General features: G+C 40.0%; 3 protein-coding genes across 4 annotated transcripts; all 3 read right to left on the reverse strand.

The window, feature by feature from the left end:
* Nucleotides 1-17,191: 17,191 nt before the first annotated feature.
* On the reverse strand, nt 17,192-38,781 carry LOC109046795 (scavenger receptor cysteine-rich domain-containing group B protein-like). Of its 2 annotated transcripts, none has more exons than XM_042748209.1 (4): nt 38,559-38,781; nt 18,341-18,485; nt 17,866-18,180; nt 17,192-17,270 (listed from the first exon to the last, which is right to left on the reverse strand). In XM_042748209.1, exons 2-4 carry the CDS (start codon nt 18,396-18,398, stop codon nt 17,206-17,208), a joined length of 438 nt encoding a protein of 145 aa, XP_042604143.1. In that variant the 5' UTR covers nt 18,399-18,485; nt 38,559-38,781; the 3' UTR covers nt 17,192-17,205. The 2 variants fall into 2 exon arrangements, with proteins under 2 accessions (XP_042604143.1, XP_042604150.1); XM_042748216.1 differs by having other exon boundaries at nt 18,341-18,457; nt 38,559-38,780.
* A 9,537-nt stretch (nt 38,782-48,318) lies between these two features.
* Nucleotides 48,319-49,522, reverse strand: LOC109079248 (scavenger receptor cysteine-rich type 1 protein M130-like). The gene is made up of 3 exons (XM_042748259.1): nt 49,365-49,522; nt 49,110-49,247; nt 48,319-49,010 (listed from the first exon to the last, which is right to left on the reverse strand). Exons 1-3 carry the CDS (start codon nt 49,474-49,476, stop codon nt 48,904-48,906), a joined length of 357 nt encoding a protein of 118 aa, XP_042604193.1. The 5' UTR covers nt 49,477-49,522; the 3' UTR covers nt 48,319-48,903.
* Nucleotides 49,523-49,739: 217 nt separating this feature from the next.
* On the reverse strand, nt 49,740-53,636 carry LOC109079246 (scavenger receptor cysteine-rich type 1 protein M130-like). The gene is made up of 5 exons (XM_042736272.1): nt 53,318-53,636; nt 52,909-53,127; nt 50,175-50,309; nt 49,866-49,943; nt 49,740-49,756 (listed from the first exon to the last, which is right to left on the reverse strand). The coding sequence occupies exons 1-5, from the start codon at nt 53,574-53,576 to the stop codon at nt 49,740-49,742; spliced, it is 708 nt and encodes a 235-aa protein (XP_042592206.1). The 5' UTR covers nt 53,577-53,636.
* Between the last annotated feature and the right edge of the window lie 18,453 nt (nt 53,637-72,089).

A 72,089-nucleotide genomic window follows, 5' to 3' on the forward strand; every position in this document is an offset into this window, starting at 1 on the left:
AAAATACAAGCTTTCAGAATAAACAAACAGAATCACAAAATACTATTATTTTGTAAAATTCCTCTAAGGGTTAGTACAGTTTAAGGAGAGACAAATACATTCAGAACAAACACAGAATAACAGTGTTAGTTCATCCTTGTAAGCTGGTGTGGGTGTGGTGAGGGACCCCCACCAAGGGTGTACAGCAGGGCACATATGAATCGTTTATGCCACTAAATGCTCTCAGATAATATAATCTTCTTACCACCACACAGAATTGGCTTCGTAATCATTGTGGGAGCAGTTGTGTTTCTGGTGATGCTGGACACAATTCGAATCTGAGATTCATTTCCTCTGCACTGAATCTCTTGTGTCCACTCTGACGCGTCTCCTTTGCCAAAAGCTAGCCTGCTCCCAGCACCTGTACAGGAGCCCCCACAGTCCAGCTCTCTACACACAACCTCTGCATCCTGCTGGTCAAAGACAGTGTCAGCACACTGACATCCCACGTCTGATTATGAAGTATCTCTAACTCCACATCAGAGCGCGAGAACCTCCAACCAGCCTGACTCCTGCAGTAGTGAGAGAAAATAAACTTAAGAACAGTTACAGGACGATTGTTATCATAGACTTATAAACAGCCGCATTTATCTAAAATAAAAAGGCAAGACTTTATAATAACTTTGGCAATTTACAACCATTATTATAACATTCCGTAATGCTGACAGATCAATTATTTTATGCACATTCAAATTGTTACAAATTATATGAAACTTTGACATATATTTTTGTTCTTAGATGCACTTTCAAAACTATTAGCTTAACTATCATTAGTCTTAGCCTTAGAAGACACAGACGAACACTGATGATAACTTAATGCCTTTTTTGGAAGGAAAAAAGGCATACACTTGACTCATTTCTGATTAGCTGGCTTTAAGAAACTTCCAGGAGTCAGACTGCATAAGTATTTACATCAAAAGAACAAAGTGTTTATGGTGCACTGTGCTTGGTACAATAGAAGCTTCCTGAGGGAGAACTGATCATTTGCATTATTTGGATTTACATTTACATTGTACATTTATGCATTTGAGTAAGTGAATTGATGTGTAGCCAAGTATGGTGTTCCTGCTCCTGCATTTAAACCTATCCAAGTACACAAACGAAGTAGTGTAGAACACCTAGGAGAAGAAGTGGGCAAGCATTTTGCTGTTGCACCTGCCGGGAGCAAGTTTTGGGGTTTTGAGGTGCCTTGCTCAAGGGTGCTCACCTCAGTCATGGTATATGGAAGTGGAAGTGTAAGTGGAAACAGACCGATACAGTTCACTCCCCCCACTCTACAATCCCTGCCGCGTACCTGCGACTTGAAACCCATGGCCCCTTTGGGTTTCCAGTCAGACTTTCTAAATAAAAAAACAATTAGGCCATGTGTGTCGCCAAACTTGGATTCTTGGAGGGGCCGGTGTGTCCTGCAGAGTTTAGCTCCCAACTTGCCTCACACACCCACCTCCTGGAAGTTTCAAAGTATACCTAGCCAAGACTTTGATTATCATGGAGTTGGGACAGTGTGATTAATTTAAGATTAAGATTAAGCTAAACTCCGCAGGACACCATCCCTCCAGGACAGAGTTCCTGGTGACCCCTAACTGACATAAGGCCATGACTGGCCTGTTAATTGCGCAACAATTTATGCACATAGAAAAAAAAGATACTTGCAGATAAGCATTCAAGTTTACGCACATTAATTTACATCGATCATATACAATGCATTCCGCGATAATCATTATCTATGACTTATGTTGTTAAGCTTACACTTGGTGTTAATAAAAAAAAAAAAAAATCAATAATAAAACTATAAAGTATGTGGATCAAACACGTGGTGTAAATTGGTTAAAATTTTAGACACAGCTCACCTCGCGTCAGAATGACTCACAGCATCTTATCATAGGATTTAGACAGTAAATAATTCATACTAACTGAACTGATCCAGCAGTGTCTTCAGTGTAGTCTGCTGATTAAACCAGTATATCCTAAAAAGAAGGAAGGGGGACATTTCCACGCGTGGAGCTGGCCGCGATCCATAGTCCTGTAGTAAGCTGTGTGTGGGTGAGTGGTGAGGGCCCCACCAAAGTGTAAAGTAAACAGCGCGCATATGAATCCCTAAAGATTAGTGACACACCTAAATGCTCTCTATATTAATCTTCTTACCACCACACACGAAGTGCTATCGTAATCATTGTGGGAGCAGGTTGTGTTGATCTGTGATGCTGGACAACATTCGTATCACACAACTATTTCCCCACTGATCTCTATGAAGAACGCAATCCACTGATCCACTGCAGGGACTGTGACCGGATTAACCAACCGCACATTTAATATTTCTGTGCACAGCAAAAGGGAAAATAAATAGGAGAGATCTATCCAAATTAAAGTAAACTTTCCTGTTGAAACAGTCCACCACATACTTGTACAAAAGCAGTCCAACGTTATTTTTGTGAGAACAGTTTGTATTTGGTTGTGGAATTTGAATGATGTTTTGAGCACATTGTAATCGAGCTATTGAATCGATTTCCTCTACACTGAATCTCCATTGTGTCAACACATCTGAGACACGTCTCCTTTGTCAAAAGCAGCTGCTCCCAGCACCTGTACAGTGAGCCCACCCGAGTCCAGCTCTCTACACAACAACCATCGCCTGCATACTGCTGGTCAAAAAGACAGCATCACACACGAACATCCACGTCTGCTAAGGAAGTATCTCTAACCTCCAAGCAGCAGGGAGAACCTGCCAACCATCCGATCTTCTGAAAGAACATAAATAATTGTATAGGTCTGGGAGTCAGGAACCACTTATCGTCAAAATGCTTGACACTTAGCAAAGAGCTTTTGGATTGTGGTATTGTTCTGTTCTAGGTAAAAACTCCCTGCCCTCCATGCCGCTATCATGAAGAGCAAGAGTGCCAGCAATAACTCCCCTTAGGGTAAAACAGAACAGAACCACATGTAGCAGATATCATTAATGTTATTATGACATTTTAGTGAAACAACAGTAAGCCAATATACAAAGGATTCTGATTTACGAACGAGAATATCATAACGCCAATTCCTAACTGTTCAGGGAGGAGGAGTTTGGTATTAAGGAGGGGTAATTTGCGCCCGATACACAGCAAAGTAGAGGAGCACTGGAATAAGACTGAATATACCTTAATATAAGGAGTTGCCGTGATAGGCATAATATTCCTTTAGGTAAGCCTGGACAGCATAGAGTCCAACTAGATGGGTGGCAAGCATGACTCAAAACATTATTTAGACTATATATAAAAACTGCTTTAACAGACCCTTCAAACCTTGAAACCAGTAAATATCATTGGGATTTGGAAAAGGAATTACTAATTTTATACATATGAACAAGCAAAGAAAGAGGAAACATATTAACACAGAGAATTTGTAGACCTTATATATTTTCTGAACTGTGCTCAGCTAAAACCAGCCTAAGCTGGTTGGCTGGTTTTAGCTGGCCATCCAGCCTGGTAATAGCTGGTCAGCAGGCTGGTTTTAGAGGGGTTTTGACCACTTCTTTAGCTGGTCAGGCTGAAAGACCAGCTGAAACAACTAGTTAATACCAGCTTGGCCGGGCTGGGAGACCAACTTGACCAGAATAGCCAGGCTGGGAGAACCAGCTAATTCCAGCTTAAATCAGCTAAGATCCCAACCAACCCAGTTAGGCTGGTTTTAGCCGTTTTTAATTATTGGGTTTTTATTTGTATTTTTTTTTTTCTCAGCGGGATTCCGTCTTCCCGATGTTTCCCACAGCTTGAATGGTAAGGGTTGGATAAATTTATGCAATGAACCGCTCATTTTTTTATATAAAAATCCCCCAAATCTTCCTATTACTGACGTTTGTTATGTATTCTGCTTCGACATTACGATGGCACATAAGAATAACTGTTGTTTAACAAACCACAATAAGTAAATCCACGTACCCCAAGCTAATTACTCGTTCCAACACATGTTGCTATAGGAGCTGCTGCACAACAAACGGAAGTTCAAGAGACAAAAGTTGTATGGATATAGGTTTGCGGGACACTTGTTTCTCTCTGGCGCGCAAGTCCTACACTACTTGATACTCCAATAACTGGGACAGAGATATTTCTCATTCTTGGCGCTCACACTATAGTTGATGGCAAATGAAGTTGGGAAGTAAACTAAGCTTTATTTGGGATCCACATCTTATCAGCTCAAGCAAAGGCCTTAAATCCCACTAGGCCTATGTGATTATCCGATACAAACCCGTCAATAAATAGGGCAAGTCAGAAATTACTAATATTCACATTTTTAAACATGAGATCAGGAAATGCAGCCACAAAACAAAATACTAATAATTTATTAGTGGTGTTCACTATTCACGTGTCTACAACACATCTGCAGTTTTAATGAGCTAGAAATTTTTGCCTTCTGGAAATGTTTTATTTTTTTTTTTTGCTATACATTTCTTATCTTTGAGCACATTTAATGTATAGCATCAGTCTAAAACATTATGGTATTATGTCTAAAACATCAGTCCTAAAAAAACATTATGAGTACTTTGGCTGATCAGACTTTAGCTACAATAGAAACACTCGGGTGTAGCCACAAATGTGCAAATGTTACCTGAGCAGATGACTCCAACTCTTTAAATATGTTCACAGTAACCCGATTTGCATCCCTGCTGCTTCACAGTCCTTCAGTGTGGATTCTGAACCAACACATCTAACAAAGCCATCAGACTGGTCCTGATCCTGGATACCACAACGGTGTGCATTAGCCCAGAGCATCTCACAGAGGTTATCTCCACAGTCCAGCGCTCTAACACACCACTGCAGCATCAGCAGCCAAATCCCAGGCAAAATCACACACACACTGTTTTCCACTGACCTCTATGACAGGAGCTTCCACAGTAAAGATCGAGGGGCCAGCACAAGCGACTGTGACCACCAACCAACCTCACCAGTCACACGATCTGATATTTTACACCAAACAGATGGAGACAAAGAGAAGGCATATTGTGAATGAAATTAATAATAATAATGTCCCATCTGAAACACATTATGATCAAACATTTTTGTAGTAGCAAATTACAGTTTTATATAAAAAGAAAAACACACACAATCACATTCTCATTGTTAAGATACTTACCAAAAAAGTAACATTGCTTCAATTCTCGCTCTCTCTCTTTATTTATGTACTTGTGTACGTACCAGCATGTGATGAGTATAACAACGCAAACAATAAAATGAACATCAGGCATCTCCTCAAATCCATCCCAGCATGATAACTCAACACCCTTTTACAAGTTCCTGCCGCATGATGAATACAGAGTACAGACATCCTTCAGCCCAATCCTTAATGAGAGCGAAAGAGGCCCAACACCCCCAGTCACACAATCACGTATTAACCTTCTTAAGACTCAAACAGAGAAATCAGCAAAAAACTCAATTGACAAATCAGAGGAGGCGTTTTCTTGTTTTTCTCCATATCTATCAAGCTGTTCAGTGCTGATGAACGCCTCCTCCCTACACATCAAGGTGCCTCACTGAAGGGGAGACCACACAAACACGCACACACACACACACACACACACACACACACACACACACTTGACTATACAGAGACAGTGTGAACCTCGCCAGGTTTATTTTACAGCAATCAAAGCCAAACACCTGCAGAAACAAAATAAACGCACTGATAACTAACTGTGAATGTTTCAAAACACTTGTCTATTAAATGGCTATTATATCAGCATGGAAACATATAAACTCAACTTTGAAAATTGTTTAAATAACAAATTGATATTTGAATAAATAAAGATTCTACCTTTTGTTTAAGCCCAAATAGACTATTATTTATTGTGGAGGCATAAATAGATTTTTTTCTCCATGCATTCTTGTAACTATGGTAAAATTTACATAATCTCATAAAACTTTTTAATTCCCTCATATGGCCCCCACAAAATCCAGAATTCCTCTTCACATGTTGTTCACCCTTGTGGGGACCATCAGAGAGGTCAGTGTGCTACTGCACAGTTCTGTAAACCACCTTGTGACGTACAGTCATACTTCCAGAGTAATGCAGTCCACAGACTACAAATTGTACATTTGAAACAAAGAAATGCATTATCGAATCTCTGTGTAGTTTTTAGCTTGAGAATAAAATCAGATTTTGATAGTATCAGTGGCATCTGCACATTAAATAAAGATGAACTAGAAAACACACTAGATATGACATAAACAAATTGTCACAAATAAACCCTCCACTAAACATTACATAGAAAACCAAACCACCGTTGGTTTGGTTAACATGTCAAATGTGACTGTCTCTCTTCTCAATCTACTAAATGCAGCAAGTTCTTTGTCCAAATGTTTTTACTATGTCACTTTCATGTAGACACAAAGTTTGGTCTATGAGACTAGACGGCAGTCTTAAAGCTACGGAGAAAAAAAAGTGCAAATAGCTACCGTTTTTGCCACACTCACATACTTAATTTTTGTAGTATAATGCAGTATAGCAATAATACAGCAAATAACTGTAATATGATCCCAGTTAGAGGGCTTAGGAAATCTATAAACATAACCTAGGAATTGCTATCATGATCCATTCCCTGGAGTGCAGCATCACCATAGGTCTTATACGTGCTCATCAACAACCTGTTTAAATATACCTTTCCTTGCTGCTACTGAATAAAGAATTTAAGATTGGGTTTCAAAAATAAAAAACATCTTACAACATGCAATTCATGCTTAAAAAAAAGCCAAAATAATACCTCCAGCCAACATTAACAGACGGAATTAAAGGACAAATCTGTGCCAAACAAATGTCAGTTAGGCAATAAACTCTAAACATCATAAGAAGGACATACGATCACCCTGCAAATCAAGTTAGAAACATGCTAAGCCACATGCTATCTATACTAGCAAATGCCTGAGTCTAACTGATTAAGCAGTGAAATAATTGACGATTATAGTCCGATTAATCATTCTAACAGTTGTTAGATTTTAATCGATTATCAAAAAAAATTGTATGTTGCAGGCCCTTAGTATACGATGGGGGGTGTGGGGTGGTTATGGGGGGCCCCTCTTTTAAAAATATGCTTAGGGCACCCTGTGTGTGTGTGTGTGTGTGTGTGTGTGTGTGTGTGTGTGTGTGTGTGTGTGTGGGTGAGTGAGGAGAGGAGTTCATATTTCTAATATATCCACATGTAATGTCAAATGTCATTGTAAGGAAAAACCCTCAGCTCAGCAGGTGGAGGCTCTGAAGAAATAATAAAAAAAGGGGCGTATAACAGTGTTTCTGAAAAGAAAAGACACCAACAACAAAAACAAGGCTCAGCCCCAACCTTAACCGGCAGATGGAGCGATTTCTGCAAAGATTCAAAACTCAATGCAAACAATCAACCACAAAATGAGACTAGAAACGGTTTGAAGTCATTTAAAGCATTTTGACAGTGAAGTACACCATCACCCAGTAAACTCGGCAGTTGGGACAGGTGTATAAATGTGTGTGCTAATTTAGTAAGTGTTTTTTTCACATTTTTAAGTCCATGAAGTGTGCAATAAATCTTTTGCACAATCTATTTTTGCTTTAAAATAACTGCTCTTTAAAAAATGCAGTAAATAGACTGAATGAATAATATAATTTGCTTATTTGTTCAATAGGTAAAAAACATTAATATCAGAATAAAAAATAATAAGCTAAATACTGAAATGCACAAATACTAAAATTTGTTAATTAATATTAGTTTTTCAAAGCATGTACATTTTATTGGGGAAAAAAAATTAAATAACGCCAAGGCATTGGAATCATTAGATCAATATGAGAAAATCCCAGTAGCCTCCAGTAACGTAATCCTATTTCATGAACAGAGATGTGTTTTGGTGAGTCATGTGGCCCCTCCCTCTTTATATGACTCCTCCCCACATCATCATAGTCTGTTTTTAAAAACAAAAGGAAATTTACTTTTTCATTGTTAGAATTTCATCTAGATTTAGTTTAAATTAGAAGTGTAAACATTATGAGCATATAGTTATAAATATATGTGACAATAACCTACCTATGTTTTTTCTCATCTCCATGTGTGTCATTCACATCATCAATCCTCCTACTGATCTCCCTCTGATACACATGTAAAACAAAAACCTCACACTGTAATTGTAATATAGCTTTGTGTTATATATGTATATATGTTCATTAATTGTAGTGTAGAAATATAAATTATATATATATTATAATTTTATAGATATATATTATATATATATATTATATATATATATAAGATATTACCAATAATTTTAACTATAGTTTATACTTTTTTGGAATATGTAAAAAAAAAACAGAGTGAATCTATTAAGACAGACTGTGAACCATGTTTTGTTTTGTTTTCATTTTTATTAGGGTATATGTCGAATGTCACCTGACCAAACCCGGAACAGGTCTAATTGCTTTCACTTGTCGGAGAACATGCTAACAGCCTTGATAAATAATAGCAATATCTATGGACTTTTAAGATAATCAGTTAAACTAGCTAGCTGTTTTAATTGTTGGCATTTTATTATTTTTTTTTATATACACTGAACAAAATTATAAACGCAACACTTTTGTTTTTGCCCCCATTTTTCATGAGCTGAACTTAAAGATCTAAGACTTTTTCTATGTACACAAAAGGCCTATTTCTCTTAAATATTGTTCATAAATCTGTCTAAATCTGTGTTAATGAGCACAGGTGTGGCATATCAAGATGCTGATTAGACAGCATGATTATTGCACAGGTGTGCCTTAGGCTGGCCACAATAAAAGGCCACTCTAAAATATTAAGTTTTATCACACAGCACAATGCCACAGATGTCGCAAGTTTTGAGGGAGCATGCAATTGGCATGCTGACTGAAGGAATGTTCACCACAGCTGCTGCCCCTGAATTGAATGTTCATTTCTCTACCTTAAGCCGTCTCCAAAGGCGTTTCAGAGAATTTGACAGTACATCCAAACGGCCTCACAACCGCAGACCACGTGTGACCACACCAGCCCAAGACCTCCACATCCAGCATCTTCACCTCCAAGATTGTCTGAGACCAGCCACCCAGACAGCTGCTGCAACAATTGGTTTGCATAACCAAAGAATTTCTGCATGAACTGTCAGAAACCATCTCAGAAAAGCTCATTTGCATGCTCATCATCCTCATTGGGGTCTTGACCTGACTGCAGTTCGTCATTGTAACCGACTTGAGTGGGCAAATTCTCACATTCGATGGCATCTTTCGGCACTTTGGAGAGGTGTTCTCTTCACGGATGAATCCCGGTTTTCACCGTATAGGCAGATAAAGACAGCATGTATGGTGCATGTGTGGTGAGCGGTTGCCTGCTTGATATCAACGTTGTGGATCGGAAAAGGGCCCATGGTGGCGGTGGGGTTATGGTATGGGCAGGCGATGTTGGCGGACAACCAACATAGGTGCATTTTTATTGATGGTGCATTTTGAATGCACAGAGATACCGTGGATGAGATCCTGAGGCCCATTGCTGTGCCATTCATCCACTTTACCATCACCCCCAAGCTGCTTGCAGCATGATAATGCAATGCCCCATGTTGCAAAGGGATCTACACAACAGCCTGGAAGCTGAAAACATCACCCCAGTTCTTGCATGGCCAGCATACTCACCAGTCATGTCACCCCACTGAGTGGCTGTTTGATGCCTGGATCATGCATACGGATAAGTGGTCCCAGTTCCTGCCAATATCCAGCAACTTCGCACAGCCATTGAAGAGGAGTGGACCAACATTCCACAGGCCACAATCAACAACATGATCAACTCTATGCGAAGGAGATGTGTTGCACTGCTTTTGCCTTTTATTGTGGCCAGCCTAAAGCACACCTGTGCAATAATCATGCTGTCTAATCATTATCTTGATATGCCACACCTGTGAGGTGGATGGATTATCTCTGCAAAGGAGAAGTTCTCACTAACACAGATTTGGACAAATTTGTGAACAATATTTGAGAGAAATAGGCCTTTTGTGTACATAGAAAAATTCTTAGATCTTTGAGTTCAGCTCATGAAAAATGGGGGCAAAAACAAAAGTGTTGCATTTATAATTTTGTTCAGTGTATAAATGTTAGCAAAAAGAATAAAAAATAAAAAACTTTTAGATATTATTTCGCATATGTGATGGACATTGGTTATGATAACCATTAGTATCTACTTTGAAGGCATCTTGAGTAAAACTGCTTCATGTTTAACAAAGCATATGCAAAACGCTTGAACCGGAAGCAGCGAGACCCGGTTAAGAGAATACGGAAGTCTGTTGCGCATAACCCCTATACAGTATGAATGTTACTATCACTCGTTAATGGCAGCTGCCACAACTGCTGTGTGATAAGAGCAATCCTCCGTAGGCTAGACCTTCAGTTTGACCTTCACTCACTTCGAAGGTATGGCCAAAATCTGGTTTTGATCTTGTAGGTGGGGTTTTTGCCAATGTTGTGTGAGGTTAAAAGCTTCACTTTTTTTAGACCATGAGCTCTTTTTTTATTTCACTGCACTGCGCCTTGCTTTTTTAAAAGCAACCCCTGTTTATTAAGGTCACTGCATTTTAGGGTTAATTCACACTGCAACAACAGATGATTAATATTATTATTATTTTTTTTTTTTTTCACGATTCATGATTCAGCTTAGACTTTCCACAACTTGAAAAATGCAGAATGGACATATTCAGTTCATGGAAACAATGAAGACTAATGGCAACAGACACTGATAGGGAGACACAATGATCCAACAAAACCTGACAAGTGTGTCTGTTGTTAGTCTGGCATCTGTCTGTGCAGTTTAAACTGTTCTCGCTTGTGTGGCTGGCTTTTTAGCAACTGTTGAGTTTTTTTTAGTTTTCAATAAACTGCATTGACTCAAAGAGCTGATGCAATCGTTCATATCATATTTTAACTTATTTAAAAATTAATTGTGTTTGGGGAACTAAGTTAGTTCTTAATCTCTTCCAACTCCTGTAGAAGATTTTTATTAATAAGATTTTTATTAATCAGGTATAATCAAGGTGAATTTAGCCATATATGTCTATACAGGTGCTGGTCATATAATTAGAATATCATCTAAAAGTTGATTTATTTTATTAATTCCATTCAAAAAGTGAAACTTGCTTTATATTACATTCATTCATTATGCACAGGATGATACATTTCAAATGTTTATTTCTTTTTTAATTTCGATGTTTATAACTAACAACTAAGGAAAATCCCAAATTCAGTATTTTCAGAAAATTTGAATATTGTGTGAAAAAGGTCTCGTACATTAGCAGAGAACTGCCTGGTGCCTACACTCTTAAAATCAGTTAATTAACCTTGCAACACCTGCAGAAGCTCCTTAAATGTGTTTCAGTCTAGTTCTGTAGGCTACAGAATCATGGGGAAGACTGCTGAATTGACAGTTGTCCAAAAGAGACGACAATTGACACCTTGAGACGAGGAGGGTGAAGACACAAAAGGTCATTGCAAAAGAGGCTGGCTGTTCACAGATCTCCTGTGTCCAAGCACATTAATAGAGAGGCAAAGGGAAGGAAAAGATGTGGTAGAAAAAAGTGTACAAGCAATAGGGATAACCGCACCCTGGAGAGGATTGTGACACCAAAACCCATTCAAAAAATGTGGGGTAGATTCACAAAGAGTGGACTGAGCTGGAGCAAGTGCTTCAAGAACCACTACACAAAGACGTTTGCAAGACATGGGTTTTAGCTGTCGCATTCCCTTGTGTCAAGCCACTCTTGAACAACAGACTGCGTCAGAAGCGTCTCTGCTTCAAAAAGGACTGGACTGCTGCCAATAGTCCAAAGTTATGTGCTCTGATGATAGTAAATTTTGCATTTCCTTGGATATCAGGGTCCCAGAGTCTGCAGGAAGAGAGGAGAGGCACACAATCCATATTGCTTGAGGTCCAGTGTAAAGTGTTCCACAGTCAGTGATGATTTGGTATGGTGCCATGTCATCTGGGTGGTATGGTCCACTGTGTTTTCTGAGGTCTCAAGGTCACACAGCCATATACTCAGGAAGTTTTTTAGAGCACTTCATGCTTACTGCTGCTGACCAACTTTATGGAGATGCAGATTTCATTTTCCAACAGAACTTGGCCCCAGCACACAGTGCCAAAGCCTCCAGTACCTGGTTTGAAGGGACCATGGTATCCCTGTTCTTAATTGGCCAGCAAACTCGCCTGACCCTTAACCCTATAGAAAATCTATGGGGGTATTTGGTGAAGGAGGAAGATGAAGCTGCATATGCCAGACCCAACAATGCAGAAGAGGATGAAGGCCACTATCAGAGTAATAGGGACTCTCTGCCAACACCTGAGCAGTGCCACAGACTGATCGACTCCATGCCACGCCGCAAGATTGCCGCAGTGTAATTCAGGCAAAAGGAGCCCCCAGCTAAGTATTGAGTGCTTGTACATGCTCATACTTTTCATTTTTGTACTTTTAGTTGGCCAAGATTTCTAAAAATCCTTTCTTTTGTATTGGTCTTAAGTTATATATTGTTAATTTTCTGAGATACTGAATTTGGGGGGGATTTCCCTTAGTTGTCAGTTATAATCAATCAAAATTAAAAAAATCAACATTTGAAAGGTAGTCAGTCTGGTAATGAATGGAATATAATATACACAGTTTCACTTTTGGAAATGGAATTAATAAAACAAATAAACCTTTTTGATTGATATTTTAATTATATGACCAGCACCTGTAGTTATTATTCCATTATAATCCCATGGTTTAAGCATAGGAAGAAAGATGCCTACGCGCCTAGGATGTACCGGGGCCAGATGAGAAAGTCATCTGAAAAGACCTCAACAAACGGGCCTTTCTCTCTTTACCAAAAACAAGTAGGGGCCCCCTTCTCCTCTAGGGAGCAATTCAGAACTGTTAGCATAAAGAAAAATTATGGAATATTTGGAACGCCCTGTATACTGTATATCAAGAAGATTACCCATAGCATTCGGGAGATCTTCTCGCAGAGAACATGCGGCTTTGTTGCTCTCTGAAATAAAGTCTATCTTCTGGAACCAAAACTCCAAGACAGATGTGATCCCTCAGATACATGGCAGCAGGACAGACACTTCACTCCTCAAATCACCTAGTGTGAAACCGCTTATCCGTCTCGAAAAAATTTCACTGTACAACACATAAACAGCAGCTTTGTGGTTTGGAGTCTGATAAACTTCATCTACAAAATTCATCTGATTACACAAAACACAGAAAAGATAAACAGTTGCACCCATCTGACATCCCTCAGTTCTTTTTCTCACCTGTCAGACTTTAATTGAAATATTGGAAATCTTACTTTTGTATGATTTAAAATTGGCTACTGTAGGTGGATGTGAAGATAGAAAAGCTTAATTCTACAGTGGATCAGTCTGTATCACTGAAGTCTCATTTGCTGGAGTCCCAAAATTTAGTTTACTTTGAGGCTTTTCTAGCCGGTTTTCCTAAATTTCTAAAATAAATAGTTGGTAAAATAGTTAAAGCTTTTAACATTCTTCTTATGATGCCTCACCCCTATGAGTGAAGTGATGCTGTTGTGATAAAATCTCATGGTAAACAGCATCAGTCTGTTCCTGTGTCGTCCTGTGTCTCCTCTTAGAGACAAGCTGGGAGTGTAGACAGACAAACTGCGTCAGTTCACAACAATGGATGAAAACACACTGAAGAAGAACAACATGACAGTCTCTGGATCTCTAGCGTACCTCTCCTCACCCTCGTTCGCTGAATCAGATATAAGCAGTGGCACTAAGAGCAAGTAAGAGCACAACTCCCAAAAACAATCACAAGCACTGGGGGGACGAGGGAGAGAACACGCTTGGGGAGAGTTGTGGAGGAGGACTACTCTGATCACAGAAGTACTGAAATCTGGCATTATAAAAACAGGCAGACACAAACATTTAAAAATAATATGTAATATTATATATATAATCAGCCTCTAAATGCTCAAATAAAAATAATATCCTCATTGTTGGCTGTGCACCTGACACAGGTGATTCCAGCGTGTCTCTTTGTGGGAGCATTCAAGTGGTGTTATTCAGGGAAGAGAGTACAGTCCCACAGGTGGACATCTCCATTCCTCTGCACTCGGACTTGGTGTTATCCACACAACACCTTGCACCAGCACCAAACGACTGAATTCCCATCAGCCCTCAGTGCTGCTCCACAACCCAGGGGGCCCCCTGCCTGCAGACCACCTGAAAGCAAAAAAAACAAAAACAAAAAATTCCGATGTCCAGTGAATCGATCACCAGACGGAGCCCCACACAAAAGCGTTATGATCCCCATCCAGCCTCCCAGAAGCACCGGCCCTCCCCTCCACCTCAGTCTGAGAGGAAGGGGATCTAAAACACACACATCAACCACTGACCAAGCTTCAGGCACAAACATTGACAACAAAAACACACGACTGAACCAAGAATGGCTTTAAAAATGTAGATTCACGACCTTCTTGTTCTTGTTTGAATTGTACAATTTCAACGATCATATTTGGCGAAAATAAGGCTTACATTAAACTAACAATTAAATATTAGTGAATTAATTGTATTAATAAAATTAAAATTAAATTACCTGAACACTGTTTCTGGCGAGGAGATGGTGCAGATTAAACATGTCCAGATGACTCCTAGGAGACTCCTGATTCTCCTCCTCTGAGATTAAAACATGAAGAGGACTGAACATTAGGACACAAGTGACATAACATCATTCAGTGAAGCATATCAATGTGAAAACATCATTTAAGCCTCACAAATCATTCTAATGCTCTTTTCACATCAGCAAAGTTTAGCTTTTCTTAACTAGATTAGTTTACCCCTCACGACATATAAACATTGTGTTTAAAAAACATGACTACTGACGACCATTTTACATCATTTAAAATATCATCCTCACTTGAGCAGGTGATTTTGGCCACTTCATCCTTATTATTACAGTCATTCTGGGCCCCAGGGTGAAGATGGACACTGCCACAGATATGAATCATGTGGTCGGACACTTCACTTTAGATCCAGCCAGTTAGGAGCTGATTCCAAAAAAAAAAATTTGCTGTAGAATCAGACCAGAACACCAGATCTCCACAGTTTTTTCAGCTCCTGACATATCAGACTCACTGTGTCTCCGTCCATCTGGTTCCAGCACACATTAATTACCCCAGGATCCAGTTTAGAAACCCCTCCACAATTCCCTTCACAGCCCTCAGTTGAACATGATCTATTTAACTCTAGATGGAAATGAAAAGAAATCTAACTTTTATAGAATAATAAAACTGAAAAATCTGGGCATTATGGATATGTGAATGTGTTAAAAGTTTATTTCTAAAATCTTTATATTAATTTTAAGTATAATTTAAAAAACACAGCACCATGTTTACCTGAACACATGACTCCTACATCCTCCTTGTGCTGACAGTCATGTTTTCCCCCAGCCTGGAGAAGAGCACTCCACAGGGATGTCTCATCCCCCTCACACGTCCACCTATCCAGCCATAGTATCGGGTCCAGAACCAGGACCAAACCAGGCTGGTACCCGCTGGGTTTACTGAGGGCCACTCCACACTGCAGCTGTCCTGCACACCACATGAAGCATTCTTTTTAATATCCCAGGAGTCATCACCACACTGTCCCCCACGAGCCGCTGTGAAAAACCTCCAGCCTCCCTGCACAGTCTCCCCCAGAACCCACCAGCCTGATGGACCCGCGACCTTATATTCAGAGAACGAAAAACAAATTATGTGATCACGGACAAACTGAAGAATCTGCTCAGATGTTGTTGTTCTCCACCGATGCAGGTGATTGACAGCTGTTTGTGTGGAGCTGCAGCTGAGAGTTTTGTGGATAGCTGCAGGTCCCCCAGATGAGCTTCACTCCCAGAGCACTGGAAGCCCGTCACACAACTCATGACTGTGTTCAGGACTGGATGAGATGAGGCAGTAGAAGTTCAGCCCAGAGCCACAGCCCAGCTGTCCTGCAGACCACAGAGGATTCAGTGAGGACGTCCAGGAGTCCATGCAGAACTCTCCTCCAGACCTGATGGATGAAAACTTCCACCTCCCCCTCACACTGTCTCTCTCCAGACAACCCGCACCAGACCGGCATGAAGAGCCAGGAGAGGAATCTGATGAAAATGTTATGACATTTTACTTAAATTATACAAATGTGTGTAAAAGACCACGGAGGGAACCTTATAGCTTTATATCAATATTACATTTATATAAGTAAATTCAAAACTTAAATGACACAAGTATTAATCTTCAGTCTGAAATTTATAGGGAATACATAAGTACTAAAATAAGATGTACTGTCTTCCAGTAGCATAAAAAACTGTACAGTAAATGTTACAGCCTAATATATACTCACTAGAGCAGATGACTCCAACATCTCGTCTATGAGAACATTCAGCTCGACCCATGCGAGCGATGAGAGATGGAACATTCTGAGAGTTTTGTTTCATTCCCGTCACATTAAAACACATCAGCCCTAATTTCACCACTTCCTTGCTCCAAACCAGTCTGATCCCACAACCAGACACAGCAATCCCCACAATTTCAGCTGTCTACAGAGGGACCATGCAGGCAGAAATCTCATATCCCAGCATGCATCGCACACTGTGCCCCCATTTACTGAAGTAATGTGAGTTTCACTCGACCAGAACCAGATGTCAGGGCCGGTTACACACCATCCTGAGATCAGGGTAACCTGGGCAAAGAACACAGAGGCTTACTGACATTGTAAAGTACAGAGAACAGAGATAATCTGAGTAATTTCTCATGTTCTTAGAGTTCTTTTTTAATACATTCACTCAGAGCTCTACTAATGAATGGATACTTAATGCAAACATTCAATTTTTGTATATGTAACATTGGATTTGTTAAATAAATAGGTAGCAACATTTTTACCAGTAACATATCAGTCCGACATTATTTTCAGGGGTGCACTTTATTTTATGTGAGTTTTGATGATGGACGCAGTGTCCGAATGTGTGGATTCATTTCCTCTACACTGAATCTCTTGTGTCCACATCTGAGCGTCTCTTTGCCAAAAGCAGCTGCCTCCAGCACCTGTACAGGAGCCCCAACAGTCCAGCTTCTCTACACACAACCTCTGCATCCTGGCTGTCAAAGACAGCGTCCACACACTGCAAACCCCAGCCTTCCTCCAAAAAACATCTACACTCTCCCAGAGCACACGTGAGATCCGTCCACAAGTCTTGACCTTCCGTAGTTTAAAGTTTCTGATTTTATTAACAACTAAACAGAGAAGACCATCTGCTCACTATTATTATGATACAGACATAAAAAACAAGAAGCAAGTCTTTTAATTCATTTTTTTAAAGGATGAAAGTGAGTAGATTAGACCATAAAATATGCTAATTATCAAATAATTGTTTATGAATTGCTCTGAAAACAAATTCACACAATTATTTTAAATTGCATTTATGATGTTTATGGATGAAAGTCTATCAGTAATGCAATAACAGGGTGATGGTTAGGGAAGTCGTGGCCTAATGGTTAGATAGTCGGACTCATAATCCAAAGGTTGTGAGTTCGAGTCTTGGGCTGGCAGGAATTGTAGGTGGGGGGAGTGAATGTACAGCACTCTTTCCATCCTCAATACTACGACTGAGGTGCCCTTGAGCAAGGTACCGAACCCCCAACTGCTCCCCGGCTGCTGCAGCATAAATAGCTGCCCACTGCTCTGGGTGTGTGTTCACCGTGTGTGTGTGTTCACTTTGGATGGGTTAAATACAGAGCACAAATTCCAAGTATGGGTCACCATACATGGCTGTATGTCACGTCACTTTCACTTTCATGCATGGAGCAGCTCACCTGAGCATTTGACTCCAGCATCTTCATGATGAACACAGTTACTAACACCCCATCCTCTTGATCTACAGTCCTTCAGTGTGGCCTCTGATCCACTACAGGCCACATAATCCATCCAGAATGGTCCTGATCCTTGTCCAAAATGAGCACCACCCAGAGCCTCTACAGCCTCTCCACATCCGATTTCTCTACACACCACTGCAGCATCAGTCATATCCCAGTCGTTATCACACACTGTTCCCCACTGACCATCATGATGAACCTCCACTCTACCACTGCAGGGACTGTTCCCACCAACCAACCTAACAGTCTCAAAATCTGTAAATGAAAGAGAGAGAAAGAGATATAACCACAGTAGCAGTAGAACAAGAATCATAGGCAGTATACAGCAAAATCAAGATACAAGAAAAATATACAGATAGTCTTACCATTAAACACACATTTAAATTAAACTGTTTACTATCATATGTGTACTTACCAGATGTGGTTAGAGTGATTATAGTGGAGAGTAAAACGAGTGTCAGACACCCCTTCATCTTCTTCTGCTTGTCACACTGTCTGTTTGACTGTCAGCACCTCTGCTCCCTCAAAAACACTAAAAAAAATTGGCTCCTGTCAGCCCCCTAAAGAGAGAGGGAGACTCACAGCTGCCAATGAGATTCAATGTTGACTTTTTATGTTAAATTATTAGTAATAATTGAAGTAATTATTTGACAAATCAGAAAGCAGTATTTTTATTTTCTCCATAAATATCAATAAAGTGTCAGCGCTGATGAGTGGGACTCCTCCTCCAGCATGAAGAGACACTTCACTGAGGACAGACTCGTGTCAGTCATAAGTCAGTGTGGAGACGTGTAAACGTAAAGCAGATTGATACAGAAACACTGCAGCTTATATTCAGCATCAAAGCCTGAAAAAATTGTGAAAAAAATGAATATTTTAAAGTCCGCTCGGTTTTTGGAGGGACTCTCTGCAGAGGTCTAGGAGGAGATCAATTGCGCCGCTGCGCTCATCTCTCATCGCCCAAACTACGAGAGGCTCCACCTGTTATCTCGCCTCCTGCTGTGGCCCCACTTGGATACGAACCTATGCAGCTGAGTGGTCTTCACATCTCCGCTGCTGAGCGTCAGCGCCACATCGTGGAGAGACTGTATGTATTGTGGCGCACAGGGGCATTATGTCGCGAGATGTCCAGTAAAAGACAGAGCTTGCCAGTAGACTGGGGATTATGTTTTCATTCTCCCTCCAGTAACATGTCCCGCACATTCATTGGATACTTAAGCAGCTACTAGATAAATTGTATTTTTGTGAAGGCTGAGAAGTGCATCTTTCATGCCAGTTCAGTATCTTTCCTGGGTTCAGTCGTGTCCACCGAAGGCATCAATATGGACCCTGCAAAGGTACGCGCCATCATAGATTGGCCTATCCTCCTTTTTTCCTTTCTGCTGAAGCCTGATTTGTGTAGCTGCACAAACCAATGGTGCTTCAGCCCGCCAGAAGGAGCGGGGCCAACCGCTATATAAGTCGGCCAATAGCACCATCATCAGATCATTTCTCCTTCAGCGACGAGGATCATCTCTTCACTGACTCTTCTGCAAGAAGAAGCCGTAGAAGAAGCTCCAGTTCTGCTTACCGCCGTGGAAGAAGCCGAGGCAGTGACATAAGCAATCTCTGCAGGCATCCAGAGCAAAAGCCTCGGCCGCGCCCATGCAGAGGCTGCACTCACTGATGGCTCATGCTCTTTCTGCGAGAGCATGAGTCTCTCTCATCTACGCTCGCGGGTCGCCTTGTTTCATCAAGGTGATCCTCCCCACCAGGCCCTCCTGTCTTTGTCCTCCGCTAAGAGGAAAAAACAGCATGGCAGTGGATCACTTTCAGCGGGCTCGAGCGGTGTCATGTCGGCTCAGCACCCACGTGCCCCACCCTTCCCGCGTCCTCTCATGCCGGTGTGCTTCACAAGTGAGGACCAGCGCCCCTCTTCACCTGCGAGTGGACTGGTCTCATTCGGCGCGTCCGAAGAGGACATTATTATCGACAATGTCACCGCTGATGACTCTGTGTCCTTTGCGGCGTCAGGAACGGAGGAATGGGGCGATTCTGGCGAGGAGCCCGAAGCAACCTCTCCCCCTCAGGTGCCAAAGCCAGACTCCAAGCTTATCCACATCCTTGCAAAGGCTGTGGAGGATCTGGGCCTCGAGTGGTCGGCTCCAGACGAGCCCGCCCATGGCTTACTGGACGAGTTGTTCCTGCCAGACACCCACCAGCAATCCTCTCGCCAATGCCCAGCCCTGTTCTTACCAGCCGTCCATGACAAGCTTACCAAGACGTTGGCGCTGACGAAAGAGGGTACGCCAAACTCCCCCCCTGGAGGAAGCAATCGCCGCACATCTGTACCCACCATCTGCCCTCGGCTTAAAGGGCCATGCAGCAGCCAGACAGGCCGGTTCAGCTCTGCATACAATTGTGATCCTTCAAGTTTTTCAAGCCAAACTTCTCTGTAACATGGACGAGCCTGGCCATGAGCACCAAGAGGCCTTTAAGGAGCTGCATACAGCAAGAGACCTGCCTCTGCGCGCTACAAAGGCCACAGTACAGGCGATCGGCAAGACCATGGCCAGTCTGGTGGTGCTGGAGCTAACGCTGACAAAGATGAGGGACACCGAGAAAATGGTCTTCCTCGACTATCCAGTCTCTCCGAAAGGGCTATTCGGCTCCGCTGTAAATGGGTTCACTGAGCAGTTTTCGAGGCTCAGAAGACGTTGCAGGTGCTGTGTCATTTCCTCCCTAAACACGCCGGCACCGCGGCTGCAGGCCGCCAGAAGAGCCCTGCTGCTCAGCCTGCAAAGCCAGTGCAGCATCAGCCTCAGCGGAAGATGGAATCTGGGCTGAAACAGCTAGAGAGGAAAAGGAGGGGCTCCATTCTCCCCTCGGCCGGAACACCCCCAAAAACAGCTCGCCTTCACTCCTCACCCCTTTGAACACCTCTGAGAGACGGAGTTTCATTTTCGGTTGGTATCATGATGGTGGTGCGGATAATAAAATAATTTTTTTGCTGTGATAGCGGACCCACATTCTCTAAAGAGCAAATTTCCTCATCCTCTCTCAGTCACAAACACTTATACGAATGCAGACTCCCCGCTTTTTCAAGGCGAGTTCTCGTTCGAGAAAATAAAACCTCTCGCCTCCCATTACACAGCCTGGGCAGTCATTCTGGGAATCTCGAGATGGGTTTTGGAAACAATTCGACTAGGCTATTCGCTACAGTTCACTCACAGACCGCCCCGTTTAAGAGGCGTTGTTCAAACCTCTGTCCCGGACAATGAAGCTATTGTTCTCCGGCAGGAGGTGCAAACACTGCTTGCAAAAGGCGCTGTGGAAATAGTGCCCCCAGCGAACAGTGAGTCAGGCTTTTTCAGCCGCTATTTCCTCGTCCCAAAGAAAGACGGCGGGCTCAGACCCATTCTAGATCTCAGACATCTGAACAGCTCGCTTATGCACGGGTCATTCAAGATGAAGACGTTCAAAAGATTCTCACGCATATTTCCCCCAAGGATTGTTTTTTGACCATGGATTTGAAAGAAGCTTACTTTCACATCCACATAGCCCACCGTCACAGACTGTTCTTGAGATTCGTGTTCGAGGGAGTGGCCTATCAGTATGCAGTTCTTCCATTTGGATTGTCCCTGGCCCCACACACTTTTACGAAGTGCATAGACTCTGTCCCCTCTCAGGCAGTTGGGAATCCGTGCATTGAACTACCTCGACTTTGGCTTGTTCTAGCCAGATCAGAACGGGAACTGACTGCTCACAAAGGGCTGCTGCTCAGTCACTTAGAGCGCCTCGGGTTGGTCATCAACCCATGCAAGAGCCAGTTGTTGCCCAGACGAAGAACTGTCTTTCTGGGAACGGTTCTAGGCTCCTCTAGGCATGGATCTCGCCGGATTGATCCCTGATGATTCAGCGATTGACGGCTTCCCTCAAACCGGGGATGACACGCCCCCTGAGGGTTTTTCCATAGGCTGCTGTGCCTTATGGCTGCTGCTGCCTCTGTAACTCTGCTGGGCCTGCTCCACATGCGGCCCCTCTAATTTTAGCTAAAAGACCAAGTCCCGCCCCACGCTTGGCGGTTGAAGAGATTTCCGGTCAGGGTGGACCACCGCTGTATCGAAGCTGTGGCCCCCTGGAATACCACTCACCTGTTTCAGACAGGAGTGAGGATGGGTGTGGCCTCCAAAAGGAAGGTGATCACAACAGATGCGTCCAACTCCAGGTGGGGCACGCTGTTGGAGGGCAATCCAGCATTCAGCTCCTGGGCAGCTCAGCAGCAATGCCTACTTATCAACAGCCTGGAAATGTTGGCAGTCTCCTTAGCCTTGAAAACCTTCCTTCTGGCCATCAAGGGTCACCACGTTCTAATCCGTTCGGACAGCATGACAGTGGTGTCTTATATCAATCACCAAGGCGGCCTCAGGTCTCACACCTTATACAGATTTGTTCATCACATCCTTCTTTGGGCACAGAAGGAACTCCTCTTGCTAAGGGCAGTTCATGTGCCGGGCAAGCTGAACCTGGGAGCGGACATGCTGTCCAGAAGCAAAGTAGTCCCGGGTGATTGGGCACTACACCTCTTCGCCTCGGAAGACAACTCTCATTGCCCAACATATTTTTCTATACAGATAGACGTCCCTGGCCCATGATTGTCCCAGGGCTCACCTGTATGCATTTCCTCCAATCGCCCTGATTCCCCAGATCATCAGGCGAGTCAGGGAAACCAAATGCTCCCTCCTCTTAGTAGCTTCCCTCTGGAAGAACCAGGCTTGGTTTCCAAAGCTGATGCAGCTCGTAACGATGGCCCTGAATCCTCCTCGCCCTCAGACTATGCCGTGTTGGGACTTATCCACGGTCCTAGCGGCCCTAAAAAGGCCCCCATTTGAGCCACTCAGTTCGACTGACTTGTGGCCCTTATCGCTTAAAACGGCCATTCTCCTTGCTTTGGCATCGGTTAAGCGTGTGGGTGACTTACAAGCGCTGTCAGTCAGCGCTTCGTGTCTTGGGTTTGGGCTCAATGACTGCAAGGTCATTTTGAAACCGAGACACGGCTATGTTGCTAAAGTGCTCTCTACTCCCTTTAGAGTGCATGTAATATCCCTATTGGCGCTCCCCACTGCAGACGGCGAGCAGGGACTGAATATTCTCTGCCCTGTTTGGGCTGTGAGAGTCTATGTGGAACGTTCTATACTGTTCAGGCAGTCTGAACAACTGTTTGTTTGCTTTGGAGGCCGCCAGAAGGGTCTGCCAGTTACCAAGCAAAGACTGTCTCGCTGGATTGTTGATGCAATAGCTCTGGTTTACGCATCGGAAGGACTGGTATGCCCTATTGGTGTGAGATCCCACTCCACAAGGGGAATGGCCTCCTCATGGGCATGGTCCAGCGGCATATATATCAGTGAGATCTGTGCGGCTGCCGGCTGGTTTGCCAGATTCTATAACTTAGACATCTTCGCCCTGCAGGCACAGATTCTATCTGTCTAACCTCCCATGTGGGTAGTGGTTTCTCATGCCCTCAGCCAAGCTTGGGGTGAGATAATGCCCAAGTCCCTTAGGGCCCTTTTTAGTGACTTATTAGTGTTGTATTGCAGAGCAGCATGTGATTGTTGCTTGCAGTGTGGCGTGATTGGATTCGTTCCCATACATAACGAGAGTAAACGTTCGAAAGGGAATGCTTTCAGTTACTTAATGTAACCTCGGTTCCTTGAGATAAGGGAATGAGTGTTATGTCACTTGCCGCACTACAAGCTGCTCGAATCGATGATCGTTACTTCAGTCGAATGATCTGATGAATGGCGCTATGGGCCGACTTATATAGCGGTCGGCCCTGCCCCTTCTGGCAGGCTGAAGCACCATTGGTTTGTGCAGCTACACAAACGTGAACAAATCAGGCTTCAGCAGAAAGGAAAAAAGGAGTTTTCCCATACATAATGCTCATTCCCTTATCTCAGGGAACCGAGGTTACGTTAAGTAACCGAAAGCGTTTTGCACTTTAATGTGGAAAAAAAGTGCCCTTTCGTTTGTGCTCTTCGTAAAAATGTTAACCATAGAAGACAAAACGCTTCTACATACAACTCTACATACATGATAATAGGCGTGTTTATAAAAATAAGCAGAGTTAATAAAAACCTGTACTTTTCATTGCACATTACATTCTATTACATAGGAATAGAACTTTACCCAAAACACAATAGAAAATGTAATGGTTTCCAATTTCCATACCATTATAAACCATTAGTTTGTTTGTTGGTGTTTTTATTTTTGTTTGTTTGTTTTTTTTTAATAATTTTTTTTAAATTATTTATTTAATATTCTTTGGGCGGACATGCAGTACATGTACATGCAGCAATTTAACTTGTCCTTATTTGCCCATAACTATTTTAGAAACTTTTTAATAACATATCACAGACTTGGAATGACACAGAGTTGGAATACTTTTCATTTACTATATAGATAAAAGCAACATATTAACCGCAACATATCAAACCGCGTTCAAAACGGTATACAAACAGAAACATTCAAATGAACAACAAAGTGTTTTCCAGACGCTTAACTTAGTAATTTAAAACATAACTATAGCATGCATGAATCAAGACATACATTTAATAATTACAGAAGCATAAATATTATAAAAAAGGGCCTAGGTCTTCTTCAGGCCTAGGTCTTCTTCAGGCGCCATTATGTCCCCAGGTTGCTATGGTTACTCCAACCACCACCAGTGCTGTGTAACGTTACCTTAAAAATAATAAAATTAAATTAAATAAAACCTAAACTACTTTATGGTAGTTTATTTTTGCAAAAGTCGTTTATTTGTTAAGAAGTAATCAGTCTATCCTGTCAGATGAAAAAAAAAGCCCCTGAAAAAAATGTTGTTACTGCTTTAAGGCGACATTCTGTCAGACTATAAGAAAATGTCTCAGGTTACGAATGTATCCATGGTTCCCTGAGTAGGGAACGAGACACTGCGTCCTCTAGGGGTCGCTATGGGGAACAGCTCGTCGTGACCCGTGTCTGAAGCATACATTGAAAAAACACCAACAAGTTGACCGGCGACAGCCTCTGACGTCACTACCGGCGCGACTATAAACAGGCACCGGGATAACTCGTCATTCACTTCTTTGTCTGAAGCTTGCGTCCGAAGCATGGCAGGGAGCTAGAGGACGCAGTGTCTCATTCCCTACTCAGGGAACCATGGTTACATTCTTAACCTGAGACGTTTCCTTTCAAGGCAACTTTGAACTGCGTCCTCTAGGGGTCGCTATGGGGAACAGTATACCCACGCCACCATGCTGAGGGGAGTGCAGGCCAGAATCATGGCGAACACTAAGTACCAACTCTACCATTTCCAAGGGAGTTGCCCCGGGACGTTTAGACGGCTGTCTGTGACAGTACCCCTTACGGCCAAAGGCCTAAGCTACATACCCAACTTAATTGTTAGGGCCTCGGTAGAGCTGAAGGCTTGGTATCAGGAAAGATTCCTTTAAAGGGATAAGGCTAGGAACCTAGCATTTTATACTAAGTCTTGCCTGTCACACAGGGGCTACCGCTTGCTTCGGCAAAAGCTTGCTGAAGGAGCTGTCTCAACAGATCTCCAGTAGCAACACCCTGTTTAGATAGGTATCCGAGGATACATAGGTGGAGTGGCGCCCAAGATGAACGGGGCTTTTACCACCCCAAGAAAGGGCACGAAGCAACCGCGCGAAGCCCTCACCATATAGGATTTTAGAAAGAACGCAGAATACTAGCGAGCAAACTTACCACAGTGTGGATTTCAGAAAGTGTGCAAAGACTTCACGTGCACACTTACCATAGCATGGATTTTCAAATACTGTTCTAAGGAAGGGCTCTCGTGGCACTCTGATAGAGCAGCTCATAGATGGAATGGTGCATCTCAAAACAGTATGTTTGAGAGTCATCAACTCGATCTGTGGAAATAATGCTGGAGTGCTCTGGGGAAAAACAATGAACTCAGTCTCATATGAGAGGAGAACTCCGAATCCAGAGTAGCGTGCTCATAGGCGAAACTTCTTGGAAAAGGGGAGAGCTGCTAAACTACCACGAGAAGTGCTTGAAGTGTATAAACGAGTACACACTGGCTGAATGGAGCCCAAGGAACCAAGATCTAATCATCTCAAGAAAGGGAACGAGGCAGAGCGCGTAACCCTTACCATACAGGATTTCAGAAAGTGTGCAGAGTCTTGTGTGCACACTTACCAATATGTGAATTTTTAGAAAGTGTGCAAATTGTTCACGTGCACACTGACCACCATGTGGTTTTCAGAAAGTACACAGAGCTTAGCGTGTGTACCTAAAGGTTCCTAAGCATCGCAGAGGCGCTGAACCGCACGGGAGAGGCAAGCTCAAATTGGACAAACCTCTAGCGAGGGGAGCATCACCTGAGGCAGCATATACAAGAAGACTTCTTTAACTGATACCTTCACTTCCCGCTGGATGCGACAGCACAGCTAAGCGGCCAGGAGACCCCTCAGGGTGACCTGGCTGGACATCCATGAAATTCCCTGGAGTGCTGTGCCAGGCCTGATGATCAAGGAGGCTCCCGCAGAAACCTGTGATCTAATACCGGAACATGAAGCCGGATGGCTGGTGCTGACGAGTGTTTAGTAAACACTGTAACTGAGCACTGCAAAGGAAACTCACAGAGTTTATTAGTAGACACATAACCACCAGCAATTTACACATAAGTATATACAGAAAGGGTTATTTTTATAATCCCACCCTCTGGCGCTGGAGCCCGCTCAAGGGGCGCCTCCTTTTAGTCCGGACCATCAGTAAGGTGGTGGCTATGAACATAGAACCAGCCAAAAACATTATTGGTCCAGCATAGGAAACTGTTATGCGTTAGAGGTTTCCACCTAACCTCGATCAGGTGGAGAGCTGGTGGTTCAAGGGGAATTAGGAAGGGGAGGATAAAAGCAGAAGTTAAAAATCCCTAAAGGGAACGAGTAGATACCTCAGTATCCCTCTGACTCAGACAAGAACGCTGCCTCATCTGGATCATATCCCTTAGGTTCTGCTTACCTCCTTTTGACCCACAATTCCTCTTACCCCTGCCCGCAGGTGGGGGAGGAGCGCGAGTCGCGACACTAGCCTTCTGTGCCCGTCTTTTGATCCTCAGATCGAGACAGGCCAGGACCCTTATGTTGTTTGGGCTCAGACCTGGACCTTCGTGGAACGAAGGATCTGAAAGCAGCGGAGTGCGCCTTCATCTCCCCAAACTTCTCTATCACCGTCTCAATGGAGATACCGAAAAGTTCAGAAGGCGAAACCTTAGCATTGAGAGAAGAAAGCCTTTTCTTTCTTCCCGATGTCTGCCAGGTTCATCCACAGAAGTCTCTCCGCTACCACCATGGCCACCATAGTCCTGCGCATGGCAGAGGCAGCCTGCTTGGTAGCCTGGAGAGAGGCCTGTGGTGCGGCGCAGCTCGGCTACCGGATCAGGAAAAAGGCCTTCACCTCTATCCAGGTCTCTTAGCAGATCAGTCTGATATGCTTGAAGCACCACCATCGTGTATAATAAAGCCACAGCCTGACCTGCTGCTGTGTATGCCATGCTATTTAAGCAAGATGTTTTTCTTGAAGGGGCTTAAATGGCAAGGAGGGAGATTAAGAGAGGATGTCTCCCCAGCAGAATGAAATCTCTTTCTACAGGGGGCATCCTCTCCTAGCAGTTTTCGCGCATCGCCTCGATGTCGGCAAAACTCTTATGCCGAAACCGATGGATGCGAGATTTCCTTTCAATCTCTGTATGGAGATCAGGCAGAAATGGAAGGCTCACCTGAGCTGGAGGGCTATGGTCGGAAAGATAACGCTCATTGAGGCGGCCTCACGGCGTCACCTTGTTAGCGTACTTTCATGGCAAGTCCAACCTTGCCGTGGCGCGATCAATAACCTCCAACAGCTCTACATACGCAGGGCAGGAGAATTGATAAGGCTCAGCCTCAGCATCTTCACCATCCTCAAATATCTCCTGCTTTTCCTGGGTAAAAACCCAGCAGAGCACTAACCTCAGTATCAGAAAGTGTTAAAGATAAAACATCATCCTCCCGAGGCTCTCTCTCGTCCGCCATCATTATGAGCGCGAAAGGAAAAGTCCCTCCCTAAATCATTCAGACAGATCCACCTGAAATTCTCACGAGCTCATTCTCCTCCGTGCCTCAGCAGTGGCGGGTCCTGAACCACGGGAAGCAGATGGCTGCCTTTTTTTTCCCTGGAAAGAGAGACGAACGAGAGTGGAGCTTTTTCCTTGAAAAAACGCTCGCAATGCACGCAGATTGCCTCCTCAAAGACATCGCGTGCGTGCTCTTTACCCATACAAATGACGCAAAGATTGTGTGTGCACACATTATTATTTTAGGAATTTCAGATGATATTAAAAGGTTAAACAACTACCAATAATGCTTCCTGTCCTATAGTCTCATCACCGAAAAGAAGCTACTTCTCATGCATTGGAAAAATAAAGAAACACCCTCCACAAAGATATGGCTTAGTGATCTTACTATCTCTCTACTTAGAGAGAATAAAATATATTCTTATGGATAAACTCCCACACTTTGAAAAAGTGTGGTCACCTCTCCTTCACTATCTCACACCTGGCAGTGGAAATTAATGTTTCCCTCTAACTATAATATAGTAGTATTTAGACGGAAGGATAAGGCTGGGTAGGGTGGGGAAGAGGGATTATTTAGGTTTGTGTTTTTTTTGTTTTTTTTTTCTGTACTCTGTATGTCTATCTGTTGATTCTGTTCTTCTTTTACCATTGTTGTATGTTCTAAAAACAAAAAAGAAGACAGTAGGTCCTAACTGCACATATTTCTATGTGGATATACATTAAACTCTTGTGTATGATGTAGATAATATAACGATATGAATATGTGCTCTAATAAAAATATTTGAAAACAAAGATCATCGGGTGTCAAATAACGCCAACATGGATGCACACATTGTCTAAATGCTTGCTAGTAGTCGCCATGATATACAGAGAAAGAGCGCTCTTACCAGTTCTTTCAGATGCACGCTTCAAAAAAAACAGTCAGTTTTGAAGACAAAGAAGAGAATGACGTGTTATCCCGGTGCCTGTTTATAGTCGCACCGGTAGTGACGTCAGAGGCTGTCGCCGGCCAACTCGTTGGTGTTTTTTTTCAATGGTATGCTTCAGACACAGGGTCACGACGAGGTGTTCCCCATAGCGACCCCTAGAGGACGCAGTTCGAAGTTCCCTTGAAAGGGAACATTTCATTTTAAATTCAATTTTCAGTTTTAAGTATTAAACAACAGTTGTGAAATTAAAACATGTCCAACTTCGGAGGAACTATCGGTCCTCCTATCAGACGCAGCTCTGCTGTGCACGCGCTGTCCTGAACTTGAGCGGGCGAGAGGCGCGCAGTTACATTCCCATACAGCACAGAGCTGTCTGCATCTAGCTAACTATTCTTAATGGAAGATAATTTTTTTTTTATCTTGGTTGGTTATTATAGGTTGGTTTTAATTTTCGTTTGAAAATAAATATTTATTTTTGTTTTTTGACTTTTATTTTTTTTTTTTGTGTCTCTTAGTAATTTTAACTTTTAATCAAACTCGGATATAAATGTAATAATGAAAAGTGCAGATTTTGATTAACACTTATCTATGTAAACACAGCTATCATGTATGTAGAGTTGTATGTAGAAATGTTTTGTCTTTTGTTTAACATTTTTACAAAAAGTGCAAATAAAGGGACACATTTTTTTCACATTAAAGTGCAAAACGAGCTTCTCATTTTATGAATTTAACCGGAGCCTATGGTTAAACCTTTCCCGCTGTCAGATGCATGCTCTGCTCTGACACGAGCACTGACGCACGCGCATACATAGGTCCATTCTTTCAGATCCTGTACATACTGCTGCACTGCCCAGAAATTACTACCTACATATTTACATATGGTTGGCACACATTTATTTTATGCATTTAAAGAAATACTGAGGAAAACAAACCAAAAAGGTGCGTATACTTTTGCGTCCATTCGTTTTTTAACCCAGAAATTAAATACGGAAAACGCGGTTTCTTCTTTAATGGTTCAAACACTGATGAATAGAATAAGCAGACACAAACTAATTTTCATTATTCAAAATTCGTATTTCATTAAAAATTGTAAAAATGAAATAAAACTTGTTTTTTAAAGGTGCCATGTGTAAAAATTGAGGTAAAAATATCCAAAAAATGACCTACACGCATCAAAAGAATGAGAAGAAATAAGGGCGATGATGTCCATTAAAAAAATGTCAAGTTATGGTGCTGCAGAGATATCTACCTTAATTAGCATTAGCATTACTAGCCACGGCCCGACAGGTGTCGTAATACCAGTTTCGGCCATGGGAGGCGGTATGCGGGCAACATAACCACCAGCCAACCTGCAATACACGAATAACTTGCACTGCTTGTGGGCGTACTTGAACCTGATGTCAATCGTGTGGAAAGTACAGCCCACTACTTCATTTCAGTTCAGGGAAGAGAGCGGAAGGATGGCTGAAGCCCTTGGCAAGAGACACCTACCACCACCACCCGCTACAGAGAAATAACCGCGCTCGGAATCACAAATCAAATCCGATAAGAAAAGGAGCCGAACCAGAGTAAACATCGGCACTGCTTTCCATCGCTGGAGACAACTGATGGACTTGAAAGAATTGGGGTTCTAGTAAAATATGTACGAATTTCTTTTGGATTGGTAAGTAAGATGCTGTTAGTATTTCCCTAGAAGTTTGTTTTATATGTTTGCGTATTTTTTTCGGGAAGTTATAACATAGAAATGTATCGAAGGCTGTTCGATAAACGTGCTAATGTTGAACATGAACATATTCACGGGTAAAGGTGAGAGGGGAGTAGCTTGAAGATGTCATGTTTCAAATCACTTGACATCACCCAATGTTCCTCTGGAGGCAAAAAGTCCTCTTAGGCTTCGGCTATGGCTCTAGGGTTGTTGTGAAGGTAGGGGCGGAGCATAGAGACTATGCTGTTTCTCGTTTGTTACTCTAGAGTAGACCAATTCACTTTATTGAGGCATACTGCCCCCATCTGGTAGGAATTTGAGTATGACTTGATTTTTTTGCCAGACATGACACATGGCACCTTTAATGTGTAGGCTAAATGCTAAATTTGATTTCTACCTTTTTTAGCGTCCCACTTTCACGCTACTGGCGTGGCTACCATAACTGCTTTATGAAAACTTTTAGCTTCGATATTTCTATCTTAAAGTGCCCCTAAGGTTACTAGTATTGTTTTGGGAGTCTTCTACAATACATTTACATGCATACAAGGTCAAACAACCCTTTCGTTTTCTCAAAATATGCATTTAATATCACCTCATTTCCAACGATTCTCAAAGATTTTTTGAAGCAGTTCTAAGATTCAGTCTCCCTAAATCCCTCCTATGGTTGATTTTTGAACGGATTTTTGTGAGATCGCGATAAACTGAAAATGGTCACATTTTTCACAATTGTTGTAACACATGCAAGTCCTGTCACCATTTCTCGATAACGATTGATCTTAGAATGTTTCTCGATAACGATTGATCTTAGAGCTTAAGAGCGTTTTCTAAGAGCCATTTTACGATCTTTTGTTACGGTTTCACGTGCATTTCCCAAAAATGCACTTAACACGATCGCACGTAGCACTACTTAGGAGTCACTATCCGTTTGTCACAGGGGCGGACTGGCCATCGGGAGCACCGGGACATTTCCCAGTGGCCTGATGGTCATTCTGGCCTGCTGGCTCCCGCTGTGCAGTCGATTCATGCTGCGGAGCTGACGTGCAATGGCTGGGATGCAACTGCGAATTAATTGACGGATTTATGAATCTACGAATCAGGCGATCGCGGAGTGAAAATGACACCACCACATGACCCAACATCAGCAAGGCACTGCCTAATTGGCTATATCCAGAGGCAGGCTTCATCTTTGAAAACCGTGCAAAAATCGGAGCGTAAAAGCAAAGGAGCAGAGCGGGAACATATAAAAAAAAGAAAAGCCCTGGCCACAGACGCATTAAGTTGATGCAAAATCCCAGCCATGTTCACCAGTAAGGGAGCAGGTCGGTCAGCATTACATTTACATTATTTTTACTAGGGGTGGGACGGTTCACTGAAAAAATCGAACTGTTCGGTTCTCCACACACGGTTCGGCACGCGCTGGAAACGCTGTTCAACTTAAATCTGACAAAGGATCTGTAATATGGTTTACTGTAAATAACATGTAAAACAAACAGGGTTCAGTTAATATATGTTTCTGTTGATGGATGAACATATTTTTTGAAAGTATCGTTTTTCCATAAACATAGCACATACAACGGTAGCGAAACAGTGACTCTAAAACTGTGAAACAAACCTAACCGTGAAAAAGTTGAACTGTTCCACCCCTTATATTTAAGTAATCATTTGACGGATGCTTTCATCCAAAGAGACTTACAATAGATACAAACTATTCTAAAAAAAAATACAAATATATATAATGATAGAAGTTTTAAAAGAGCATCTTTATGACAAACTAGCACACTGTTTTACATATGGGGACACAGTATTTTTTTAGTGCCAAATTTGACCAGAAATTTTGATTTTCCATTTCTAGCCTACAATATGTAGTCTAGTCTACAATGTTTATTTATTTATTTATTTGAAGGTGACGAAGGAAGCAACAGTAGCACTAGTGCTCCAAGTGCTCCTGCTGTTTAAACAAAAGGGGGTGGACAGTTCAGCTTTTGAGTCAGAGCAGGAACCTTCCGGTAAAGTTTAAGCTATAAGCAAAACTAAACATGCTGGCTATACTCTTAGAGCAATATGTGCTTTTATGATTTATAAGATCATCAGTAGTAGGACTGTGATCATGGGGACATACAATTGATGTCTGCACAATTAATATAGATTACTGAAAGTGCTTATTTCATATAGCAGAGAAACTAGATGTGCAGAGTGAGAGAGAGAGGGATTCAGGGAAAGATGATATAGATGGTGGATTCCTAGTGAGTTTTGAGGGTTTATTTATTTATCCATTCATATTATGTATGGTAGTCTACCTGTTACATCAACAAACAGGGTTAGCCTACAGGTTTAGCAGTCTGGTGGACACATGAATTGGGTGGTGGTGACTGCACCAACAGAGGTGGCCTGGGGTGGAGTCAAATTCCCGGCCTGATTTACTGTCCCAGTCCGCCACTGGTTTGTCAGGTGCTGAAATGTCACATTAGAACTGTAACTAACTGCAGTAATTCAGGCAAAAGGAGCCCCAAGTATTGAATGCTACATGCTCATACTTTTCATGTTCATACTTTTCAGTTGGCCAAGATTTCTAAAAATCCTTTCTTTGTTTTGGTCTTAAGTAATATTCTAATTTTCTGAGATACTGAATTTGGGATTTTCCTTAGTTGTCAGTTATAAACATCAAAATTAAAGGAAATAAACATTTGAAATATATCAGTCTGTTTGTAATGAATGAATATAATATACAAGCTTCACTTTTTAAACGGAATTAGTGAAATAAATCAACTTTTTGATGATATTCTAATTATATGACCAGTACCTGTAAATTATAATCAATTTTAATAAAACAAAAGACTACATTATAAAACTCTAACAGTAGGCTATTTAATATTTGTTGTTCTCCAGTTGTCAGTCAGAATGACAGAATGACAGTTCTTGCGTGAACATTATAGAACATATAGGACACCCAAGCCAATTTATTATACTTTCCTTTTTGTCTTAGTGTTTAAAATATTTATTTTGAAACAAATTAATTAAATATTTCTTAATTAAACAGACTTGAGTGAGCAGGGTAGGCTATGACAGCTGTGATTTCATACCCTCCCATGCCCAGCTGATGCAAAGAATAGAATTTATATCTACACAGAAGAATGCCCTGTCTAGACTCTGCCCCAGTACGAGTTGTGTCTCAGTTTTTTTTTTTTTTTTTTTGTTCATGAATATGGTGGAATATGTTTAAAATGAATGGTTTATTTATTTTTCCGTTTTGAAAACAAAAATGAATAAAAGGAATTATCCGAAGATACATGGACCGTACACGGACCACACAGCTTTGAACAAGTCAGTACTGAGGATTTTAAAAGTACCAAAAAGTAGCAGGACATTCAGTGGTTTCATTTATGACTGCAACCAGACTGCAACACATGTAGGCCTAAATAGATGAAGACACAAAACATGCAACTCTGCGCTTGTTTTATTTTATTTATATATTATTATTGTTCTGTTGTTAATCATTATTAATTAATAATTCATTGTTATAAAGTGATTCATATGGTTTATTGAATGAATTTCAAACATTTTACAGGTTGTACACATGCAACAGGTTGTTACAAGTTGTACATGAAACAGTTCTGCAGCCTAATAAATGATGCATACGTAAATCTAAAATCTACAAGCAGAGGGAATAGCGAACATAGGCGAGTCAAACTGAAGTGGCAATCGTGAATGATAAGTGAAAGAATGATGCTGCTGTCCTTTGTCTTTTGGCAGAGTGAAGATCCAAGTGGCAGTGGAGAAGTTGAGACGTAGGAGGATGATGACACACACACACACACACACACACACACACACACACACAAAGAACACAGGAGGTAACTTGGGATCGCTGGAGACAGGTAAGTATAACAATGGTAGTCCTTGAAGTAAGCATGTAGGTAAGTCAGACCGGACAGTGGCTGTGTGTGTGTGTGTGTGTGTGTGTGTGTGTGTGTGTGTGTGTGTGTGTGTGTGTGTGTGTGTGTGTGTGTGTGTGTGTGTGTGTGAGTGTATTTTATGTGCCAGTTAATTAAGGTGCTGATGAGGTGCAGGTGTGTTTTACTTTCGGACCTTAATGCCCGACAACCACATGTCCCTTTTTCAAATCTTTATTGTGAGGGTCTTCGTTATATATAAGTAACAGAGGAAGTGAAACTGTTAACTCAGCACAAGCAGGGAAATGGAATGAGACAGTCTAGGAAAAAAACAGCTATATAAATCATGTCTTGTTATTGTCTGGTGATTTAATGCTGATGCATGCAACAGGGTACAGAAGGTGAAGGCCACAGGGTGTTAGTCTCACAATGGCCACTTTTTGATAGAATGTCTTACTCCTCAAATACCCCTGTGGCTTATTAAAGAAAGTAAAGAGATTCTTGTGATTGCTGTTTTTGCAAGGATAGACTCTGATACATAGCAAACTAATGAAACCCTCTCATTAAAACATATTTACGCTTATGTTTCCGATTTTGTACTCTGCTCTTCAGGTTGCAAATGATAGGTATGGGCATAATCATCTTAGCTATCTGTGTCTGATTCACGTTCAATTGATTGATGAACAGTCGGAGAAAAATGTTTCCATTTGTTTAAACAAATGCATAGATCTGCAAGGTCTGATTGTACATGAAACGTTGGCCCATCAGAAGGTAAGCCAATATATGAGCAGTTTTAATCTTTGAAGGCGAATGTCAATGGCCTGTTCGCCCTCAGGTTATCCGTCATCTGGACTATCACAGACATTTGCCTCGGCATATTACATTCAACTGAGTCAACGCACACCATTTCTGAGGTTATCTGTTGGGTTTTCCATACTGAGTGTAACTGCATACAAAGCAAATAGAAGCATTCCCCTTCTATTTAGTTCATCAGCACACTTCTCTGTAAGAGTGCAAATGCGCATGTGTGATTTCCGTTACATTTGACTTCAGCTGCTCTAATCTCTTTAATATTATCACTCAGGTCTGAATTCATGATGAATTCTATGTCTTTTGTTGTTACCTCCTGTGGTAAGTTAATAGGATCTGGGAATAATTCGGCTACCGCTTCTTTAATAGTCATATCTAGTACCGGGTTGATCACATTGATCTGCACTTAAGCGTCCTTTCCCTCTATGCCCCATGCACAGTAGTACATTCCTGCATCAGAAATCTGTACATTGGCTACAGTGATATTCAATAACCATAACCATCTTTTCATCTGGTCTCTGAAAAACATCCCTGTCTGTTCCTGTATCGAGGAGAAACCTTTGTGGTTGACCATGTACATTCAATGTGAAATAAGATAGATCTTCACTGTGATTTGAGAAAGTGAGGGTCATCATAGATAAATCAGAACCGACATCACTCTGTAGGCATCCCTATTCTTGCTTAGTGTGCCGTGTAGAAGGATATGTTGAGCCTGATTGCTGCTTCCTGTTTTCTTGCCTCTGTGGCTGCACACCACGTGGTTTACTATCGGACCTTAATGCTCGACAACCACATGTCCCTTTTTTTCCGCAGTGATAGCACAGTATTTCTGATCTTCGTTGTTGGTCCAAATAATGGTTTCACTTCTGCTTCTTGGTCATGCAGTTTTCGCTGAGGTCTCTACCCTGTAAACATAGTATTCTCAGTGTTCACTATGAAACCACCAGATGAATCTAGTTCCCTAACTCACTTCCCTAATGCATCTATGTCCATATCATACAAATTTGTTGTTGTAATTCTGATCAGTTTTGTTTGTTTAGCTTGCATGTCATTCAGGAAGGTATTTATAAACAAAGCCTTTAAGTTTCTGCTTGGTACTTGCAATGAATGATAAATCTTGTTTATTACCTAGATGTTTGTCTAAAAAGATTCTTAGTTCTTGGAAGAAAATGTCATGATTTTCAGGCTTTTCCAAAAAGTGTTCGTGGCGAATTGCAGCCATGCTTGAGCCTGTTATTTTATCATTATCATGACTCAGCATCAGACACTCAGTAGTTAACATTACTTCGGTTACTACACCCTCCAATGTTCTTAACAGAACTGCTCTGTAATCTTCACCAGAAAAAATAGCATATTTCATATGTGTCTGCAGAATAGTTAAGAATTTACCAGGATGTTGAGGGGAAGGTAAACTTTTGCATATTAATTCCATGTCAGACATTTTTAATGGTCTAACATTGATGTTATTTCCAGCTCTAACCCATACCATTGCATTTTGAGTTGAATTTGATGGTTGAGTCTTGTTGTTAGACAACTGACCGTATGCCTCAGCGTATGGACTATTATGTGTATTTTTAGTCTCTACAGACGGCGGATTCACAGAGGGCGGTGCAGAGGGTTCAGACATGTAGTATGGTGATGGTTTTCCTGTCGTGGGGCAATTTTGTTTAGCTACATAAGCAGCAACTTGTTTCAGTTCTGGGCCTTGATCCCAGACTTTTTTTCATTTCCTGCCACACTTCGTAAATTTTGGTTATATATTTATAATCCCATTGTGGGTCACCCCACCCGTCAACTTTTAACCAATTTCATAAAGCCTTTAACCGTAATAGGATTTCCGCAAAGTAATACACGCTGACGTGATCAAAAATACAGTGTGATCAGTACTGTATATCCAATCACTCTCCACTTTAACTTCACATCACGCTGGCGCCAATACAGGATGGCCGCCTCCGTGACGTGCTCTGCAGTTGTTTTTGTGTTTTTGTTAGTTTGTCCTGCCTTTAGTTATATTCCTGCAATCAGTTTCAGCAGGGACGAATTGCTGGACATTCGGCACCACACATCTCCCGATATATTACCGGTTTTCAACTATTTCGAACGCCGTTTTCTGGCATCAATCTGGCAAATCTCTTTTCTATTCTCAATTATATGGACGAAATAATTGTTGTATTTTGGACAAATAAGGATTTCTCACACTCTGCTGCTCTGTGTTTCACTCGAAACACTCTTCATTAACTGCAAGCCATTCTATTCACTGCTGGAATTTCACTCATTCATTCTGGTGAGTGTTTACATCCCTCCACAAGCGTACGTGAGCCTGGCTTTACAGAAACTCGCTGATCAGATCACAGAGACAGAACAACAACGCCCGGACTCTGTTTTAATCATACTCGGGGACTTTAATAAAGCAAATCTCTCCCGTGAGCTGCCAAAATACAGACAGTATGTTACATGTCCCACCAGAGGCAGTAATATATTGGATCACTATTACACCACAATAAAGGATGCATATCACTCTGTTCCACGAGCAGGTTTGGGGCTGTCTAATCACTGTTTGGTTCATCTTATACCGACCTACAGGCAGAAACTAAAATCAGCTAAACCTGTATTAAGGACTGTAAAAAGATGGACTAATGAAGCAGGGGTTTAAACGATTCGTCACCTGCAGCATCCTCACGTGTGATACAGCATACTAGCAGAGACAACTTCTTTATGTTTACAGACGTGATGTAACGACGCAGCCCATGCTTGAATTTCCCGCAAAACCTTCCTTTATCATTCAAATTACAAAACTTTATTACAAGCTTACCAATGTGAATTGAGCTGTAGTAAGGTAACAGTTTTGAACAATGGCTGATTATGTACTTGCTCAAAAATTTATTTGGATCATTTTTTAACCAAAAAAGTTACGGACTGCAGCTTTAATAATTATCACATAATTAATGTTGCCAGCCAAAGTGTAACAACAATGGAACCAAAGTCCCACTAATGACTAGTGATTAACCAATCACTCTCCACATTAATAGTTATCAACTAACTGTTGCCAGCCGAAGTGTAACTACAACGGAGAGGCCACACTAATGAATAGTGATTAAACCGATCTCTTCTCTTTATGAGATACTAACAGGATCCTACAAGGGTAAGCGCAGTATTTCATTTCAGAAATATACAAAAACACTCACCCCTTTTATTGTAGGTCCTCCTCTGATCTTCGGCACACTTTTCCTCCTCGCTCTCTGGGCTTTTCCCTGGTTCACAAGGAGAGACCCCCACCTTTTGCGCACGAGCCCCCAACTGTTAGAATAAATTGTCTAAGAATATCTGATCGAGTTGAGCAGTCGAGCGGTGGAGCACAGAAGCTGGTACCAGGGACCAATAATGACACAGACACAATCTTTATTGTGAGGGGCTTCGTTATAAATAAGTAACAAAGGAAGTGAAACTGTTAACTCAGCAAAAGCCAGGAAATTATATGAGACAGTCTAAAAACAGTTATATAAATCATGTCTTGTGATTGTCAGGTGATGAAATGCTGATGCATGCAACGGGGTACAGAAGGTGAAGGCCACAGGGTGTTATAGAATCTCACACTTACTGAAACAACAATTTGTCTGAAATGTTTTTTATTGATATTAACAAGACCAAAAAAAAAAAAAAAAAAACATAAAATTTCATGAAGGCAAAATCAAAAAAGTTTTAATACAAAAATGGGGGGGGCTATAAAAACGTGATTTTTTACACATCAATAACAAAATCACTCAAACTTTGTTTAGATTTGTTGAACTGAGGCAGGGGGTGAGATCAAATGCCCCACTTCTTTATTTGACTTCTCCTCCACATTATCATAATCTGCTATTAAAAACAAAATCTTATACCATGTATTTCTCCCCATCCTGGCACAAACAGCTCGAATAGTTCCGGGTTTGATGAAAGCTCGCCTTCCAAAAAACGAAATGTGATGCGATTGGTTAGCTGTACCAGTGAGTTGTGATTGGTGAACTGCTTAGACAGTGTTTCAGTACTGCCCCGCCTCTTGACAAAGCAGCAAGTTCTAGAGGTCTGCAAGCCCATTGGGTTCCGACTGGGCCCTACATGCTGAGTCCATTCGGGCCAGGCTCGAGCGTTTTTTTTTTTTTTACAGATCGGGCACGGGCTCATTTAATTTCTCTCCTTTCATTGTGCCCATATATGCGCAGAGCACACATAGGCTACTGTATGAAATACTATTATAATGATTATAGGTTATTATAAATATTATACATCGCCTACACAATATGCAACGCATATACACACGCATTAGCATACAGGTGACAGTTGACCATGCAAGAAGTTGGAGAAGTTGGAGCATGGGGAGTTAGTAAAAGTTCCCAATGCTTCGGAAAGAGCTGCATTTTGACAGAGTTTTGATTTGATTACCACGACAAACAACGAGCCAACTGGTCATGCGCAGTGCTCGCCATCTCCTCATTAGACGCCCCTTTGAGAAATGCATTTAGGCTATATGGATTGTGATTATAATAATTTTTTTGTTTGTTTTCTATACGTTTTATTTCGTTAAGTACTAATTTAGTTTTCTATAGATATATTTATCATGTCTGGTAGGCATGTATTCGCTGAGTTTTGGTTTATTTTTGTGAAGCGCTCCTATTCAAGACCAGATGGCAAAAAGCGCATCATGTTTGCTTTCTTTATTTTATAAAAGCACAACGTTTTGTTGATATTGTGAGTGAACAAAAATAAAAGTAGACCCTTTACAGTTACGAATGATGAACTACTCTTACCTTATGAGCAAAAATGACGGCATATCCACGGAAAACATGCAAGTGATCACCTGGTGCCTCCATGTCCAGCGCAGCTTCCACTCTCAGCACAAACTATTGGATATAGCGCACATTTATCTAGGTTTAATGTTTAAACTTTGTTATATGCTTGAACTGTAGATTTTATTTTAAGTTGTGATGATTTGAGATGGCTAAATTGATCAAACATATATGATCAGCTTACTGTCTGCCGCTGTCTGCTTGGTCATTACTTTAAAAAACAAAAACTTATATTTAACTAACAAAAAATGCCCCAAACTTTTTTTGAAATTAACTTTATAAAAAAAAAAAATTAAACGAAATATAATCACTTTGCCATTACATACAAAACTGTATATTTTTTTGATAGCTAAAACAGTAGTAGCTAGGCTATAAGCTGTTTTGGGGGGGCGGGCTCGGGGCGGGCTCGGGTCGGGCTGGTAATTCTGTAAATCTGTCGGACACGGGCCGGGCTCGGGCCTGAGCGTCTCGGGCCAGGGCCGGGCTCGGGCCTAAATTTGAGGCCCGTGCAGGGCTCTAGCAAGTTCCTCTGTCTGCTCCGGTTTAGTTAAGGATGACGTCAATATTGACATCAATTTGAGCTGGATTAAGACCCAGAGAATATTGAACAAGAGGATCGCGCAGAACCTTTGCATGCACGGATATTGCAAGATATATTACAGTGGTAACGTTATTGGTGTTTTTATTGGTGCTTATATAGGCTGCTTCCCCACTCCCTTTCCACACGTTAAGCGAATAAAGCTTCAGTATTTGAGTAGTGAGTAGTTTCTGTGATGGTTATTGTTAGGGGGTCGGGTTATGCAATAGAAAATATTTTTCAGCTGTCATCAAAAAATTTTAAGTTTATGAGATGACATGACTAATACAGTGAAACAAACTTGTGTGTGTGTGTGTGTGTGTGAGAAATGATTTTGTATTTCTTAATATATCCCCTATGTAATGTCATTGTAAGGAAAACCCTCAGCCCTCAGCTCAGCAGGTGGAGGCTCTGAAGAAATAATAAAAAAGGGCACATAACCGTGTTTGAAAAGAAGAAACCAAGAAGGATCAGCCCAACCTTAAACTGCAGATGGAGCTATTTCTGCAAAAGATTGAAGCTCAAAGCAAATAATCAGCCACAAAACCAGACTAAAAACGGGTTGAAGTCATTTAAAGCATTTTAAAGTTGAAGTGCACCATCACACAATAAACTCTGCAGTTGGGACAGATGTATAAATGTGTATGTAAATAGACTGACTGAATACTATAATTAGCTTATTTGTTCATTAGGTAAAAAGCATTATTATCAGTATAAAAATAATTTACTGAATACTAAATACTGAAATGCACAAATACTAAAATTTGTTGTTACCAAACATTTATATATATATATATATATATATATATATATATATATATATATATATATATATATATATATATAAAATGAAATAACATAAAAAGGCATTAGTAGCAACATAAGTAAGTCCCAGTAGCTCCAGTAACTAATATGTTTTAATGAGCAGAGATAGTGGGTGTGGTCACTGAGTCATATGGCCCCTCCTTCTTTGACTCCTCCCCCACATCGTCATAGTCTGTTTTTAAAAACAAAAGCAAATTCACATAATTCATTGTAATAATTTCATCTAGATTTAGTTTAAATAAGAAATGTAAACATTATAAGCATATAATTAAAAAGTTTAAGGTGACAATAACCTACCTAGGTTTCTCTCATCTTCATCGCTGTTCTTCACATCATCATCCTCCTCCTGATCTTCCTCTGATACACATGTAAAACAAAAACTCACACTGTAATTTGTAATATAGCTTGTCATGTCATAGACATCTCATGACTGACTGAGACTATTTGATTAAACCTGATGAAGCCACAATGATTCATTAATGGTAGCATATATATATAAACACCTATTTTAAACTGTAGTTTATACTTTTTATTATGTAATTTGTAAATCTATTTAGTCAATTTAAAACAGTAAATCTATTTAGACAGACTCAAGTACAAATGTTACTGCTGCTCATCAGTGGCAGCTGTCACAGTTGCTAGGCTACAAGAGGAATCCTCCATAGGCTACACCATCCCATTTAAGAACTCTCAGTTTGACCTTCACTCACTTCGAATTCGTTACAGCAGGATGGATTCTGATACGCTGTCAATTTTTTATCATTCATCAGCTGGAAAAAAAAATAATTTTGAAAGTGATTCCAACGATATCTTTTTCTTTGTCTTTATCGTTATAGTTGTGGTGTGGACTCTGCTGTTCTTTAATACTGAAAACGATTTTTAGAACTATATCTTTATCGTTATCTTTATAGTTATCGTCCTTGGTGTGAACGGGCCTTAAGAGACTTATAAAGAAGCTAAAAGCAACGTTTAGTAAACTCTAAGACTGATTCTTAACTGTTGACTGAGGTGACACTTTAAGTGTTGCAAACTAAGGACTACAATGATGTCAACACAAAATGGCTGACCCCGACCTCTGAATAATTTAATTAAGACACTAAAATATTTTAATATTTAAATTTATTTAAAAAATGCTTTGCATTGTGCAAAATTATCACAAATGTTTATCTATTGGAATGTCTCCTCCTTTACAGTTGGAGCACTGATGTGAACATGAGTTCCATCAATGGATCCGCCACCAACAACTCCAGAAAAGCCCACAATCCTCATGAAAGTGACTTGTTTTTGCAGCATGGTTTGACAGGCAGTTGGAAAGTCAAATAACTAACATATAATAGTGGCAAAAAGTGATGCTGGTCTAGAAAATTAGACATCTTCACCCTTAATTTAAAAATATATATATAATAATAATAATAATAAAATGTTAAATATTTTGTAAGCATGTTGCTTAGTTGCTTAGAATCAATAGTGTTATTTGTGATAATGCAATGAAACATGCCAACATGCCAATGCGGTCATAATTTTTGACCATGCAGTCATACAAAGAAATTATAAACACATGGAAAAACAAGAGAGGACCAACGAAATATTAACAACCAATTATGTTGTTGTCATTGTCAGTGTTGCCAATTTAGTGACTTCCTTATCCCTTTTGAGATTTTTTCAAAAGGGCAAAAATCTAAATCTAAAAAAGCTAAATCAATTTCTTGGACAAACCTTATCTAGATTCAAAGACTTTCCCACTGATCTATATTTATATTTATATAGATCAGAAAACGCGTCATTATGACATAATCTAGCAACATTTATCTGCTGTTTTAGCTGCTTTCAATTGAAAGCAGTTGGCAGCACTGGTCAGTGTTTTTCCCCTCATATTTTGATGGTTTAATTGTAATGTAGGGTCATAAAATAATAATATTTTGTTAATAATAATAATAATAATAATAATAATAATAAAAATGCTAATATAATGGGTAATTATCTTTTGGCCACTGTTGTGTTTGATGAGTTTAGTGCCACAATAGTGAAGACCCTGCTCACTGTGTCATCACCTGTGTCAGTGCATTGCTGCATTTTTCTGCATTGCTGCATTTTTCCAGCCAAAAAATTTAATTACTACTTTTATTTCTGCAGTGGAAGAAGTTATTAAATTTCTTACTTGGTCAGTTACAGAAAGAATTGACTATCTTGACAATCAAGTTTGTATTGTTTTATCAACTCCATATCATCATATAACTCCAATACGTCATATCTTTATTGAAAAGTGTGTGTCTCCTCCTCTTTACTGCCATCTTGTTACTCCTAACTAGGTTAGGAGACCTTTTCAGCTCTCTTAAATATTTTAGGATCTGAGACCTAAGTCTTAACTCTTAGGAACCTTTATGAATTACTCTTAGGGCCCTATCATACACCTGGCGCAATGCGCGGCGCAAGTGTTTTTGCTAGTTTCAGCCCGACACAGTTCTAATTTTCCCGTCCAGCATCGCGTTGTTTAAATAGCAAATGCATTTGCGCCCATTTGTGCGCTCAGGGGCGTGCTGGTCTGAGAATGAGGTGTGTTCAGGCGCATTGTTGGCGCGTTGCTATTTTGAGGAACTGAAAATAGACTGTGCCATAGACCAACTCAAACCTGGTCTAAAGTCTGGCGCAATGTTTTTTCTTTGATATTTAAAGAGCGCGTTAGTATAGACGGGTCCACAACGCGCATAACCACTGCTTATTACACACACAGGGATGCACAGCAGCACACAAACATGCCAAATATTAAAAATTAAAGGACTACAATGTAAAATAATATTATTGTGTAGGCTACATAAATATAAAAATGCCTACATGTCATAATGGATAGTCAATGCATGTATCAGAATTAGGCTACTTATTTGCTCGAGCACAAGCAGCTCTGTTCCATCGCGGAGATGCGTTCTGTCTTTGCACTTGCAAATTCCACCGTGTAAATAGCAAATCCATCATGGCACGAGCACAACTGGCTCTTAAAGGGTATGGGAGATGAGACTCTGATTGGTTTATTGCACGTTACGCCCAAAAAACTCCCATTACTCATTATGAGAATAGGGACAACCCATTTAGACCATGCCGCCCGGGAGCGCCGACATTTTTCCTGTCATTAAAATAGCAAAAGTGAATTTTGACACGCCCTGAGTGCACCTGCGCCGTGCGCTTTACACTTTGCATTTAGATCGTTAAAATAGGGCCCTTATTCTTAAATCTAAGAATAAGATTAAAATTATGTCATTCTTAGAATTTTGACACACTTAAGACTAAAATTTTACTCTGAGTGGCTTTATACATATGGCCCCTGGTTTTGATCTTTTATAAGTGGGCTTTTTGCCAATGCCTTGTCAAGTTAAAAGTTTAACTTTTTTTTAGACCATGAGCTCTTTTTATTTTTACTGCATTATGCCTTGCTTTTTTTAAAAGCTCACATTCATTCTGTGTGAACAACGCCTGTTTATTAAGCTCAAGCATTTTAGGGTTAATTCACACTGAAACAACAGATGATGACAATCATCAAATTACGTCAGAGTTTTTTGGAAAATCACAATTCAGCTTAGACTTTTCACAACATATTTAGTTCATGGAAACAAATGAAGACTAATGGCAACAGACACTGACAGGGAGACACAATGATCCAACAAAACCTGACAAGTGTGTCTGTTGCGTTGGTCGGCATCTGTCAGTGCAGTTTAAATTAGTCTTTGTTTTATGTGGCTGGCCTTTTTTTTTATAGCAACTGTTAAACAGTCAGAAGTTTTCAATAAACTGCATCGACTCAAAGAGCTGATGCAATCGTTCATATCATATTTTAATTAACTTATTTGAAAATAAATTGTGTTTGGGGAACTAAGTTAGTTCTTTATCTCTTCCAGCTGTACAAAAGCACCTAATATGAAACCGCTTATCACTCTCGAAAATTTCAAACGGGAAGAAACTTTCGCTGACACACACATAAACATGCAGCTTTGTGGTTTAGAGTCTGATAAACTCTCATCTACAGATGCATCTGATTACACAAAAACAGAAAGATAAACAGTTGCACCCATCTGACATTCTCAGTTCAGAGACTTTAATTGAAATATTGAAATCTTAAAATTTATTAGGTAGATGTGAATGATAGAAAAGCTTTAATTCCACAGTGGATCAGGGCCTGTATGTATAAAACCTCTCAGAAATGCTCTTAAGAATAGTCTGAAGCTTTGACTTAAGTCTTAAAAAATTCTTAGTTAAAAGTAGGACTTTTCTAAGAGTAGGAAAATTTTATAAAGAAGCTAAAAACAACTTTTAGTAAAGTCTAAGGCTGATTCTTAACTGTTGTCTGTGGTGACAAACTAAAGACTACAATGATGTCAGCCCATGGTGCAGCATGGTTTGATGATCAGTTGGAAAGTCAATGAACTGACATGTAGTGGCCATAAGTGATGCCGGCCTAGGAAATTTGACATCTTCATCCTTAATTTAAAAAAAAAAAAAAAATGTTAAAAATGTTGTATGCATATTACATAGTTGCTTAGAATCAATTGTTTTATTTGTGATAATAATGCAATGAAACTTGTCAACATGCCAATGCGATCATAATTTTTGGCCACGCTTTCATACAAAGAAATTATGAACACATGCAAAAACAACAAAATATGAATAACTGATTATGTTGTAGTCAATATCAATGTTGCAGATTTAATGATTTTGTCACTAGATTTAGTGACTTCCTCACCCCTTCTGAGATTTTTTCAAAAGCCTATTGCAACAAAATAAATTTCTTGGACAAACCTTATCTAGATTCCAAAACTCTCCCACTGATCTGTATTTATATTTATATAGATCAGTGAATATTGTGTTATTTTACTTTATATTGTGATATTTACTCAATATGGTATTATCTTACTTAAAATATGATGCATGGTCAGGAAAGTAATCAATATACTGATTAATATGCTGAGTTATTACAATACTGGATGTCCTAATGTAGAATGTATGTCTGAGGGCCTTCCACTGGGCAGTACTGGTGGTTTCCATTGGATTGTATCAGTAAACTTAACCCTATGAACTTTGGGTGACTTCCAGAGTATGACAGGTAAACAAGTTAGATGTATGTCTCATGTGACCACCTTACAGGCAGCAGAATAAAGGTGGCTAATCTGGCCAAATTCCACCATTGGCCAGGTGGGCTGATAAGAAATTGTGGCAAACCAAGTAGGTATAGCCAATTTAAAAAAACGAAACTACCAATTATGGTAAGAAAGAGAGGTATAAATACGGGTATAAAACTGCGTACACTATTCTATGTCAGCCACGACACAAGGATATGTTTTCTACATGTATTTACGCTTTGATTTGAAAAAAACAGCGCATCTGTGCAGCGCGGCTGACACAGAAGAGCATAAGCTGCTGGCGTTCAGCGGATATTCTGCAAAATGGCGGATGTTTTGTGTATGTGTAGAACTTTTCAGGTATGTTTTTAAGTTTTGTGTTATGGTTTTGAGTTTAGTGTTAAGGTTTTATTTGTGTGAAGTAGGACTTTTCTAAGAGTAGGAGACTTTTATAAAGAAGCTTAAAGCAACTTTCACTAAAGTCTAAGAATGATTCTTTAGTGTTGACTGAGGTGACACTTAAAGTCGTAATGAAACAGAAGTAGCGATTGTCTTTTTTTCTCTACTGTGACGTCTATCCAAGTGAAACGACAGCTGAAATGAGAAGGTGAGACTTGATTTCGTCCTTCTGGAATTGATTGGATCGTTGGAAGTTGGGGCGTTGCTAACAAAATGGAGGCAGATCTGAATGCCAGTTTGCAGTTAGTTGTGAGGGGATTTCTCTCCACTGGATTAAGTGCCGACACCCTAGCATGAAGAATTTTTTTTTTTTTTGAGAAAGGCGATGAAGAGGACGATCAACGGCACAAAACATACCTAACATCACGCTCGCACGCGCGAGAGAGAGACTTTCTGAATGACTGAGTGCGTCCACCATCAGGTTACTGTAAGTCATATTCATAAAAAAAAATTAGTTTGCGATGTCCTAAGAGTAATGTTGTGGTAATACCCCATATATCCTTTCAATTTTTAAGGGTAGTGTTCTCCCCCATGGCTTGCGTCAGCACTGGTCTATGCATTGATTTCTATAAAGTGAAGCATCAGCTTCAGTTATCCCCCCAGCGTCACTAGTGGCATACCCCGTGACCAGAAAAGAAAATGAGTAGTTTTGAGGGGGACATGTGACATATAACTAGGGCACATTCATTTTTTTAAAAAATAATGAAATGCACAGATAAATTATAATAAACACTACAGTATTCCATTAAAAAATAAGAATTTTAAATTTTGATTTAATGGTGACTTTAAGTGTTGTGAACTAAGGACTACAATGATGTCAACACAAATGGCTGACCTCGACCTCTGGAAAAACTAATAGTGAGCCTGCTCATGTGAAGTCACAGCAGCACAACACCAGTCATTTAATGTAACTACAGGTAAAATCATTTAATTAAGACACTGAAATATTTTAATATTTAAATGTATTTTTTTAAATGATTTGCATTGTTCAAAATTAACACAAATTATTACTAATGCTTTGTTTTCTATTGGTATGTCTCCTCGTTTACAGTTGGAGCAATGATGTGAACATGAGTTCCATCAGTGGCTCCAACAACTCCAGGAAAGCCCACAAAGCCTTGTTTTTGCAATATGGGTTGGTGGTCAGTTGGAAAGTCAATAAACTGCCATTTAGTAGTGGCCAAAAGTGATGTCCAGCCTAGGAAATGTGATATCTTCACCCTTAATTAAAAAAAAAAAAATGCAAGATTTTATAAGCATATTGCATAGTTGCTTAGAGTCAGTTGTTTTATTTGTAATAATAATGCAGTGAAACATGCCAAATTGTGCAGTCATAATTTTTGGCCATGCTCCCATACAAAGAAATTATGATCACATGCAAAAACAAGAAGACCAATGAAATGTAAATAACGTATGTTGTAGTCAGTGTGCTAATGTTGCCGATTTAGCGAGTTTATTCCTCACCCCTTTAGAGACTTTTTTTCAAAAGCCTGGCAACAAAATCAATTTCTTGGACAAACCTTATCTACATTCCGAGACTCTCCCATGACGTCATAAAGGCAAGTTCACTGATCTACAGTATATAAATAGATCTGTATCACTGAAGTCTCCCATCATTTAATCTCATTTGACTGAAGTCCCAAATTTTTGTTTACTTGGCTGTTGATGGCCTTTTCTCGCCAAGGTTTTCATAATTTCGAAACATATAAATGGTAAAATAGTTAAATCTTTTAACATCCTTTCATGATGCCTCACCCCTCTGAGTGAAGTGATGCTGTCTGTGATAAATCTCGTGATAAACAGCCTCAGTCGGTGTCTTGTGTAGTCCTGTGTACCAGTCAGAGAGAGCTGTGAGTGTAGACAGACAAACCTGCTGTCAGTTCCACAACACATGACTGATCACACACTGAATAAGACACAAGATGACAGTCTCTGGATCTCTCTTACCTCTCTTCATCACTCTGTTCTGCTGAATCAGTATAAGCAGTGGCACTAAGAGCAGTAAGAGCACAACTCCCAGAACAATCACAAGCACTGGGGGAGATGCTGATGTTGTTGTGGGAGGAGTAATGGACACTGACACATCTGTCATTAAAAACAGGCAGATACAAACATTAAAAATAATACATTTAAAAAGAAAATACAAAATATTATCAACTCTAAATGCTCAAATAAATATTATTCCTCAGTGTTTGTTGTGACCTGCACAGGTGAGTCCAGCGTGCTCTTTGCGGGAGCAGTCAGTGTGGTTATTCAGGGAGAGAGGACAGTCCCACAGGTGAATCTCATTCCCTCTGCACTCGACTTTGTTCATCCACACAAGACCTTCACCAGCACCAAAGACTGAATTCCCATCAGCCCTCAGTGCTGCTCCACAACCCAGCTGCCTGCAGACCACCTGAGCATCGCTGATGTCCCACTGGTCATCACAGACTGAGCCCCACACAGCGTTATGATACACCTCCAGCCTCCCAGAGCACCGGCCCTCCCCTCCACTCAGTCTGAGAGGAAGATGATCTAAAACACACACATTAACCAGTGACCAGCTTTCAGCACAACATTGACACAACACAACAATTAGACTTCTTGTTCTTCTTTGAATGGACATATTTCAGTAATATATTTGGAAAAAAATTATTAAGTTAACTACATTTTATATATATATATATATATATATATATATATATATATATATAAACTTACCTGAACACTGTTTCTGGTGAGGAGATGGTGAAATAAAACACGTCAGACGACTCCGAGGAGACTCCTGATTCTCGTCCTCTGAGATTAAAACATGAAGAGAACTGAACATTAGGATACAAGAGACATAACATCTTTCCGTGAAACATATCAGTGTGAAAACATCATTTAAGCCTCACAAATAATTTGATGCTCTTTCCATCAGCTAAGTTTAGCTTTTCTTAAACATTAGTTTACTCACGATGTATAAACATTGTGTTTAAAGAAACATGACTACTGAGACCATTTTACATCATTTAAATATCATCTCACTTGAGCAGTTGATTTTGGCCACTTCATTCTTATCACAGTCATTCTTTCCCCAGGGTGAAGATGGACACTGCCACAGATATGAATCATGTGGTCGACACTTCACTTTATCCAGCCAGTTACGAGCTGATTCTTCATCTGTTGTAGAAGCAGACAAAACACCAGATCTTCCACAGTTCAGCTCCTGACAGATCAGACTCACTGTGTCTCCTTCCATCTGGTTCCAGCACACATTACCCCAGGATCCATTGTAGAAAACCTCCACATTCCCTTTACAGCCCTCAGTTAACCTGATCTCTTTAAACTCTAGATGGAAAATTTTAAGAGTTTAGTTGGCATGTTATATTTTTGGTTTAGTTGTAAGATAGAATATGATTTGGTAATTATTGAGATGTAACCACGTGGGAAGAGAGCTCTGCCAGGAAAGTCTCAAAAACACACACACACACAAATCCGAATGGATTCGTAGTAAATGACGATTTGTACATTCAGACACTCGTACATTTTAAACATTCAAAGGTTTTTTGTGCACAGTTGTATATCTACGAATTGTGTTTTGCATTTGTTAAATGTATTTATGAATGTATAATTTTATTTTGCGCATGGTGAATTGCTTTTTGTGAATATATATTTTTTTTCACGCACGTGAATTTTTTTTGTGTGTGTACGTGAATTAGGTTTCATGCATGTGAAATTGTCTACGCATGTGTGAACCGTGTTTTTTGCGTGAATTATATTTGAGACTAATCTGCTTCCATATCTCGCGGTGTTTTCAACCTCTGTCGTCTCACTATGATGATATGAATACACGAATTTCATCCCCATCTGCTCTGAGAGTCACTTCTTTAGCATTTTACCGTTTAATCTGACAAAATTACCGTCATATCACATACACAACAGCTGCAAGTTCCTCACGGCAACCCGTCAAAATAAAAGTTTAGTTTCACATGAAGAAACTGTCAAAAATATATTACTATTTAGCAGTCTTAAGACTCAATATAATGCTACTACTACTAATAATAATAATAATAAATATTAATAAAACTTTATTTTTAAAGGAATAATCACATTTGTTTTAATTTTAATTTTAACAGTAAACCTCTGTTGTGCAGCACTTTGTTTTCCAAAAAATAAAAGGGTTTTTCATTTGATTATGATAAATTAAATTGTTTTATGCGTTCATCTGATTACTAGAAAAATTAAGAAGAACATTTTATATGGCCCTATTATTGTTTAAAAAAAGGACCCTATACAAAAAAAAGAAAAGGTTTAAAATACAGGACCGTTGCTCTTAATTTCTTTTTATAAATTCACCATTTTTTAAATGATGTTTACTGTTCATTTTTTAGATATATCAATAGCATTTGTATTAAAACTATATTCACTGAATGTAATAAAAAAAAAATCGAATCGAATTGAGAGCTTGTGAATCAAAATCGAATCAAATCAAGACATCTGAATCGTTACCCAGCCCTGGTAAATACACTGATTTAAGTCTCCAAGTTAATTGTAAACTGTATGTCTTTGATTCACTAAAAAGAACCGACTGATTATAGATTAGTTTGAGAATCACTGGTCACACTGTGTGTGGTTTGTGCTGATTCAGTAGTGTTATATTGAGGAGCGGATGAGTGAGTAGTTAAGAAAACTTTAAAAGTTTAATTAAAATTATTATTTACATTATTGTTTACCTGAGCAAACAACTCCAACATCGTCCTTGTGTATGCAGTCATGTTTTCCCCAGCCTGGAGAAGAGCAGCTCCACAGGGACGTCTCATTCCCCTCACACTCCACCTCATCCAGCCATATGGGTCCAGAACCAGGACCAAACCAGGCTGGTACCTGCTGGTTACTGAGGGCCACTCCACACTGCAGCTGTCTGCACACCACATGAGCATCTTTAATATCCCAGGAGTCATCACACACTGTCCCCCATGAGCCTCTGTGAAAAACCTCCAGCCTCCCTGCACAGTCTCCCCCAGAACCCACCAGCCTGATGGACCCCCGACCTGATATTCAGAGACAGAAAAACACATTATTGATTATGAACAACTGAAGAATCTGCTCAGATGTTGTTCTTCTCACCGATGCAGGTGACTGACAGCTGTTGTGTGGAGCTGCAGCTGTGAGTTTGTGGAGAGCTGCAGTTCCCCAGATGAGCTTCACTCCCAGAGCACTGGAAGCCCGTCACACACTCATGACTGTGTTCAGGACTGGATGAAGATGAGCCATAGAAGTTCAGCACAGAGCCACAGCCCAGCTGTCTGCAGACCACAGAGGATTCAGTGAGACTCCAGGAGTCCAGCAGAACTCTCCTCCAGACCTGATGGTTTAAAACTTCCACCTCCCCCTCACACTGTCTCTCTCCAGACAACCGCACCAGGCCATCATGAAGAGCCAGAGAGGAATCTGAGTGAAAGATCTGACATTTTACTAAAATAATGCAAATGTGTTAAATACCACAGAGGAACATTTATGTAATAAATATGCTTTATATCAATATTACATTAATTTCGAAACTTAAATGACACAATCATTAATCTTCAGTCTGAATTGTACGGGGAATACATACAGTATTTTGTATAAGATTAAGTTTTCCAGTAGCATAATGTCAGTAAATGTTACAGTACTATAGACTCACAAGAGCAGATGACTCCAACATCTCGACTATGAGAACATTCAGCTCGACTCCATGAAGAGATGAAACATTCTGAGAGTTTTGTTTCATTCCTGTCACAATCAAACACATCAGCCCTGATTTCAGCACTTCCCTCTCCAAACCAGTCTGATCCCACAACAGACACAGCAATCCCACAATTCAGCTGTCTACAGAGGACACTGGCAGCTCTCATATCCCAGCATGCATCACACACTGTGCCCCACTCATTGAGGAACTGAAGCTCCACTCTTCCAGAACAAGAGTCTGAACCGTTTGTCAGTCTGAGATCAGTGTAACCTGGAGAAAGAACACAGAGCTTACTGAGATTCTAAGTAAGAGAACAGAGATAATCTGAGTAATTCTCATGTTCTTAGTTCTGTTTAATACAGTCACTCAGAGCTTATAATGATGGTACTGATCAAACAATTACATTTTAGTAAAAAATTTTACAATTGGATTTGTTAAATAAATAGGTAAAACATTTTACCAGAACATATCAATCCAACATCATTTTCATGGGTGCATTTTATTTTATGTGAGTTTGATGATGGACAGCGTTGAATGTGTGATTCGTCTCCTCTGCACTGAATCTCTTGTGTCCACATCTGAGCGTCTCCTTTACCAAAAGCAGCTGCTCCCAGCACCTGTACAGGAGCCCCACATTTCATCTCTCTACACACAACCTCTGCATCCTGCTGGTCAAAGGCAGCGTCACACACTGAACCCCATCCACCTACAAGAAGCATCTCCACTCTCCCAGAGCACAGGTGAGATCCTTCCACAAGTCTTGACCTTCCGTAGTTTAAAGTTTCTAATTTTATTTACACAACAGAGAAGACCATCTCTCACTATGATTATGATACAGACATAAAACAAGAAGCAAGTACTTTAATTTTTTTAAAGGAGGAAAATGAGTAGTTTAGACAATAAAATATGCTAACTATCAATTAATTTTTTATGAATTTCTCTGAAAACAAATTACAATTACGTTAAACTGCATATCAGATGTTTATGGATGAAATCTGATCAGTGATGCATTAACAGGGTGATGTATGGAGCTGCTCACCTGAGCAGTTGACTCCAGCATCTTCTTGATGACCACAGTCATGAGAACCCCATCCATTTGATCTACAGTTCTTCAGTGTGGACTCTGATCCGCTACAGGCCACATAACTCATCCAGATTGGTCCTGATCCTGGTCCAAAACGAGCCCTACCCAGAGCCTCTACAGCTGCTTCTAATGGCATTTCTCTACACACCACTGCAGCATCAGTCATATCCCAGTCGTTATCACACACTGTTCCCCACTGACCATCATGATGAACCTCCACTCTACCACTGCAGGGACTGTTACCACCAACCAACCTAACAGTCTCAAAATCTGTACAAAGAAGAGAGAAAGAGATTTAACCACATTAGTAGTAGAAAAGCCTACAATCACCAGCAGAATAATGGCAAAGTTGCAAAAAATTAAATATAAAGTTAGTAAATTCAAACTGGACAGTTAAAGCTGGATAAGAGAATATTACAAATAATCATATTATCATTAAATTGGTTGACTGTAAAAGCTCAAATAATTCATACAATTTATTTCATAATTAAATTATCTAGTGTCACTAAATCTTGTTTTCCAAATATTGCACAGGCATATATTCACTTTCTAATTGTATGAGCCATCATAGAGTAACTGTCTATTTGTGTACTTACCAGATGTGGTTAGAGTGATTATAGTGGAGAGTAAAACGAGTGTCAGACATCCCTCCATCTTCTTCTGCTCATCACACCATCTGTTTGACTGTCAGCACAAGTTTCTCCTCTGCTCCCTCAAACACACTGAAGAAACTGGCTCCTCTCAGCCCCCTAAAGAGAGAGAGAGACTCACAGCTGCCAATGACACTCACTGTTACCTTATTAGACACAACAGAGGAAATCATCAAACACAATCAGTGACAAATCAGAGAGCAGTATTTTTATTTTTCTCCAAATATATTAGTAAAGTGTGAGCGCTGATGAGCGGGGACTCCTCCTCCAGCGTGAAGAGACACTTCACTGAGGACAGACTCGTGTCAGTCGTAAGTCAGTGTGGAGATAAAGTCACACTAAACTTAAAGCAGATTGATACAGAAACACTGCAGCTTATATTCAGCATCAGAACCTGACCCTGAACACAGCAGACACAAGCACTGATGTCTTACTGCTCACTTACTGAAACTTTATTTTAAAATAGTTGATTTGTGCTATAAATTTATAAATTAGAATAAATTGAGCAGTTTAAATTTATTTTTTGAAGTTTTTTTTAAGTAATATTTGTTGGTTTTATTTCATCATTATGATGTTATAATTATGATGTTATTATAAAGTGTGTTATTATATTTTTGTTTGTATTTTATTGGTTGTGTTGAAGTGCAGAAGGCTTCAGTGTAACCTGGAGAAAGAACACAGAGTTTACTGAGATTGTGGGGTAAGAGAACAGAGATAATCTGAGAGTAATTCCCTATGTTCTTAGTTCTGTTTAATATGTCACTCAGAGCTTATAATGATGAAAATTGATCGTTAACAATTACATTTTAGTAAATGTAACAATTGATTTGTTAAATAGTAAAAAGATTTTACTCAGAACATATCAGTCCGACATCATTTTCATGGGTGCAGTTTATTTTATGTGAGCTTTACTACGAACAGTGTCGAATGTGTGATCTGCCCCTTACACTGAATCTCTTAGGTCCACATCTGAGCGTGTTCCTTTCCCTAAAAGCAGCTGCCTCCCAGCACCTGTACAGTGAGCCCCACAGTCGCATGCTCATCTTACACACAACCTCTTGCATGGCCTGCTGGTTTCTAAAATTTTGGCCCAGTCGTTTCACGACTACTGAACCCCTGGCATCTTCTGCCTACGTAGATTTCCACTCTTCCAGCCAGCACTGCTGTAAACCCATCAACAAGGTTCGATGTTCTTTAGCTATGAGTACTTTGTAGTTATACTAACATAGCTAATTAATTAAACATCTCTACTCACTGGAAGCCCTAGAATGCAAACTGTTGATTAAAATTTGCTGATCATTTGTGTTATTACATATATTTCATTATTGTAAATATATTTTTCTGCCAATTTTATCTTCTATACATTAAATTTCTTATCAATTCCTTAGTAAAGTAAATAATCTACTGTCAAATCATTCACTGGTCTGAATAATATAAAAGACATTGAACTATTCTAAGGCGTGCCCACTGTTCTGCTTCCAGTCATAGGTTTATAATATAAGAAATATGCGGTATGAGGTATGAATACTATTATTCTGTAACAAACAATTAAAGATTGTGTACTGATTAATATAAGATGACATTGAGCAGTTTCCACACAGAATAAAGAAGTGTATTTGTTTCGTCTTTCAGTGCAGACTATTCTAGAATAGAGATGTGATGAAATACCATCTCGGAGTGTTCTGGAGCCAAGCCAGCCTTGTGACCTGATACAGAATGATCACATGCTACTTGCATGCATCATTGTTTACAGTAAGGTACATTTAACGTGTGCTCTGTCTGCAACGCTGGCAGTTTATCAGCTGCATGTCTCCTGTATGCCACTACAACCTACAAGAGCCATTGAAATTGGTCCTGATCCTTGTCTCCAAGGAGCATTAAGTGCTTCAGACTTTTACCAGCTCGTCCCATCAGCCCCAGCCTTCTGTCTTACACACCACTGCAGCCCATCAGTAATATCTAGTCCCGATAGACACACTGAATCATCCCCACTATACCATCATGAAGCATACCTCTCCACTTGTTGTTTGTTCAAACTGTTCTTCTGTTTGACCATGAAACAGCCTTACATCTTATTGACCCATTTCACCAACTCACACTCACAATTTTGCTCGTATCATCTATGGATGAGAGCGGAATTTTAATTGATGGGTAGAACTATACCAAACATAGTAAAAAGATATTAAAGTGCCCTCTATTCCAGATGTAAGTGATCTGAGCTAATTTTCATTAGTATAGATTACTCATTTGTCACCCGAGATGTAAATTAAACGCAGAAGGTGTATATTTGTTTACTCATCAATTATAAACACAAGATATTATAGTCAGCATCAGCACGACGTTCTCATACATTGGTTTCATCATTGTCGCCTCGACACACATATTATCTTGTTTCATCAGCATCCGAACTGCAGTTTATCCCTGTCTGCCTCTCCTTCAAATGCACTAATGTGTCTAAGTCTAAACTGGTCTCCTGTTCAGACCCCCTAAAGAGATGAGCAGAGAGAGATTGAGAGAGATCCACAGCCAGCTAGTGTTTCACACTGTCACGTTACTATAGATCACAACAGAGGAAATTTGTCATCAAATTGCATCCACTCTAGTGACAACTCAGAAATGCCCTAGCCTATTTTTATTTTCTCCTATATATATATCAGTAAAGGTGAGCTGCATGAGCGACTCCTCACTCGCCAGCTTGTGATGAGAGACTCTTCACTGAGGTGACAGATCTAGACTCGTTTTTAAGTCATGTGTCAGTGTGGATGATGTAAAGTCTTACACTATACTTGTAAATGCAGATAGGTGAATTACAGAAACATATTCCCAGCTTATATTCAGCATACAAAACCTGATACAGTTCATGAACCCAGTCAGATCGACATAGCTACTGATGACTTGATGATTGAGTCGTCTATGGTACTGAAACTTCTTTATTTCTGACTAGTTGAGTTCTGCTGTAAATTTATAAATAAGTAAGTAAATTGGTAGCAGTTGTTAAAGTTATCTTTTAGAAACAAATAGTGGCAAGATATTATGTGGATTTTACTTTCACCATTACTGATGTTCTAACTCAATGAGCACAAATTAAATTTAAGCTATGTTAACACATTATCCGCTGAATCTGCGACTGCTTTGTGTTCAATAGTCATGAAGGATATCGTGCAGACATTGAAGCTTCTTAGTAATTAAATCATTTGCGTTTCGGTCGTCTATATAGATATTAATTGATCCATGCATATCAATCTGAAGACAGTTGTATGACTTTTTTGGTATAATGTTTGTAATCTATCCAGCATGATGGCAGCTTCAATGAGCTCTTTATTGTAAACAGGAGAAGACAAGAGTTCTGGTCCTTGTGTCATCACATTGTAGTCAGCTTCTAACTTTTTCCAGAGACAGAGTTTTTCACTTTTTCTCCAAGAGCTATTAACAAGATAAGATCTCATGTATTTGACAAACACTAGCTACATGCTATCAGCAATACACATTATACATGAATTTAACAATTTAACGCTACAGCTCATGTATACAGATGCACATTCATATAAAAATATTAAAGCAAGCATAAACTAGCCCAGTGCTAAACTATGTATTCTAACATAGAGAAATCGTATTGTATCAATATAATGCTCCATTTCCTTCCTAACAATAAAAAAAAGCAGCCGCCTTCTGTTATGCAAGAGGGATACTTACATACGAGCAATTCAAGCGAGAAAGATACCTGCATGCTCCTATGTTAAGGATCTGCGCTCTTAGTCATGTGGAAAGCTGTAATGTTGTGCTGCACTGCTTTGAAGGACTCGTTGCCCGACATTGCATGTGTAAGGACAAAGTTTTACCTGCACCAAACGAGAATGATTAAACTAGAATCATAAATTTAGCTAGGCAGGCACTTGGTCCGTATAACGAATCTGGCCCCACATGATATAATCTGCAAAGTAGCTCTTTCCTCCTCCTGTAGTATTTGTAAGGATGACCTATGTGCCGTAGAGGTGGACAACAGCGCAGTATCTCACTACTGGTTTTCTGAGCTGCCATGGAGATAACTATGATCTGCTGAATATATCGTGGTGTCAGATGTGTTAAACGAACGTCAGCTTAAGTCTCACGTTGGATAAACGTATTATGTAAAGGTGTATTCATAACCTGGTATTAGATCAGTCGGCCACATGATGTATCGTTTAATCCTGTTCAAAGTGGTTACAGGTTGCTGTAATAAAATATTGAACTTGTCTAAACACTTATACGCAGCCTTCATAAATGATGCATATAAAGGGTCCAATTTGCTCAGTCATTGAGACAAGACCAATCATAAATTGGTGCTCATGTTTGATTTATCTGTTTTCTGAGTCTTAAATACACCGTTTTATCACAGTATTGTATAAACTGCTTAATAATGCATAATTCCATATAGTTATGTATTTTATATGAGTAACTTCAGACTATTCATTTTAGAGTCAAGCATTCATGCACACCCAGTTACAATCTCTATATGCTTGTTTATTCATTGTACTAGCGATGCCTTGAGGCTGTGTAAATCACTCTGAGTGGTCGTTTGTGTCACATGCTTTAGGACAGTCTTGTAACATATATCACTGTGCCGTTGCTGCTTTATAATGTGTAAGGCATTATAATTTGATTTCTAGCGGTTACTTTGTGTAATCCGCTGGTATTTTGAAATACACAATTAAATGGTTTTTTTGTGACGGATAAATTCGGGCTATTTTTATTCATATTATACAGGTCAAAAGTAATACAAATTACTACAAGGGCTTAAAGGTTTTAACCACTGTTAGTAATAAATCATGTATAGCCATAGGATGGGGGTTGGGGGGAAAGCGCTTACATTGTAGATATAAATAACCTGAAGTTTTAAAATATCAATATACATGTTATTTCTCACATTTTGTGTTAGATTGGTTGATGTCGAGGCGGGGATGATCATCTTGAGACAATTGCCCACTTCTTTTTGTTTGCTCCTCCTCCACATCATCAATAATCTAGCTTTGTTAAATACAGCAATAATACGTTATTATGCAGAAGTCAAATGTTGTTTATTGTTATGAATATTTTTAAAATTGTCTGTAACTGGCGAATAATATTAGAATAAGTCTTAAATATATGAACATATTCAACTATAATGAGAACAAAAGGAGTTAATGATATAACTTTATGAAGCAGAGTGGTTTTCCATTTTTTTTTTTTTTTTTTTTTTGTTTTTTTTTTTTTTTTTTTTTTTTTTTTTTTTTTTTTTTTTTTTTTTTTTTTTTTTTTTTTTTTTTTTTTTTTTTTTTTTTTTTGTTTTTTTTTTTTTTTTTTTTTTTTTTTTTTTTTTTGTTTTCTTTTTTGTTTTGTTTTTTTTTTTTTGTTTTGGTTTTTTTTGTTTTTTGTTTTATTTTTTTTTTTTCTCTCGTGTGATTTCACAAGACATGACACAGAAACCCTGTCCTGATCCGTTATACAACATTTTCTTCATTCATTTGATAGGATCCTTTATTTCCCTCTTTTCCTCCTTAAGCCTGACTTGTTTGTACACCGCCGGAACCATGTTGCTGGCTTAGTCCACATCATGACATCGGGCTGGTTTTTATATATACAGCGAGTTTTTACCTTGTCCGTTGAGTTGATAAATGGAAATTAAACTAGATAACTATATATATACTATATATATAATATACATAGATATATAATGAGTATATTATAAGTATATATAATATATATATATAGCGGGTATATCACATCTCCACATGAAAAATCAAAAAATCATCATGCCTCCTGACGTCTCTCTCTGGATTGCCAATGAGATTAAAACAAGTCATATCAGCTCATATGTACTTCAACTCAGGTGAAGCCGCACTATTCCCTTAAGTCCCTTTGATTATATATAGAACACTTGTCTGAGGCCAATTTGAGCCATGCACTAAAAGTGTTGCACGCACTGCTACACTCCCCACATAACAAATGCTAGACAAGATCTCGTGCCTACACAGTCCAGACGTGCCTAAGCTAGAGGTTTGTCTGAAAATCTTCACTGGTTGCAGGATTTGTTTAAAAGGTTGCTGCTCTTTGTCAGGTGAACCTGGTAATACTCATGTTGAGACGTTCGCTGCTTTTTGTAAGAATGGCAAACCGACGACAGAAACAGCTGCCGCAGTTTTTGCAAAATCCTAGTTTGTTCTGATTATGTGTCGATCCGAGACTGATAATTGTTACTGTTATCTGTTTTGATAATTCTCGCGTTCATGTGGACAGCCCCTGCTTGTGGTTGCATGTGCCCTTGTCTTGTCTGTCGCTGTCTGCTGTGCTATTTATGTCTGTCTACCTAGATAGACCGAATCATTTGCTGCCATAGACACCCATCTGACCACACCCATCTGCGTTGTATTGCTTCAATAGCTAACTCATTGGTCCCTTTTGGTCCTCCAGTTGCTATGTCACCTGTATTTGTTCAGCCGACAGCTATTAAAGGTGTTGATGTATTGTGGTGAAATTTGATGTTGTCTGTCAGTGTTGCGTGCGTCTCATTCGCCTTCCATGTCTTATTTTAGCTGTTATTGAAAGAATCAGTACTCGTTTTGCTGCTTGATATGGTTGTAACACTGTGTGGGTTTCTTACCTTCTTATATTAATATGTATTATCTTAATTATGAACACATTGGCTTTGCAAGTGCCCATAAAATTTGTACCATTTACTGCCACATTGTCTTGTTTTATCGTTATTTTCCTACCAACCCGAACTAGTGACCCAGAAGAATCTCACACATTCACAGAAAAACGACTTATTTCTGTGTTTAAGAATAAGGTGGATTTAATGCGGCCCTTGTGTTTCCCTTGTGCTTTTGAATCTTAGCTGTCTTGCAATGTCTATCTGCGTGCTTGCATTTTGCCTGCTGTTTCATCTATCCGTTTTGTAGTTACTTTCTATTTTAAACTCCTGCAGTTGTAGATACTGATCTCAGACAGCCTTTCTTCAGCAAACTTATGCATTTGTTTTTTTTTTTCTTCATATAGCTCATTGCTGTCTAAGATATGTGAAAGGGGGATTTATAAAAAAATGCTTAGTTCTTAGTGCATCTCACCTGTTACCGCTTGCTTTGAGCCCTATTCGACGGTGATCCTTTTATAAATGAGCGCATCATAACAATGTATTGGGGTGTCACTGACACGGTGTCAAATATGTGAGTTGTCAATTTAACTGTGTAATTACGCGTTCCAATGCATAACCATTAAAATTCTGATTAATCTTTGGCTTTTTAGAGTTAATTAATAATTTATCTAGTTCTGTATGCATCATTTGTATTGGTAATAATGTCATATGATATTTTTGTTTATATAAAATGATTTAATAGCTAAAACAAATCTTTTTTGATATCAGAGTTGCCCTGTTCCGCACGACTATCTCATTCTATTGAACATTATTCGCATAGCCGACCGATGTACCAAGTGTGTGTTCCTACAAATTCTACACATTCATCTCAGACACACATCATTCTATACAGGTCGCAGAGAAGTCAAATTTGTATGATCTCATATCTTTAATATATGACTCGTAATATGTTTCATCTTAATAAGTATATATTAAATGCTGTGTTTGTATGATATACACTGTGAGTGATCACCTGTCCCTACGATCTAGTTTCAGTCTCATCTAGATGACAGACTATACATCATTATGGGTAGTTCCTTCGCGTGATCGTGGGATTATTCCTTCAACATTCTATCTCTAGCATCTAACTCATCCAGCGTAAATGTTGAGGATACATAAAGCACACAAATATTGTTTGATGCGGTGTGCTGCAGTAATCATTGATATATCTGAAATATTTATTTATACTGTTGTCGATTTCTGGTAATGAATGCATGTTGAGTCAATTTAATAGATGTGTATCTTCTAGACTCCTTTTTAGGCCACTTTGCCATGCGTGACATCGTATCATTAATATGCAGTATTGCAGTAGTTTGCTAAAAACACTCGCTTGCCTATTAATATAGCTACATGAGAAGTCATGCATTTTTCGCATAGTAGTATGATGTCACAGGAAACTATAATATTATGAAATTACTATTTACAATTATTCATTATAAAAGTCTGTTTTTTCTTTTGTAAAATGTGGAATGATTATGTGCTTCAGCTCTCGCAAAATTGAGAGAAGATCATTCAGCATCTTAATACGCAGAATGCAGTTCTTCAGAGATAATGACTCCCCTGTATTAGAAGAAAAGCAGAACAGTCAGGAAACATGTTCCATCATTACAAACAGAATGAATCCTCATTTCGTTCTTGATTCATAAAACTTTGTGTTAGTTATTTTCACCACACAAACACCCTCCAAACCTGACCAACACAACAAATATTACTTCCATTACTTAAACACACTGATACTTTATTATTCTAAAGCATGCAAGAAATAAATCCCATGGTAAGTGCTTTTAGGCCTAGCAAACATATGAACCCATTTCTTACTGCCTTCCAGAATATACACAGGAAGAGACAAACACACACACACACTCTGTATCTACTGTACATGTACAAACATATAAGTCCCCTGCTTATGACCCTCTTCTTAAAAATACAAATACAGGAAGAGACACAAACTGGCACACACACACACACACACACACACACACACACACACACACACACACACTCTCTCTCACACATCGCCACAAGACACACACATGCACCTGCAGCTCTGTGGTTTTCTGTCAGGAATTCCTGTGGTTTGAAGCAGGAGGTTTAACAGGACTAATAATAGATGAACATCAACCGGGTCTGGTATTAATTAATGGTATTAAATGAGACTGATGGCTCATGTCTCACCCCCTCTGAGTGAAGTGATTGTGTCTGTGCTGAATCTCCTCATAAACGCCATCAGACATCGTCCTGTGTCTCCTCTTAGAGAGAGTGTGAGTGTAGAAAGCCAAACCTGCGTCAGTTCACACACATGACTGACAAACACTGAATAAGACACAATATGACTAGCTCTGGTTCTCTACCTACCTCTCCTAATCACTCTGTTCTGCTGAATCCGTATAAGCAGTGGCCCTAAACAAGCAGTAGGCACAACTCCCAGAACAATCACAAGCACTGGGGGAGGCGTGCTGGGGAGTTTGGGAGGAGCGACTGATCAGTTGAGGCGCACTGCAGGGAGAACTGGAGGAGAAGGCTGATAATGTTGTGGTGAGCAATGGGGACCAAGGACAAACTGAAACATCTGGCCAAATCTATGAAAGCACATTTTAAAATTATGAAATAAGCCTTGAATCCGAAACAAAAATTATTCGACTTCTACAAATGAGCAAATTAATATTAATCCTCAGTGTTTTGCTGCTGTACCTTCACAGGTGAGTCCAGCGTGCTCTTTGCGGGAGCAGTCAGTGTAGTTTATTCAGGGATAGAGGAACAGTCCCACAGGGAATCTCAGGCCCCTGCACTCTACTCTGTTCATCCACACAACATCTTCACCAGCACCAAAGGTTGAATTCCCATCAGCCCTCAGTGCTGGCTCCACAACCCAGTGGGCCTGCAGACCACCGGAGCATCGCTGATGTCCCACTTGATCATCACAGAACTGAGCCCCACACAGCGTTTAAGGGGGGTGATCACCTCCAGCCCTCCCAGAGTCACCGGCCATAGCCCCTCCACGCAGTCTGACGAGGGAACATACCCTAAAACACACACATCAACCACTGGGGACCAGCTTCAGCACCAACATTTACAACATACCTTACAAAACATTTTATAACTATATCGACGTTTGTAATAACCTGAGAATGTGAATTCAGTGTTCAGTTGCACAGATTATTAATAATTCAGGAAACCTGTGAATAAAAAATACCTCCTTTTTAACCAACCTTTACTTGAACACCGTCTCTGGTATGGGGATGGTGGAGGTGGAACATGTCAAATGACTCTGAGGACGACTCACGAGTCTGAAACCGCTGAGATTAAAACATGATAAAAATTTCACCACTGAATAGAAAAGTTATAAAAAGGACAAAAATCATATTGAAACAAACATGACTACTTCAAATAATAAGTTATCTTAAGTAAAATATCATCTTACCCGAGCAGGTGATTTTGGCCACTTCGTTATCACAGACATTCTGTCCCCAGGCTGAAGAAGGACACTGCCATAAAGTGGCAGTCATGTCGCCGACAATAAGTTTATCATAGCCAATTATGAGACTTTCAATCCCTCTGAGTAAACTGGGTTCACTGCCAGATCTTCCACAGTTCAGGCTTCTTGACAGATCAGACTCACTGTGTCCTCTGTCCATATGGTACTGTAACAAACATTCAGCCCCAGGATCCATTGTAGAAAAACCTCCACATTCCCTTCACAGCCCTCAGTTAACCTGATTCTCTTTAAACTGCTAGATGGAAAAGGATGAGAATCACACGCTCGCCATAACTTCCATCTGTTAATTAGGGATGAGAATCATAATAAAGAATTTAACGAATTTCTGATTCTAATTTGTCTCTTAAAATTATGCTTTCTTAACAGTTTCATAAATAATAATTATTTTTGTGCTTTTAAGAAATAAATATTTGGAAAAAAGTAAAGAAAATATATAACATCTTATTGCTAAATTATGAGGTAATATAAATAACAATACATTTAAAACAATTCTTGCAAAAGATGTGCAAACTCTACAATGAATTCTCACAGTCAGAGGCAGAGGAGGCATACTGTTAATGCAATGCAATAATGCAATAATTGGCCATATATAACTATATATATGTATGTATGGTTATATATATATATATATATATATATATATATATCTATATATATATATATATTTATTTACCCACACACACAAAAAACAACTATATATAGTTAGAACCAAAAATATATATCTTCAGCTACACTCATAGTCATATGAATATACGTCATGAACTACATTAGGTTAAGGATCAAAAGATAGTTGTTAAGCTGTGTATGGGGTTCACTTAAAAGACACAAAATCATTAGGGTCATTTTTGGGAACCAGACTATATGGTCATGCTGTGTTTCGTGCAGTCGATACAGTAGTGTTGGTACAAGTAGTTTAAGGAAACTCGACTATTTTAGGATGATACTCGTCTACAGTCGTGGCCAAAAGTTTTGAGAACTTATCTATAAATATTAGTTTTCAAAAAGTTGTGCCGACCTAAATGCTTTAGTAGCTCTTTGTTTTCAGTTGTTTCTGTGAGATACTGAAAATATAATTACAAGCACTGCATACGTTTCAAAGGATTTTATTAGACAATTACATGACATTTATGCAAAGAGTCAGTATGGCCAGTGATGGCCCCTTCTTTTTCAGGACCTCTTGCAATTCGATTCCGGGGAATGATCTCAATCAACTTCTGGGCCAAATCCTGACTGATAGCACCCCATTCTTTTAATAATAATTTATTGAGAGTTTGTCAGAATTAGTGGGGTGGTTTTTGTTTGTTTGGCACCCGCTCTTGAGAGGATGACCACAAGTTCTCAATGCGGATTAAGAGTGGGGAGGTTACACGGCCATGGACACCAAATTTCAACATCTGGTCCCCGAGCCACTTAGTTATCACTTTTGCCTTATGGCACGGTGCCTCCATAGTGACTGGAGCAAAGCCAGTGTCTTCACCAAAATGTTGTTCTTTATTTTTTTTTTTTTTTTGTCTGGGTTGTTGAAGAAGTTGTTGGTGTTTGGGGGTTGTTTTGGTCAACAGTCTTTATTCCATGGTGTGTGTTTTTGGGCCCAGAATTGTGACTGAGCCCCACTCCTTGTGATGAGAAGCAACCCTAACACACGCCTCCCATGAATTGGTTTTGTCAGGCATGTTTACTGGTTGGCTATGACACAGAGACTGATGGGGTAGCCCGCTCACAGTTTCTTCTCGTTGCGGACAAGCCTTTTTCCAGATGCAACCAATACAATCGGAAAGGGGCCCTTCATCGCGAGAATATGCCTTTGCCCCAGGCCTCAGCAGTCCATTCACGTTATACTTTCTGCAAGAAGGGATCAATCTGTCGCTGATGTTTTGTGTTTGTGCAGGAGAAGTGGCTTCTTTGCTGCCCTTCTTGACACAACAGGCCATCATTCCATAAAGTCTTTCGCCCTCACTGTGTGCGTGCAGATGCGCTCACACCTGCCTGCTGCCTGTCCTGAGCCAGCTCTGAACTGGTGGCACGCAACGATCCAGCAGTCCTGAATCTCTTTAGGAGGGTGGGGGGGTGGGGGGGACGATCCTGGCGCTTTGTGGAAGCTGTCTGGGACGCCCCCTGAAGCTTCTTTACAAGAATTGAACATTCTTTCCTTGAAGTTCTTTGATGAACCTCTAAATTGTTGATTTAGGTGCTAAATCTTAGTAGCCCACAAATATCCTTGCCTGTGAAGCCAGTTTTATGCAAAACGCAATGATGGCTGCCCAAGCGTTTCTTTGCAGGTCACCATGGTTAACCAATGGTAATGTAATAAGAACCATGATTTCAAGCATCACCCTCCTCTTTTAACATGTCAAGTATGCCATTCAAACCCAATCAAGCCTGACATAATGATCTCCAGCCTTGTTGCTCCGTTGCTGGAAGAAAATCATTATGTCAGGTGCTTGAGAACGTTAGATTTGCATTTAGGATATGGGCATGACTTGACATGTTAAAAGGATGGTTTGATTTGTCTTGAACTCCTTTTTGTTCTTTCCATTGTTCACCCTACTCATTGTTTATTCACAAGCACAACACCGTTGTCAAGCCTATTTTTGCATTTGCCGTGTAATATATAAAATGGTCCTTCATTCAGGCATAGTGATAATGTTGGCTACTAAGATTGCACCTAAATCAACATATTTTATTCGGTTCATCCAGCCCTTCCCGGGGACACCGTAGGGTTTGCCCTTTTGTGTTCCCACGAAGGCTTCGTTTGGTCCCATGTGTACAGTCCAGCGGAACGCAGTGATCGTTCTCCTAAAGAGGATTCAGATTGAGGGATCGGTAGTGTGCACCAGTGCAGAGCTGTGTCTCTAGGAATGGCAGCAAGCAGGCAGGTGTTTGATTTTTTATTATTCAATCCATGTGCAGTGCACATTGTTCTCGTTTTTTCTTTTGCGTGCGCGACTAGTCTGTATCGCACAGTGAGCGTAAGAAAGACTTTTGGAAGTAGCCTTGGTGTGGTCAAGAAGGGCAGCACAGAAGCCACTGTCTCTCCACAAAACATGCAGTGAGTCTACCATGTCACTCTCTTGACTCCTTTCGTTTAGTTGAAGCATGACGAGTATGCTCGAGTATTGCAGGAGGTGCTCTTAGCAGGGTCTTGTCTGTTTTGTACATGATCTATCGCACACTTTTCCAATGAAAGCACACGTTGGCTAAAGTGTCCTCCTTGTCTTGTTTATAGATTTATCAGTTTGTACCGTCTAACACACTGGCAGCAAAATAAGCGTATCTCTCACGACACCCTTTTGCCATCTTAATTATCTGATACACTCTTAATCTACCAATTGCTGTGCGTTACCGGTTACTTTATGCAACATCGTGTTTGTTTTTCGTCTGTTGGTATATTATAACCCTTAAGCACAGCATTTTTATGTTTCACATAATTTCGCCCAATCATTATGTACTTCTCACAAAACTTCCTCTGCGCCACTGACTGATCTGTTGTTACCAATGCCAGCTCTTCTATATATACATAATATCCATGCATATATATATATCATATATATATACTCATATATTTTATTTATTATACTATATAATGTTATATATATATGTTACATTTCACAGTTTCTACATGTTATAGATTATTTAACCCCCCTTGAAACCTTGGAATGTAAACCGGTTCCTCAGTTTCCAGACCTACTGTTAACATGGATCAGAACATGGATTTTATCACAAAGCGACATAGGTTATTATTTTAATTTAATTCCATATTTTTCATAACTAATTAAATACTGGTTTGACTTTTCCTGCGCACTACGAATCCTACATCCTCCTTGTTGTTGACAAGTCATGTTGTCCCAGCCTGGAGAAGAGAAGGCCAACCAGGGACGTCTAATTCCCCTCACACTCCACTCATAAGCATATGGGACCAGAACATTAGGACCAAACAGCGCTGGTACTGCTGGTTACTGAGAGGCCACTCCACACTGCAGCTGTCCTGCACACCACATGAGCATCTTTAATATCCAGGAATCATCACACAACTGTCCCCCCTGAGCGGCTGTGAAAACTTCCCCCCTCCAGGCCCGGCCCCCCCTGGGATATTCATATGACTATGGAAACAGTGTAGCTGAAGATAAGATATACAAGAAAGACTCTGAAATTTGGAATAATATTAAGAAGCAAGATAATTTGCTGAAGTATAAAGGCAATGCCTCCATGATAAAGATATATAGATTAAGCTTATAGTTATTTTGCGTTATAACATATATATGTTTTTTTGGTAGTATGCTGTGTGTTGTTTGTACCCCAATGTCTGTTGGTGTAAATAAATATATCACTATAGATATATCATTATATATATTAGATATTATATAAAGATTATAATATACATCATACATACCTTATTATAGTTAAGTGGACAATTTATTATTGCAGTGCGATTAACAGTATGCCTCACTCTGCCTCTCTGACTTCTGGTGAGAATTCATTGTTAGAGTTTGCACATCTTTTGTTGCCAAGAATTTTGGTTTAAGAATGTTTGTTTTTTTTAAATGAATGTATTGTATTTATAATTCCTCCATTATAATGTAGCAATAAGATATGTATATATTTTCTTTACTTTTTCCCAAATATTTACTTTCTTTTTAAAAGCACAAAAAAAAAAACAAAAAAAATAATTATTATTTTATGAAAACTGGTAAGAAAGAAGGAGGGGAAGGGAAAAAGCATAATTTTTAAGATGAGACGGAAAATCTAGACGATCAGATTGTTTATAATGCTTTTATATATGATCTCACCCTAATTCAACAGATTTAATGTATGCTGAAGAGGTTTTTGATTCTCACTCCGTTTCCATCTAGAGTTTTTTTAACAGAAGCGATAGCATTCGGATGAGATAGCAGCACCTGTAGAACGAAAGATGAGTACAGAGAGAAGGATGTAGAGTGAGCGAGGATCAGGTTTTTTAACTGCAGGGCGCCCCCGCCCATTTATATGTTTTTGCAAGCGGAATTTACGTCTCCTGTGCGACTCTTCTTCGCCCCGTGATGTGGAGGGGTTTCTACACTTTACATGATCCGATCCCTGGCGGGGTCTTTTTAATGTTGTTGTACACAAGCTTCATGGACAGTAGACAACACAGTGGAAGTTAACGTTCTGCAATCTGTTCAGAGCTGAATCGCTGAAGACTGGGAGTGCTGGAACTCCCAGTTTCAGTAGGGGGGAGTGAACGTCTCATTTAATTGGCTTGAAAAGAAATACAACTTACATTGGTCTGGTCCTGCGACATTCATGAATCCAACACCTTTTCCTCTTTTTATCGGCCCAGTGTCCTTCTTCAGCCTGGGACTGGAGGACAGAATGTCTGCTGATATAACGAAGTCGGTCCAAAAATCACCTGCAGCTCAGGGGTTATTCGGTCAAGATGATACTGTTTACTTTAAGATAAATTATATTTGAATGTGCCCAGTCACATGTTGTTTAGTTCGTATATGCATTTTTTTGTCCTTTTTATAACTCCTTTCTCATCTTTCGCAGTGGTGAATTTTTATGGTTGTTTTTTAATCCCCTCACCGAAGACGGTGTCATCATTGCCACTCGATGATGATATCCTCTAGAAACCCCAGCTCATATCTGACACTTGTCGCCACCCTCAACATTCAACCTACCAGAGCACGCATTCCCTGCGCTGTTGATGTTTTTCCAAGTAAGTTGGTTTTTTAAAAGGCATGTTATTTTTTTATTCGTACTAGTTTTCTCTGATTCAATGTTAGAGGGTATACTGCTATGCAAGTAACTGAAACACACTGATGATTTCACATTCTCACGTCGCATTTTCGACAATCTTTCATTATCATAGTTTAAATTATAGTAAATCTGTTTTTGTATAGAAACGGTACTGTATTTATCTGTAATTAATCTGCTTCAACTTAGTGTGCTGAAGCACCATTAGGCCCCTTGCTCAGTTTGAAAGAATCTGCGATTAAATAAACCATCTTGTATTTCGTTATCGGACCTGCCACCCGTGAAGTCCTTCGCTGTCCCTGGTTTTTTTCTCTAGGTCATGATTTTCACGTCAGACTGCGCTGTCGTCCGATCTGAGCGCATAACGGCCGTTATCGAAGCTAGTCTGAGCCGCTCCTGTCACTTCAGCGGACCGCCCACGCAGTTGCTCCTATTGGGTGTATGACGCTGGGATTTCCCCCGCAGAGATGTCTTCACCATGGGTGTCAGAATACCCTATTTAACGTCTCGTGCTGTGCGCCGCGTTCGTGCCGTGGGAGACGACTCACACGTCTCGGTGAAGTTTCTGTTTTTGGTGATGATCAAAGTGCGTAGGACAATTCTACGGCGTGTCATTGCTTTGTATTTTTGCCTCCAGTAGCTCAAGGTCCTACGCTCCGGCGCAAGTTCTTTTGGGGTTGGTCCTTGTGGTTTTTTGTAATCTGACTAGCGAGCCCAGCTCGAGGGACTGATGCACTTTTGCCCGGTCGTATTATTCATGACCTTTCGATGTATAGTGCTCGTGTTGTAGGCTTTTTTTCTTTGAAGATTGCAAGAACTGCGTGTTAACGTTTGGGTCTTTCCGGCTTTTTTTTGACTGTTGTCGCGAAATGCGTTCCTGGCGCCTTCTTTCCTTTGTCGCTATGATGAGATTGTAACAACGTAGCGTGGAATCCGCAATAGTTTTGTATCGTATATGCGAGTATGATGGGGAATCGAGATTATTTCACCTGTTGAGTGGACTAACGATTTTTTGAGCTGCGCGAGTCCACTCCCATCTTTTTTTCCCCACCTGAATTATTTTCAAATACACTCTGACTGCATCTCGGCCGTCAATGCATGAGCGCACGGCTGTGGATCACCCTGGGTACATTCCACGTCAGAATCATTGTATTTGTCTTTGGCGTATTAGCACAAGCTGAAAACGCACTCGAGGTTTTATTTGTTCATTCTCATAGTTAATGTGACCTCAATTTTTTTCATCCCCCTAACCATATACTTAGCATTTGATGTACACGATCTAGGTACTAATTGTTGATGTTGTTTATATTCATAGAGACGCCCTATGACTGATAAGTTTTTATATGTGTTTTTCTATTTAGACTAGTTTGTCCCAGATTTTTGTTTTTTCAGGTTGTTTGTGTTGTCCGATATGTTTTAGGCTGGTTTTACTGTAGCCCAATATGCAAATCATTATTCCAGCTTTTCTCATGCCAGCAGTATTCTTCCGACCTTGCCACGAAATTAATCTTCGAATAGTGATTGAACATTCCAGATTCAGCTCCACGTAAATTCAGAACAGGATAGGATGGAACATTCTTGAGAGATGTTGTGTAAGTGTCGTTTCACTTCCAGTTTTCTTTT

The sequence above is a fragment of the Cyprinus carpio genome, chromosome A4, assembly GCF_018340385.1.
Source record: "Cyprinus carpio isolate SPL01 chromosome A4, ASM1834038v1, whole genome shotgun sequence".
Taxonomy (NCBI): Eukaryota; Metazoa; Chordata; class Actinopteri; order Cypriniformes; family Cyprinidae; genus Cyprinus; species Cyprinus carpio.

Bases quoted from the DNA above. Each gene is read 5' to 3' on its own strand.
- LOC109046795 (XM_042748209.1), bottom strand. From the start codon at position 18,398: ATGAAGGGGTGTCTGACACTCGTTTTACTCTCCACTATAATCACTCTA. The intron at 18,181-18,340 runs GTAAGTACACAT...TTTCATTTACAG, and splicing joins AATCACTCTAACCACATCTG to ATTTTGAGACTGTTAGGTTG. The intron at 17,271-17,865 runs GTGAGCTGCTCC...TAATAAAATCAG, and splicing joins TGCTGGAGTCAAATGCTCAG to AAACTTTAAACTACGGAAGG.
- LOC109079248 (XM_042748259.1), bottom strand. From the start codon at position 49,476: ATGAACAAAGTCGAGTGCAGAGGGAATGAGATTCACCTGTGGGACTGT. The intron at 49,248-49,364 runs GTCACAACAAAC...TTTTAATGACAG, and splicing joins CGCTGGACTCACCTGTGCAG to ATGTGTCAGTGTCCATTACT. The intron at 49,011-49,109 runs GTAAGAGAGATC...CTACACTCACAG, and splicing joins GAACAGAGTGATGAAGAGAG to CTCTCTCTGACTGGTACACA.
- LOC109079246 (XM_042736272.1), bottom strand. From the start codon at position 53,576: ATGCTTCTTGTAGGTGGATGGGGTTCAGTGTGTGACGCTGCCTTTGAC. The intron at 53,128-53,317 runs GTAAAATGTTTT...TTCTTTCTCCAG, and splicing joins TGTTGGATTGATATGTTCTG to GTTACACTGATCTCAGACTG. The intron at 49,944-50,174 runs GTGAGATGATAT...TTTTAATCTCAG, and splicing joins GGCCAAAATCAACTGCTCAA to AGGACGAGAATCAGGAGTCT.